This window comes from Monodon monoceros, unplaced genomic scaffold, assembly GCF_005190385.1.
Source record: "Monodon monoceros isolate NGI ecotype Baffin Bay Population unplaced genomic scaffold, NGI_Narwhal_1 Super_Scaffold_9, whole genome shotgun sequence".
Lineage (NCBI taxonomy): Eukaryota > Metazoa > Chordata > Mammalia > Artiodactyla > Monodontidae > Monodon > Monodon monoceros.
In genome coordinates, this window is record NW_021703786.1 from 38,795,892 (window position 1) to 38,865,839 (window position 69,948).

The window sequence follows — 69,948 nt, forward strand, 5'->3', positions numbered from 1 at the left end:
ACAGTGGGCTGAGGAGACGGTTACTGCACTGTCCCTCCGTGCCCCTGACTCTGGGTCCGTTACAGTCCAGCCTCTTCTCAGCTAAGTCTTCCCTCACCTGCCCCCATCCATCGCCTCGCCATGGGTGGCCTGGCTGGCGGGTTATGACTCTAAGTGCCCAAAGAGAAGCGAAAGTCACATGTCAGGGAAGCGGGTGAGATGAGGAAGCTTCGCAGAGCTGGGTGTCAGTGGGGTCAGGATTCAGCAAGCAGAGCTGGGAGGGGAAGAGCATGAACAGAACAGCAGAGGTGAAGACACGGAGGCCTGAACACGGTCGGGGGCGGGGTGGGGGGGGTGGTGAGGGACAGGTCGGGGGAGTGGTGCTTGGAGGGAAAGAGGCAGGAAATGAGTGCGGACAAGTGCACAGGGACTGGCACACAGGATGCAGGATCTGCCCTCAGGGCCAGGCCGGTTGCTACCAATAAACTTTACGGAGCTGTAATCTACATAAAGTACAACGTAATCGTTGTACGGACCACTGCCGGGCTACAGGACACAATAGAACTTTTCCCTCTTTGTGAAAAGTTCCTTCTTGTCCCTTCGCAGGCCTCCCTCACCTGCCTCGGGTCCCCTTAGATTACTTTCCTGGGAATTCCCTACGAAAGGAATCACACAGTCTGCAATTTCTTGTCTTCCCTTCTTTCACTCACACAAAGTTTTTGAGACTCATCCAGGAGCAGGATTCCAGTTTATCCATTCCCCAGCTGAGGGATGTGTGGGTTGCTTCCAGTTTGGGGAGACTCTGTACAAAGCTGCTGTGAGTATTCATGTGCAAGGCTTTTGGATGGACATTCATTTTCATTTCTCTTGGGTGAATACCTGGAAATGGGATGGCTAGGTCTTATGGGAGTTCTACGTTAAACTTTGTAAGAATCCACCAAAGTGTTTTCCAGAGTGGTTGTACTGGCTTAGATCCCCGCCGGCAAAGTGAGAGTCCTAGGTCCTCTGTACCCGCACCAGGATTTGCTATTGTTAAACTGAATTTTAGCCATCTTCGTGAGCGTTTAGTGATATAGCATTGTGGCTTTAATTCACATTTCTCTGAAGACTAATGATATTGAACATTTTTTCATGTGTTGTTTTTTGTGGGGACTTTTGCCACTCATACATCTTCTTTATTTAAGCATCTGTCCAAGTCATCTGTCTATTTTGAAAACTGGATTATTTGCTTTCTTTTTTTTTTTCTTTTTCTTTTTTTTTTCTTTGCGGTACGCGGGCCTCTCACCGCTGTGGCCTCTCCCGTTGCAGAGCACAGGCTCCGGACGCGCAGGCTCAGCGGCCATGGCTCACGGGCCCAGCCGCTCCGCGGCATGTGGGATCTTCCCGGACCGGGGCACGAACCCGCGTCCCCTGCATCGGCAGGCGGACCTCAACCACTGCGCCACCAGGGAAGCCCCTTGCTTCCTTACTATGGATTTTCTTGAGGTGAAATGTGAATAACGTGTATTCCATCATGGCCCGCTTTAAAGTGTACAATTCGGTGGCATTTAGTACTTTCACAGTATTGTGAAACCAGCACCTCTGTCTAGTTTCAAGATATTTTCATCACCCCAAAATGAAAATCCATGGCCATTAAGCAATCACTCCCCTTTTGCCCTCCTCCCAGCTCCTGGCAACCATCAATCTGCCTCTGTCTCTATGGATTTACGTATCCTGGACGTTTCATGTCAACGGAATCATACAGTATGTGGCCTTTTATGTCTGGCTTCTCTCACTGAGCTTCATGTTTCTGAGGTTCATCCATGCTGTGTCTTGTGTCGTAGTCTCTTCCTTTTATTGGATGAATAATATTCCCTTGTGCGGGGGCTTCTCTGGTGGCACAGTGGTTAAGAGTCCGCCTGCCAATGCAGGGGACATGGGTTCAAGCCCTGGTCCGGGAAGATCCCACATGTCGCAGAGCAACTAAGCCCGTGCACCACAACTCCTGAGCCTGCACTCTAGAGCCCGCGAGCCACAACTACTGAGCCCACGTGCCACAACTACTGAAGCACACGCGCCTAGAGCCCGTGCTCTGCAACAAGAGAAGCCACGACAATAAGAAGCCCGCGCACCGCAACGAAGAGTAGCCCCCACTCGCCGCAACTAGAGAAAGCCCGCGCATAGCAACGAAGACCCAACACAGCCAAAAATAAAAGCAAATATAAAGAATTAAATGTATTAAAAAATAACATTCCCTCGTGTGTAGACACCACACGTGTTTATCCTTTCATCTGTTGATGGACATTTGGGCTTTCTCCCCCTTTGGTTATTATGAATAATACGGCTTTTCACGTGTGTATACAAGTATTTGTTTGAGCATCTGTTTTCAGTCCTTTTGGGTAGATGCCCAGGAGCACAACCGATGAGTCACATGGCAGCTCTATATTTGACTTTTTGAGGAACTGCCAAGCTGTTTCTGAATGGCTGCATCATTTTACATCGCCACCAGCAATGTAGAAGGGTTCCAATTTCTCCACAACCTCACCAATACTTGTTATCTTTTTTTAATAAATTTATTTATTTATTTATCTTTGGCTGTGTTGGGTCTTCATTGTTGCACACGGGCTTTTCTCTAGTTGCGGCGAGCAGAGGCTACTCTTCATTGTGGTGCACGGGCTTCTCATTGTGGTGGTATCTCTTGTTGAAGAGCACGGGCTCTAGGCTCACGGCTTCATTTGTTGTGGCTCATGGGCTCAGTAGTTGTGGCTCGTGGGCTCTAGAGCGCAGGCTCAGTAGTTGTGGCACACGGGCTTAGTTGCTCCGCGGCATGTGGGATCTTCCCAGACCAGGGATCAAACCCGTGTCCCCTGCATTGGCAGGTGGATTCTTAACCACTGCACCACCAGGGAAGTCCTTTCTGGTTTTTTTAAAGTACTTTCATTAAGGCCAACCTAGCAGGTGTGAAGTGAACCTTAGTATTGATTTTTAAGGGTGCTTATACAGTCCAGATGTAAGTCCTTTGTCACATATACGTATTGTGAATACTTCCTCTCAGTCCGTGCCTTTTGATGATAGGCAGGGTTTTGTTTGTTTTTTAATTGAATGTATTTAATCCTTACAAAGACTCTGCACTATTTTATTTCATTCTGACACACATCAGACTTATTGCAGCCTGCTTTATGTCAGAGGTATGTGAAAAAGTGGCACATAAATGAAATGTAAATGAGTTAGCCCTCCATGGGTGGGCATTTATACAACTGTAATACACTATCTAAATGGGAAAGATTCCAGGGTGTGTGAGACATCCATGTGAATACTGAGTCACATCTGTGTAAGGGTGAGTGTGTGACTTATGATTGGGTGTGCCATCCACGTGGGGGACCTTTGAGCGTGTGTGATGTCTGTGTGTATGTGTGACACTGGAGTCCCTCATCATAGATTGGAAAGGACCCTGGACCAGCCCGGACTTCTCCCCCACTGAGGCCAGTTCTAGATGAGCCTGCAAGTGAGGGCAGCCCTGTTGCCATCACATGGGTGGAGCTTGTCTCAGAATAAAGCCATAGAAGTCAAGGGAGCAGACAGAGCTTCAAGATAGAGAAAGACAAAAGTCTGGGGTCGTGGAGCCCAGGATCCAGCCATACCTGAACCTTCACCCTGGGCCCTTGAGTTACATAAACCGATCAGTCCCTGCTCCTTTATTTGTAGCTGGTGTGAATCGTGTTTCATTGCAAGAGTCCTGACTAATATAAACACTTATGATGGGATGCGAATGGGGAAAAACTTCTTTCTGTTTGCTTCCACCTCCATCAAATACAGAACATGAATGCGTGGCAAGAGCCCAGGAAGAAGTGAAGGAGGTGGCCGGCTTCACTCCTGGGAGGGAGGCACCAGGAAGTGAGGGCACCGAGGCAGGTGTAGCACCACCAGGTGGGCCCCCTCCCTCCGTTTCCTTTGGAGGGGCTTCTAGTGAAGGGGGAGGAGAAGCTGCCAGGAGGATGGTGGCAAAGGGGGTCTCCAGCTGGTGCAGTGGCAGGGCAGGTGGGGGAGGGGGTCAGGAGGCCCTAAGACGCAGCTCAGGATGCCCCTTCCTGGACCTAGAGGGAGGGACCTGGAGGGCTGAGCCTGAGAAATAGGGTTTGGGGAGTGTTTGTTGTGACTCCAGGCTGGGAGGGACCCAGTGGAGTTGAGTTGGGAGGTGGCTCGTGGCGGATTATCAGCCTTCAACTCTGCACTTTCCATCATGGGGGTAATGTTTTAAAACGGTCCTGGCAGCTAGGGTGCTGCCGTCGCTCAGCTCAGTGCCAGCCACGTGCTGAGGGGGACAGCTGCAGAGAGTGGGAGGCCAGCAAGAGGCTCGGGTCCCAGGCCTGGGCTGGGCATGGCCAGCAGGAGGAGGCTGCTACAGCCTCACTGCCAGGCTCTGAACACACACTCTCCCACCCCGTCCTCTCAACTGTGCCTGCTTACAGATGAGAAAACGGAAGGCTGGAGAGGAGAAGTGATTTCTAAGGTCCTATGGCTGAAAATGGTCATGATAATATGCAATATTATCATGATCTGTATAATGATGAGTCATATATAGTGATAATAGTAATATCATTCATATATTTACAAAATGTACATTCTATATTTATGTATAGAGAGCTCACCTCTACGGCACAGCTTCTTGGGCACTGAAGCAGAGGCTTTGCTATAACCATGTGGTGGCTCACCTCCCGAGGCGGGTGCCCTGTTGTCTCTGCTGTAGCCCGGCTCTAACTGGGCCAGGCATGCACTAAGTTCTCAATATTTGCTGAGTGAGTGAATGGAGATGAAGTTCACCTAGCAAGGTGGCCAGGGCAGCTACAGGCAGCTGGATGTGGAGAAATAATTGTAAATGCCCAGGAAACATTGACCATCCGCTCGGCCAAGTGAAAGAATGGCTAGTGCCTAGTGTCGGTGGGGATGAGGGGAAAAGGGCACTCTTCACCTTTCTGGCAAGAATGTAAATTGGTACAAAATTTCTGGGGAACAAAATTGTGAAAGGGCATATCCTTTGACCAAGCAAGTTCACTTCTAGAAATTTAGTGAGAGAAAATACTTAAAAAATTTTTTTAAATGTATATTTTTACCAAAGTATAGTTGATTTACAATATTGTGTTAATTTCTGTCGTACAGAAAAGTGACTCAGTTATATATATATATATATATATATACACATTCTTTTCCGTGTTCTTTTCCATTATGGTTTATCCCAGGATAGTGAATACAGTTCCCTGTGCTACACGGTAGGATCTCGTTGTTTATCCATCCTATATATGATAGTTTGCCTTTGCTAATCCCAAACTCCCAGTCCATCCCTCCCCCACCCCCTCTCCCCCTTGGCAACCGCAAGTTTGTTCTCTATGTCTGTGAGTCTATTTCATAGATAGGTTCATTTGTGCCATATTTTAGATTCCACATACAAGTGATATCATATGGTATTTGTCTTTGAGAGAAAATACTTGAGCAAAGGTGCAAAGACAGGTGTGTCTATTAGTAAAAAGTGCCCAGAATTGGAGATGGGTTAAAAATGTCAGGGTGCCTCCATATCACAACGGCTCACGGTAAGTGTGGCTGTAGTGAGAGGTTAGCACCTGTGTGCCAGGTGACAGCTCATTTGGATATCACCACAACCCTGTAAGGTGGAAGCTGTGGTCATTCCCATCTTATAGGTGAGGAAGCCAGTGCAGAGGGGTAAAGGAGGTCACACACCCAGTGAGTAGAGGAAAAGGAATTTGGATACAGGCCGTCTGGTTCCTAAGTCTCTGCTCTTTACTCCATTGTACGTGCGATGATGACATTGACCTAATTCATTAACATGAACCGTGTCCACAATAAATTGTTAAGTGGAGGGGCTTCCCTGCTGGCGCAGTGGTTAAGAATCTGCCTGTCAATGCACGGGAAACGGGTTCGAGCCCTGTTCCGGGAAGATCCCATATGCTTCGGAGGAGCTAAGCCCTGTGCGCCACAACTACTGAGCCTGCGCTCTAAAGCCCGCGAGCCACAGTGACTGAGCCCACTTGCCACACCTACTGAAGCTCGCGTGCCTAGAGCCCGTGCTCCGCAACAGGAGAAGCCACCGCAATGAGAAGCCCGAGCACAGCAATGAAGAGTAGCCCCCGCTCGCCTCAACTAGAGAAAGCTGCTCGCACACAGCAACGAAGACCCGATGCAACCAAAAATAAATAAATTAAAAAATAATAAATAAATTGTTAAGTGGAATAGGGAGGTTAAAAAAAGTCAAATGCTTATCTCTCCACAGTGAGATAATGGCAAATATCTTTTAAATTTTTTCTTCATGTTTGTTTGAATTTTTTATAACATGTAAATATTACTCATCATGAAAGATAATGAAGCTTTTCTAATGGGGGGGGGTTAAAAAAGGAGAAAATCCAGAGGATGAGGGAAAGAACACAATGTGGGAAACTTCCCAATTTCCCTGTCTAGTGACCAGGCCCCTGGCCTCTGCAGCTTCCAATGGCCAGACAAGCTGCCATCCTCCTCCACTTGCAGGAAAACCAAAGCCTTGTTTATTCATTCCTGATGGCCAGAGACACGAAGGCGGAGAGGCAGCTGCAAAACTCACTGATTCCACGGAAAAGTCATTCCCACCCAGAATCTCCATGCAGCTGCTGATCTCAGTGCCCATTTTTCAGATGGGGAAGCTGAAGCTCAGAGAGGTGCCTTCACTTGAGGTCATTTCTGCAAAGAGGAGGCTGGACGCAGACTGGGGGTTTCTGGCTTACCACTCCACTAAAAACCTTTATAAAACTATAGCAGAGCTTCCCTGATGACGCAGTGGTTGAGAGTCCGCCTGCCGATGCAGGGGACACGGGTTCGTGCCCCGGTCCGGAAAGATCCCACGTGCCGCGGAGCGGCTGGGCCCGTGAGCCATGGCCGCTGAGCCTGCGCGTCCGGAGCCTGTGCTCCGCAACCGGAGAGGCCACAACGGTGAGAGGCCCGCGTACCGCAGGGAAAAAAAAAAAAAAAAAAAAAAAACTATAGCAAAGATGCTTTTCCTTCCTTTAAAAAAAGGTTGAAGGGAAATGTCTTAGGATCAGGTGTCTTGATTCATATTCTATGTGCAGCAGTTTGGCCCTTGAATATGGTCAAGGAGGTGGTACAGGCAAACTGAGCACTTCCATAATATGCAGACCCTGCAAACCTCCAAGTGGGCGGGGGATTATCAAGCTTAGCAATAGGCTAACCACAACCGCATTAGAGTGAAACTGACCCCAGTCTTTAGATTCTGGTTTTGCTCCTTTCTTGCTCATTACCCATAGATGGGTATCAAGATATCTCCAAACTCAGCACCTTAATACAAATATTTATTATCTCTCAATCTTCTGTGGTTTGATTGGGCTCAGCTGGGTGGCTCTCATTTGGCGTCTCTCATAGAGTTGCAGTCAGGTAGTGACTGGGGCTGCAGCCACCAGTGGGTCATCTGGGCTGGATGTCCACCATGGCTCACTCCCATGGCCTAAACCCCAAGGTAAAGAGGAAGGGAGATGAGACATCAGCCTATGGAGGATTTCAAAAGAGTCTTTGGAGAATTGAAAGTGGATGGAGAAGTGGCATCTGGTGTAATAGAGCAAGGGAAACTGTAAGCTAAGTGCCTCCAATGAGGAGAAACTGATTGATTGAGAAACTAACAATTTCATTGCCAAATGATGGGCGCATGGTATGTGGGAGCTAGCTCATACTGGCTCAGCAGAGACGATTTTTAAATTATCAGGAATATTGTCCCTGTGTGGTGAAAATACTATACAATTCTGTGCTACTGCCCTCCTCCTTTCCATGGTGGGGGGTAATTCTGAGATCACCCATGGTACCGACATTTCTTGAGTACCACACTTGTGCCAGGTACTGTGCTGGGTACCTGCAAACAGGGATCAGCAAAAGAGACAAAGGACCTGCCCGTAGGGGCTTATAGTCTATAGGGGCGGGGGTGGGGATATTTATAAAATGACCATCCACATAAACACATAATTAGCGATCATGATAAGCCTAACGAAGGAAAAGTACTTTTTTTTTTTTTTGAGAAGGTGAGTGGTTTGGAGAAGGCTTAAAAATGACAATTGTGCTTAGATGTTTAAGTAGGAGTTAATGAGGGGCGAGGGCAGCAGGAGGAAAAGCATTCCTGGAGGCAGGAACAGCATGTGTACGTGCCCTGCAGTTCAGGGATGGAGGAACAGGCTAGTGGGAAAGAACAACGAGAAGTAAGCAAGGGGACAACACGCAGGCCCCTGGCTTCAGAGGGTGAAGGGAAGGAATTTACGGGCTCCGTAGCCCACTGCGGCGCGAGATTGCGTCTTCTGGTCTCCCATTGGCTCAGCGGCCTGTCCTTGGAGCGAATCAGCGAGCTGAAAGGGATGAGTGGCCCTGATTGGTCAGGTCCAGTCACGTGCAACCTGGAGTGCTGGGTGGAGCCAACGCAGGTTGAAGCCAGGAGGTCGGGTGCGTCAGGGTTGGGTCTGCGCAAAAGCAGTGGGTGAAACCAAATTCCACTTACTGAAGTAAGGGCATTCAGTTTTGTACTCGAATCTGTCTGTGGGCTCACGGGGCTTGTTCTTCACAGAGGTATGACCCCGTGAAGCTGTCAGGCAAAGGAAATGTCTTAAATGACTCCATTTGAGTCCGGCCGCTTCTAGCTGGCCGTGCCACCCCTCACGAACGATTTCAAGCCTCACTCTAGTGAAAAATCCAAAGCAGAACTGGAGCTGCGATGTGGTATAGGGTCTAGCTTAGTGCAGACCGTGATGCCAGACTGCCTGGGTTGAAGTTCTTGTCCATGTTTGTTTGTCCTTAGGCAAGTTATTGATATTTAACATCAGGGTGTCAGTTCCCACAACTATTAAAATGGAGATAATAATAACACCTACCTCATAGTTCTGTGAGGATTAAATAAGTTACAGTTAATATATGTTAAGCACTTGGCCTGACACATGGTAAGTGCTCCATACGTGTTTCTATTATTATGTTTTATATATATATTAAACATACTTAAATATAAGGAATTCAGGCAAGCACCAATTCCTTACTTTGTGATAAAAGAAGAAAGAGCAACAAAGCAAATAATAGTAATAATAACAACTGAGGGCTTACTATGCACCAGAAACTGTTTTGGAAGCTCCGCAGGTGTTATTTTACTGAATCCTCACAGCAACCCCTGAGATGGGTGCTACTATCATCTCCATTTTTCAGCTGAGGAAATTGAGGCTCAGGGAGGTGAAGTGACATTGCCCAAAGTTACAGGCCAGTAAAGACTTGAACCCAGACATTTGTAATTCCAGACATCAAAGTCCGCAGTCGTGGGCTTCCCTGGAGGCACAGTGGTTAAGAATCCGCCTGCCAATGCAGGGGACACGGGTTCGAGTCCTGGTCTGGGAAGATCCCACATGCCCGCGGAGCAACTAAGCCCGTGCGCCACAACCACTGAGCCTACGCTCTAGAGCCGGAGAGCCACAACTACTGAGCCAGCATGCCTAAAGCCCGTGCTCCGCAACAGAGAAGCCACCGCAATGAGAAGCCCGCGCACCACAAGGAAGAGTAGCCCCCACTCACCGCAACTAGAGGAAGTCCGTGCGCAGCAACGAAGACCCAACGCAGCCAAAAATAAATAAATAAATTTGTTTAAAAAAAAAAAGTCCGCCCTCGGGTTCTCGAGGCTCAGCCCCGCCCCTCCCCGCCCCTCGCCCCGTCCCTCGCCCCGCCTGGCCCCACCCCTCCAGTCAGCCCCGCCCCACTCATGGCCTCGCCCCGCCCATGGCCCCGCCCCTCGTCCGGCCTGGGGTATTCCAGCTAGACTAGAAGGCCCCGCGCCTCCCCTCTGTGGGCGCCTTCCCTGCCCCGCCCCTCACACGGATGGTCCCTCCCGAGGCCCCGCCCCCTCGAGCGGCCCCGCCCACAGGCCTCGCAGTCGCTGCGGACGCAGTTCTCGGGTTTGAGTCGCCATTTTGCTCTTGGAGAGGCGGCCGGTGCTTCGGCGCTTTCCTCATTCGGCAGCGGAGGCTGCGGCGGGGCCGGGGCTGGGGTCGGGGCCAGGTAGGCGGGCGGGAGCCGGCGACGGTGGTGGCGCGGCCGGCGGGCCGGCCCTGCGGGGCACAGGTGCAGGGGCGGGGGGCTCGGCGGGGACCCGGCCGCGCGCAGCCCTCAGCCCGGTCCGGTTCGTAGGCGTCCGCGGGCCTGGCGCGCGGCCCGTCCGGCCGGTACGGGACCTGCGGCTGCGGGCGGAAGCCCAGCCTCACGCGCAGACTGACATCCCTGGCGGTGCTGGGCTGGCCTTGCGGCGCGGGCCTTTCTGTTGCCCCGCGGAGCTTGAGTGAGGACAGGGATGTAGCTCTAAGGCTTTTTTCTTCTTTTTAAATGGTTTCCAGCAGTACTGCACAGTGATGATACCGACTTTTCCCACCTTTTATTAATATTGACGCGGTTTGGGTGTTTAGCTTTTGCAAGGAATGGGAAATTCGGGATGGGGATTTGGGGTGTGAGAAAATGTGATTTATAATGTTTAAAACTGTTCCATGCACAAATGTAAGTGATTCACCCACATTATTGAACCCCACGAAGTCCTACCCTTCTTGTCCATATTCCTATCCCGACCTCGTCTGTACCATTATTACCCAGCTTGGGTTGGAGGAGATGCAGTTCTGCTCTTACTTAACGTAAGCACTTTCGTACAGTCCCGGATATTTACCGTTTTTATTGTATTGAATGTATATTCAGAGTTTTACTTAATTACCCCATTATGTAACTTTTGCATATGTTCAGTGTTCCTCCTCTTAGAAAAACCATGCAGTGACCGTCATTGAGCTTTTCCTTTCTTTCCGTAAGATAAATTCTCCAAAGGGGAAATACTGAATCAGAGTTATGTGTACTTTCTTTGACACGTGATATAAATTGTTTTCCAAACAAGGCGTGTTTACTACGCACATTTTTCTAAATCTGGGTGTTTGTCGGGCTTGCCCCCTGAAATGCGGGGTGTCAGGTCACTCTCCGTGGTGTTGGGAGACTGTCTGCTGCTTCCAGGTGGGCAGCCTTGAGGAGGTGTCTTCATCTTCAAGCGTCACTTATCCCGTGTCTCAAAGGGGACTTGTAGTACCTGCTTTATTGAGTTGTCATAAGAATTCACAGCGCTCAGAAAATGGTATTTAGCCGAAAGAAAACATTCTGATGAAGCGATAGCCAGGTGCCTGGGATCATAGAGGCCTGGAGGATTAATTACATCTAGGCTTCACCCTTCTAATTCTCTTCAATACTGACTCCCAAAAACCGAATTTTCTTTGAGTGAGGTACATCACTAATAAAAATAATAATTCTTTATACTTTCTGACACCTTTTAGTTTGCAGACTTCTTTCAACTCCATGTGTTAATCATTGCAACTCAGTGAGGTCAGGCTTTATTCCACAAACATTTGTTATTTGACGAACATTTGTTAAGCCTCTCCCTCTGCCAGGTACTATTCTAGGCCCTGGGTGTACAGCAGAGAAAATAATAGTGGAAAAAATCTCTGCTGTCCTGGACCTTAAATTCTGGTGAGGGTTTTTTTGTTTGTTTGTTTGTTTGTTTGTTTTTAGGGAAGCTGTTTTTAACCAAGCATCTATCTCTGCTGTCAGGAAGGGGAAGGCCAAGGACTCGTAGCTGGTAACCAGGAGAGGCAAATCAGGTCTTCACACTGTGACTCCAGCCATCTTTAGATGGCAGGTATTTGCACAGCAGACGCACTAGATGGAAAGCAACCCACTTTGATGCCAGCCTTACTCATCTGAGATGTGCGTGAGTCGTTTTGAAATGACTGCCAGCACTTGCAAAGCGAGTGGTCTTTCAGAGTGGTTTCCTTCATGAGACTTTTCATAAGGTTCTGAAATTCTCTGAAAAGGCTGTGGTTTCATGTGTTGTATATAATTCTCACACATTCTAGAGTGAATTTAGGATAAATGTAAAAGCAACTGTAGTTTATGGGGGGAAGATGGGAATGTTCTCTTTACTCTCCATTTCACACTATAGCCTTGTAGTAATGAGCCTTCTGCCAGCCCCATGCTGGTGACTATCTTGTTTACGAGGAGAATCTTTAAAACTCTTTTCTTAAAGCTTGGTAAAGAGCACAACTTGAATTTCCAATAGGAAAAGGAGAACTAAAACTAGCAACTAGTTTTATTGTTTGACCGACTTGTGAGATGGGTAGTCACAGAACATGACTATACTGATGACTGTTTCCAAAGGGACTCCCAGCCTGTGCCATTTTGAGGGCTTAGCTTAGGTTTCCATTATTGAAACCTGGTATCTGGAGACTGAAACCCTAGAGACCATAGTCAGTGATGAAGGACATTTAAACCATGACCATTAATGAAAGGTCCCAGGAAAAGAGAATACACAGAGGCAGGTCAAGGACTGCCCTGGGGAGAAGGAATTTGGGGTTTCCTGTAAATCTTCAAAGAAAGGACAAGGCTCAGGATGGGGGGACTGCTGGGAGAGGAATCTGCGTGTTCTAAGGCTGGACCCTCAGGATGTGGGCATCAGGCCCGGGGCTGTTCAGGTATCTGGAGTGGCTCCTTGGTAGGAGTCCTAGAGATGGACTGAGTTACTTCCAAGATCTCTTCCTTCCCCTCAGTTTGATTCTCAGTGTCCTCTCAAGAACGTCCTCTCAAGAACACTGTTGTCCTTTAAGAAGCTTCTTAATTTGAAGGTTAGGGGATGTAGAAAAGTGGCCATCCCGTGCATATTATGTCCTCGTTCGGTAGATAACCAAAGTATTAACGAGTTGACTCACCAGAGCTTCCGTTTACCGTGCGTGTCCTGTATGTGGGGCAGTGTGTTAAGTGCCGTATGGTGGCCCTGGAAGGTCAGTATTCGCGGTTGCATGGATGAGGGGGCGGAAGCTGAGAGTGACTAATTTATGTGAGGCCTCACAGTGAGTTAAGGGGAAGTAGGAGCTGAGATGCAAACCTGGGTTTGACTGCAAAGCCTGTATTCATAACTACAGGAGAATGAGTTTTATTTTTGTTGTGGTTTCCGTTTCCAGACTCTGTTCCTAAACACAGGCGTAGAAGAGTTGAGAGGTGGTGTTAGAAGACACCTAGGATCTCCTCCGATTCTGAGTGTTGATGGTTAAATATTATTTCTTTCCTTTGCACCAGTCACCCTGCCCCACGCTATGCTGTAAAGCTGGCTCGGCACACTTTTTCTGTAGAGGGCCAGGTAATATTTTAGGCTTTGCAGCCCATACTTAACTCTACCACTGCATCCACAGACAGCTTGTTGACAGTGAGCATGGCTGTGTTCCAGTGAGCATGGCTGTGTTCCAGTACAGTTTTATTTACAGAAATAACCTGTTTTGGCCCGTGGGCTGTACTTTGCCGATCCCTGCTCCAAAGCCACTTTCCACGGTACACACCAGTGGTCCTTCTTGGTCTCCTTAGGGCTTTGGCCAGCTGTTCATACATTTCTGTTTGTAATTCATAGGCCTTAGGTCAAGTGCATTGGGGTGGCCTGTGTTTCCCGTGGAGCGATGCCTCTGAGGAGGAAATGTGCTCTCCTAGCCTGCGTGGGGGACCGTGAGTGACCCACTGGCCCCCACTGGTGGTTACTGCAGAGAGAGACACACACACGCATAAGGAGGCCTCTTTGGGTTGGTGACCTGCTGAGTGTGGTGCGCCTGCACCAGGGAACACTGGCAGCAGTTAAAAAGGACATGATGGGTCTATACTTTCTACCTGGGATCTTAAAATATATTGCTTTTTAAAAAAGCAGATTATAAGTAGATTTGTACGATGATCCCTTTTTATGTTAGAAATGATTTTTTATATGTATTTTTTATGGGGATCACATGTGTGAACGTGTAACAGCCTGATGGTGTCTCTTTCAAACTAATAATAAGAACTGTTAGGTCCAAGGACGTGGGTGGGAAGGAGCCTGGGATCGGAGCTAGTGACATTAGCCTAAACTCTCATGTTTCAGTTTTTTTTACAAGGAGAATGTATTTGTTTATTGTGTAATTAAAAGTTAAGAATAGGGGCTTCCCTGGTGGCGCAGTGGTTGGGAGTCCGCCTGCCGATGCAGGGGACACGGCTTCGTGCCCCGGTCCGGGAGGATCCCACATGCCGTGGAGCGGCTGGGCCCGTGAGCCATGGCCGCTGAGCCTGCGCGTCAGGAGCCTGTGCTCCGCAACGGGAGAGGCCCGCGTACCGCAAAAAAAAAAAAATAAATAAAAGTTAAGAATAACAAATAAGATAATTGGCTTCAGCCTTTTGCTCCTGTCCACCAGCCTTCCCAGAGCCACCCACGTAAACATATGACTGGGGAAATGCAGTGGGCTTGCTGGGAAGGCGCCTCCGTCCCCGAAGGCCTAGTAGATTGTTGCTCCTGCATCTAACCCGTGCCTGCCTTTCTCCATAAGGACACTCAGCCCAGAGAGTGCCCAGAGGAGGAGGAGAGCATGGAGGGTCCTGATGACCTGTAGGACAGGCTCGCTCTTTCTTTTTTTTTTTTTTTGTGGTACGCGGGCCTCTCACTGTTGTGGCCTCTCCCGTTGCGGAGCACAGGCTCCGGATGCGCAGGCTCAGCGGCCATGGCTCACGGGCCCAGCCGCTCCGCGGCATGTGGGATCTTCCCGGACCGGGGCACGAACCCGTGTCCCCTGCATCGGCAGGTGGACTCTCAACCACTGCGCCACCAGGGAAGCCCAGGCCAGGCTCTTTCTGTCTGTTCCCTGCTGCTGGTCAGTTGCATGGCTGAGTCACTTTCCTTCAAGGTTATTGTTACCTGGTCAACCTTGTGTTCCAGTTGAGGAAAAATGCAGATGACAAGGTCAGGCTTAGACAGGACCTGGGGCAGCTGCAAGGCCAGGGGGAGGTTTCATGGTGAACAGGCATTACAAGGAAAGCTGGGCATGGATGGATTTTTTATTCATTGTTTAAGGATCAGTCAGTCCTTGTCCTTGCTAATGGCTTTGCCATTTTTCTGTGTGTTAATCCAGGAGGAATTTTGTTGTCAGAGACTAAAAGGAGGTTGTCGTAATTGACTTTAAGCAACAAACAGTAAAACACTGAGCTCTTCAGCTCCACCTTTCTTGTAAGTTTATCATTTATTCCCAGTGGTCATGAAAATAATTGAGTCATGTGATAGCATCTTTCCATAAATTTGGGACCCTAAAACTCAATAGACTTTCTATTTGTCTATGTACATGTTTAATATAAAAGACTCCATCATGGTAAAAACTAATTTCCTTCAGCTTAAGTCACTTGCTATTAAAAAATTTTCAGGTGTATTTCATATCACATGACAGTTCTTAATATATTTTGTATCTTTCCAGGCTCTGAGAATTGGAAAACCAGGAAGGTTTTGATGTTTTGTGTGGCGCCACCTGAATCAGAAGCCAAGATGAACATAACCAAAGGGGGTCTGGTGTTGTTTTCGGCAAATTCTAATTCATCATGTATGGAGCTTTCAAAGAAAATCGCTGAGTGAGTATAATCATAGTGTTAAAACCTGTACTCGTTACGTGGTGTTCTACATTTGATAAGCGGGTCGGCACTGATGGTTAAATTTGAAAGCAGATCTTTTATAGTTAATCTGCTCATCATCTGGGTATTGAAGGCTCACCTTCTTGTAAACTGTTGTCACTCCTACACGTTCTTTCAGCAGACATTTACTGAGTGACTCCTGAGTGCCAGAGATTGTGTTAGGTGCTACATATGTATAGAATTATTTGAGTATAAAGAACAATGAAGGGTATATACTATATGAAGGTACTTTATAGATTACAGTTCAGTATAATTTTAGTTATTTATTAAATAAATATTGAACCCCTGCTGTGTACCAGACCTTGATCTAGATACTGGGGAGTAACAGTGAAGAAGCCAGTCAGAACCCTCCCTTCTTTAGTAGAGGGGCCAGGCAAGAAGCGAGTCAGCCAAACAAACAAACAAGGTCACTTCCGATGGTGGTAAAGCGGGGAGAACGGAGAGGCAAGGGCAGGTTGTTCTGTCTTCGTGCTCACGTGCCTTTAAACCCTGGGGATGGAATGTGAATTGAGAAACCTGAATAGGCACAAGTGAAGGGCTGGGGCAGAGCCCTCCAGGCAGAGGGAACAGCAGGAATGTGGCTGGAGGGCAGGGAGCCCAGGACCCTGGAGAACCAGGACAGTGTTGAGAGGCCTTCTTGGGTTGGCATAGGGTGGGGATGTGATGGGTTAGGTGACCGAACAATTCTACGTCCACTTTAAATCTCGTAATAGGAATACCTCTATTTTTAAAAATTTGTTTTATTTTTATCTATTTCTAAATCATCCTTAATAGTAAAGCTGTTGCATCTGTTCTATTACTTTTTCAGCGTTTTCCGTCTTTCTCTTCTCTAGGCGGCTGGGGGTGGAGATGGGCAAAGTGCAAGTTTACCAGGAGCCTGACAGAGGTGAGTGATCCTGTGCTTTCGTGACGGTGGCCTTTTTGTGGTACATGCCGTGCTGGCCCAGTCCCCCATCCTCCGTAGCTGAAACAGTCGGCCTCAGTGTCCAGTTAGTTCTGCCAGCAGGAAGACAGGCAGGCAAGGTGGGCGAGTGCGGTGTTCCCACTAATACCAGCTCGATAGGGAATTCTGGGGCAGTCACATCTGGGGGCTTAAAGTCTAGTCCTTAGACATCATCCGATAACAACTGCGTGGGTGCGTGAACAAGCTGTTCACCTGAAGGAAGCATTAGCACAGCGCTTGGTTGAATCCGTCCCCTTAGGCGGGGGGCGTATGCCTTGTGTAGCCACAGTATCAGGTGGTGGGTGTTCTTTTCCCCAACCTGCACTGCCTTGGGCTAGACTCCATGATGTCATGTCAGGAAGTGCTTTTTGCTAACTGATTTATGATGTTGTAAAACACCTCAAGTTGTGAAAATCACATGTTATTTAGCCTTTGTACTTTCTGTAGAAATGGCGGATGTTTGAAGTTATTGTAGCAGGAGCGACAGATGACCTGCATAGGTGTGAGAGTCAGAAAACTTCTCCTTGGCAAGTTATTTTAGCTGTCTAAACTGCAAATAATTCGGGCTGTTCTGAGGATTAAGTGGGATAATTTGTGTGCCTAACACAGTTTTTGGCACATAGTAGGCACTCAGTAAACACTGGTTCCCTCTCCTTTTCCACTGCAGGATTTTGTCTAATACTTAAATATTAGAGAATTTATAAGACACTTAGATGAAGAGGCACAAATTTGCTCTTCCCCTATTTATTTCTCCATTACTGCCTCCTCTTCCCTGTCTCCCAATATCCCCCATGTGGCTTCAGTGGGAAAAAAGTATAATTGAGGGAAATATACAGGGAGTTTGGAGAAGATTTTGCTGCTAAAGGAATTGGATGAAGTCCTTTGTCTAGTGTAGAAGGGGGGCTGAGGGAGGCTGGTGGCGGAAGACCCAGGAGGAGCCTGTCCACCCTCTGGGTTCATGAACGAGGGGAAGGAAGCAGGGAGCTAACGTCTCTAGAGTCCTTACCATTACCAGGTACTGAGGAACTGAGTTCAGGGGTGACGTTAGGATCAAGGCCCCAGCGGGAACAGAGTCGGGATTCAAAGATCAATCTCCCTGTCTCTAAAGCTCATTTTGTTTCCATGGTACCACACTTTTTTGTAAACATGTACTCTATTTTTTCCAACGTTTCTAATGAAAATGTTCAAACCTATAAAAAATGTGAAAGAGTAGTGCCATGAATACCCATATGAATGAGTACCACCCAGATTCAGCAGGTGACACTTTGCTGTATGAATGTGTGTTTGTGGGACCATTTGGAACTGAGTTGCAGACATTGACACTTAACCCCTGAATACTTGACCATGTGTCTCCTAAGGAGGACTTTCTCCCATGTAGATACGCTACCATTGTCACATTAAAGAGATTAATGATAATTCTCTATCATCTAATAGCTAATGTACATTCTAATTTTCCTAGTTGTCCTAGCTGGTTTTTGTTTTTATAAATTTATTTGTTTTTTTATTTTTGGCTGCGTGGGGTCTTTGTTGCGGTGCGCAGGCTTCTCACTGCGGTGGCTTCTCTTCTCTTGTTGCGGAGCACAGGCTCTAGGCACATGGGCTCAGTAGTTGTGGCTTGCAGGCTGTAGAAGCACAGGCTCAGTAGTTGTGGCATGTGGGCTCAGTAGTTGTGGCTTGCAGGCTCTAGAGTGCAGGCTCAGTAGTTGTGGCGCACGGGCTTAGTTGCTCCACGGCATGTGGGATCTTCCTGGACCAGGGCTCGAACGCGTGTCCCCTGCATTGGCAGGCGGATTCTTAACCACTGAGCCACCAGGGAAGTCCCTTTTGTTTGTTTTTTAAACCAGGATTCTTGGTTCAAGTGAGGTGTTTTTTTTTTGTTTTTTTTTTTTTGTTGTTTGTTTGTTTTTGCTGAACGCGGGCCTCCCACTGCTGTGGCCTCTCCCGTTGCGGAGCACAGGCTCTGGACGCGCAGGCTCAGTGGCCATGGCTCACGGGCCCAGCTGCTTCGCGGCATGTGGGATCTTCCCGGACCGGGGCATGAACCTGTGTCCCTCGCATCGGCAGGCGGACTCCCAACCACTGCGCCACCAGGGAAGCCCAAGTGAGGTGTTTTTTATACCTCTTTATTCTCTTCTAGACTAGGGCAGTCCCTTCACCTTTTCTTTTTTTCCCCCACAGCACTGACTTTTTGAAGAGTTTGTCTTGTGGAATCTCCCACTCTGGATTTGTCTCATTGTTTCCTTGTGGCTGATCACAAGTTTTTTGAGAGTAGGGATACTGGGCCTTATTTATCTTTACTTTCACAATGTTATTCTAATGTTTGTGCCTAATAGGTTCTTAATTGTTGCTGGTTGAATGAATGAGTCTATCATTTCCTGTAAGGATACGGGGCTCAGAGCAGCCCCAGCACTCGCTGTTTATGTATAGGAAGTGAGGAGGGGATATTTTCTTGTTTTAAGTGACAAGTGTGATTCCTTCTTAAGCATGTCGTATAACTTAACATGTTTAAAAGGTGTGATTAATCGAACTGTGTTCGTTATCCTTCATAGAACTGAAAACCTAGTGAGTGTTGAAACAGTTCCAGTTTCCATATTTTACAATATTGGGGAATGCTGCAGGGGTTTTTTTGTGTGTTTTTTAAAGTTATGTGCCTTGTTCACCCTTCTTCTCTTTTCCCCTTCTCCTGCCAGAAACAAGAGTACAAATTCAAGAGTCTGTGAGGGGGAAAGATGTTTTCATCATCCAAACTGTTTCAAAGTGAGTAACTTATCCAACAGAAATGTTGCTTTCTGGTCTCTGTTTGGGCATGAATGTTTAGAATAATGAGAGTTGCCTAGACAGGGAGAATTACGATTGTTTTAAAATTGCCATGATCTCACTCTGCTAATTTTTCTGACATAGCTGCTGACTTTTTTCGTGTTCTTTCAGTGTTCTCAAGGGTGGGAATAACCAAGTTTTGGGATGGAGGCGCTTAACGATAAGAGAGCCCATTACGTTTGCTCTCAGTAGCCGGAATTTCATAAAATTTGTAGGGAAGCTCTTCTAGTTCCAAAAAAGAAAACAGGCGAGAGGAGAGGAATTTGCTTACTTGGGGTTCTTAAAGCTTTTCCTGCAGATAAGTTAAACGTACTGTCCTGTTGCATAAATTAAAGGAGCTGAGAAGATAGACGGTGTGTTGAAGGCATGTGTGTTCCTGTCTCCTGTGACATTTAATAGCCGCGTGTTCTGGAAATTGTCAAGGTCACAAATGTGTACGCTGGGGATAGAAGATTCAGTGCAGCGAGGGTGTCTGCACCACTCTTTGATTAAATGCCACTCTGTCCACAGGTGTCCCTCAAGGCCTCTATAGATGAAATTTTTAACTCAGTACAATTTTTAATAATGTCTAGAAATCGGTTTGTGTAGTGCAACAGTTTTTAGCCTAGAGATGCCAAAAATTGCCGCAAGCAAAATTTTTGGTTACATGTAAAGCAAATACCAAAGAAAGTGAAGACGAGCCAAACTTTGGGAGAATTTAGACTTGGAACACATGACCTTTCACCTAAAGTTTGAACATCTCTGTCCTGGTCTTTGGTTCATGGGGATGAAATCTCGAAGCCACCTGACTCCTCTGGCAGGAGGAGCCGAAGGTGACCTGTCACTGCATCCCATCGTCCTGGAGCACAAGTGTGCGGGCCTTTGCGGCGGGGCCTTTGCGGCGGGGCCTTTGCGGCGGGGCCCTGGCTTCATGTCTTCCCTCCGCTTAGGGCCCTCAGCAGGGCTGGGCTGTGGGGATGAGAGTTCGTGCTGCCCCTGCTGCCACTCTCTTTCCCGGGCCAGACGCCAGGCTGGTAGAGCGCTCTCCATGCCCACGCCCTCATCAGGGAGGGAAAAGTGCAGAGCGCAGAACAGCTGACTTCCTTCTGGCTCCTGGGTGTTTGCAGTACTTTATACCTTCCATTTCTTTCCATTCATTCATTCATTCCTTCCTTTACATTTATTTTTGGACATTTCGATACTCTTTTCATTCTGCCCCTGCCTCTCGTCAGTTTCTTATTCCTCTAGCCAAAACCATTCCCTTGGCTTCCCTGGTGGCGCAGTGGTTGAGAGTCCGCCTGCCGATGCAGGGGACACGGGTTCGTGCCCCGATCCGGGAAGATCCCACATGCCGTGGAGCGGCTGGGCCCATGAGCCATGGCCGCTGAGCCTGCACGTCCGGAGCCTGTGCTCCGCAACGGGAGAGGCCACAACAGTGAGAGGCCCGCGTACCGCAAAACAAAAAACCATTCCCTTAATTTTCTATACATGCCTCATTTTGGAGTGCTCCAGACTGTGCCATAGGCTTGTCTTGTCCAGGTTGCAGAAAGCTTAGATATTGTGTTCTTTAAGAAACAGTTAACACTGAGATTTGGTGTCGTCAGATACACCTTGTACCTTGTCTTAGTGTAGACTGGTGGTGGGCACTAAAAGTATAAGAAAAATTTTAAATTAAGAAAATTCTGTTCATTAACTTAACTTTTCCTGTAATTCAGACAAGTTATTATTTGAATTTAGTGATGGAAAGCCTTGTACCAGTTCACAGAAAAATGGTGTTCCTGGGAGTATAGTTTGGGACCTTGGTGTAACTTTACATCTGCTGTTGGTTCCCCTACTCTTACCCCCCACACAGAATGCTTTCTGAAAGGTGACTTTAACTCCTCCCATGTCAGGCTTGTTGTTTGGTATCAACAGAGAACCTACTCACCCAGACGTTCCATGTTTCCCTCACTCTCGCACGCAGTCGCTCATTCACAGACATTTACTGAATGTCTGTTATGTGCCAGCCACTGTTACAGGTGTGTGAGATGCGCGAAGGATTAAAATAGTTCACAGATCCTTTGTCCTCATGGAGCCTGTGTTCTAGGACATGCAGGTAACATAATGAATAAATAGACCAAACCACAACAGCCTGGCAAGGAGTCGGACGTGACGGTGGTAAAGGATGGAGAGAGGGCAGGCTGGGGGGGTGACATCTGACAAACACTGCAAGAAGGTACCAGCTGGCGACGAGGGCACTCCAGGCGGGGCAGGGTGCCCTGAGGCGAAGGCCCTCGGGTGGGCGTGAGGACTGGCATGAGGGGAGGGCACGGAGGAGGAGTGCAGGGCAGAGCTGCGGGCGCCAGACCCTGAAGGGGCCTCGGGAGCTGTTGCAGGGCCTTGGCGTCTGCGGGAAACCATCGCTGGCTCCTGAGCAGAGTGCATGATCTGACTTGGACTTTAAGCTCCAGCTGGATGCTGTGCAGAGGGTGGGCTGCAGAGGGACTGCGGGGGGGGTGGGGGGCTGTCACTGTGGGGGGTCGAGGCTTGGCGCCAGGGCAGCAGTGGAGTGGTGGGTTGCTGTCATTGTGGACAGGAGAGCAGTTAAGGATGCCTCTGGGGGTTTTGTCCTGAGTAAACTGCAGGAGCAGCGCTGCCGTCAGCTGAGATAGCAGAGGTTTATGACGAGGCAGGCTTTGCCGGTCAAAGAGCGGTTCAGTTTGGGGTACGTTTTGAGATGTCTTAGCAAGACTTACTAGTGGAATTGTCAAGAAGCAGCTGAATTTGTTAGTCTGGACTTGAGAAGCCTGGGCTGGAGCTATAAATTTGAGTCTCCAGCATTTACAAAGCTCTGAAATTGGATGAGAAGCCCGAGCGAGGGATGAGGGAGGAGAGAGAAGAGGACAAATGATCAGGTGTCGGGGCAGGAAGCTGGGGAGGAGAGGAAGCAGCAGAGGAAACGAAGCGGGGCGGGAGGGGAGCGGTGGGGAAGTGATGGAGTGTGTCAGGGCGAGGATGGAGAGAGGCGGAGTGAGAACCCAGCGTTGGCCTTGGCCACGTGGAGGTCATCTGTGACCTGGATCGGAGCGTGTGTGGGAGAGGATGAGAGAGATGAGTTGGAAGCAAGTGTGGACAACCGTCTTGAGATGTGCTGCCCAGGGGAGCCAAGAAATGGGGCAGTGGGGAAAGTGGCCTGAGCTGCTGTTAATGGGAGAAATGGCCCATCGGTATGAGCAGGGCAGAGTGACACACTGATGGGGTGGCCGGGGGGATTGCTGGAGCCCTGCTTCAGTGGGCAGGGGGGATGGGATCCCTGCGTCACGGGAGGGCTGATTTTAGAGTGACTTTGGTGTGGAAAGTTCGTCTCTGGCTAATGGCTCGGGGCAGGCAGACTTGGGGGCTGCACGCGCATGTGGCAGTGGGGGCCCTGGGCTCTTTTCTGACAGACCCTTTCTCAGTGGAAAAGGAAGTAGGGTCATCGGCTGAGAGGCAGCATGGGGGCGACTGATGGAGGCCCTAGAAGAGAGGGATGTGGTTTCTTTTTTGTGTCTAGAGCCTGTCTCGGTCGAGGCGGGCGTGACACATGGCTAACGCTTAGTTGGAACCAAGAGAGGTTATCGTGTATATAACGTTTCTCCTTGCTGGTTTCTGTCCTTGGGTTCCAGGGATGTGAACACCACCATCATGGAGCTCCTTATCATGGTGTACGCGTGTAAGACCTCCTGTGCCAAAAGCATCATCGGCGTGATCCCCTACTTTCCTTACAGCAAACAGTGTAAGATGAGAAAGAGAGGCTCCATTGTTTCTAAACTGCTAGCTTCCATGATGTGCAAAGCTGGTAAGAAAGGCAGACATTTGACGGTTTATTGGGGGTCTGGGAGTTTTATTTTTACCTGAGAAATTGTAAAGCATTGTCTTAACTAAATTAGAATGTTGAACAGAGTAGAAACAGTGGTACAGCTTTAAGATGGCTAGTTTGTAATTAGAGAGAGTTCTCTCCTGTTCCCAACTCCCTAAACACAAAGCTGATGAGAACAACTTATTTTTTCCTAAATTCTTTGTTTAAAAAATTAATATTGAAATGACAAGTTACAATCATATTTTAGGTTGTTTTTAACGGGGAAGAAGGCATTTGGAATCAACAACTCTAATAACACAGCAACTACTTTCATTTTCGTCTCTTCCCTTTCCCAGTACACACTGGCATACTTTGCAGACCATACAAATTATTTTGTGTTGTGCATTTTTAGGTAGCATCCTAAGTGTCTCCTCCTTGTTTCTAAATAATCTTCAGAGTTGTTACTCTGTGTGTGTGTGTGTGTGTGTGTGTGCGCGCGTCTGCGCCCGCGTGCACGGGTGTGCCTGTGTATGTGTGTATGATTATAGAAGGCATATGTCACAGAGCATTTGCACAGAGAGAAAAGAATGAAAGTCCCCATATCACTACATTTTAACACAGACACTTACTGCAGAATAAATTTTCTACTGTAGCATTTCAAAGAAGGCAAAACCAAAACAAAAAATGAATAAACCTGAACCCCAGCAACCTGAAGAGCACACCCAGTTGAGACTCTGCTGGAGGGAGCAGGCCTGCCCTTCCCGCCTAGGCTTGCTCCTGGGGTGCCACCAGGCCCGCTTTCCTGTTCATTTGGGCAAGTTGTGCTTTAAAAAAATTTTCCAGTTGAATTATATGTATGTTTATATATATATATATTTCCATTTCAAATATCCTTTAAGGAGCCAATGGGATGAAGATTCTTCATTTTTTCGAATTACAGACAGGCCTGTGCAGTTTATCTTAATATATTAAGACAAATACTTGTCTTAATATGGCTTTGTCATGCCTATTGAAAAGACTTAGGGGAGATGAAATCCACTCTCATAGAATTATCAGACATTTCTTCATTGCTATGACCTTGGCTGTTTTAAGACTTTAAATTGATGTGAAAACCATGCATCTCTGTGTAAGAAAAGCCACCCAGTCTTTCCCTTCTGAGGGGGGAAACCCAGTTCCCCACCTCCTCTGAGTTTCCTTTACTCCTCGCAGGGAACACTTCACCTCTGTCACCAAACGTGTAGGCGTTTTCCCCACACCTTGCAATTCTCCAGGGTACCAGCTGGGTGTCGTACAGTTCCACTCTGACACTGTGTACCTGGAGATGGCGTCAGATCCCACGGGTTAAGGGCTCAGTCCCACGTGCCTGCTCCCCTGACCCCCCCAGACGCTCACTGCAAGTCCAGGTTGTCACCTGTGCTGACCAGTTGGCTATAAATCAGAGGTTCCCACGACCTCCTCTTGGGTTCGATTAATTTACTAGAACTCCTCACAGAACTCGGGATCACTGTTCTCTTACTGTTCACTGGTTTATTATAAAACGACATGATAAAGGATCCAGGTGGAAGAGGTGCGTGGGGCAGGGTATGGGGAGGGGCTTATGCCCGTGTTCCCCCGCCTGGAAGCTCCCTGAAGCCCGTGCTGTTGGGACTTTATGGAGGTGTCCTCACAAGGGCGTGCTCGTTCATTAGCTCCATTTCCAGCCCGTCCCCCCTCTCGAGAGTGGGGGTGGGGAGCCTGAAAATCGTGGTGACCGGCCCCCATCCCGGAGCCCATCCTGGGTCGCCTCATTAGAACAAAAGATACTCTTGGTACTCTTATAACTAAGGAATTCATAAGGCTTTCAGGAGCTCTGTGTCAGAGGTGGGGTCAAAGACCAGATATTAGAATAAGAGATGCCCCTGGTGCTCTTAGCACTGAGGGAATGGCAAGGGTTTTAGGAGCTCTGTGCTGGGAACCGGGGGGCAGAGACCAATATTTATATTTTCTTTTATCTCATAATCTCATTGTACTAAAAAAAAATCTGAGAAATAAAGATGCTGAGTTTTTGATGAGAGCAATTTTTAATAGTAATTTATTATATATGGTATCTTGCTTTATGTAGTACTTATTCATACAGTGCAACTGGTTATGAAACTATTTGTGTGTTTGTGTCTGCTTTATTTTCAAAGGTCTGACTCATCTTATTACTATGGATTTACACCAGAAGGAAATTCAGGGCTTCTTCAATATTCCTGTTGATAATTTAAGAGCATCTCCCTTCTTATTACAGTATATTCAAGAAGAGGTGAGCTAGCTCAAACTTTTTAACATTCTGTTTAAGGTTGAAAGATGCATTTCCATTTCCTTGGGCTGTCCATGAAGGATTAAAACTTGATGTATTCTACTTAAAGTACTATTTACTTTATAAATGTAATTCAGTGTATTTTTTTTTCAGTCTGAAATTCTTTTCCCATTTAGATTATTACAGAATACTGAGCAGAGTGCCCTGTGCAGTAGGTCCTTGTTGGTTATCTGTTTTAAATACAGTAGTGTGTATATGTCAATCCCAAGCTCCCAATTAAAGAATTTGAAAAAGAATAGATACCTGTATATGCATAACAGAATCACCCTGCCGTACACCTGAAACTAACACACCATTGCTTTTTTTTTTTTAACATCTTTACTGTAGTATAATCGCTTTACAATGGTGTGCTAGTTTCTGCCTTACAACAAAGTGAATCAGCTATACATATACATACATCCCCATATCTCCTCCCTCTTGCGTCTCCCTTCCACCCTCCCTATCCCACCCCTCTAGGTGGTCACAAAGTACTGAATTCAGTGTATTTTTAAATTCTTAATCTGCAATTTATTTCTTTTGCTAAGCTGTTAAAATTGCTTTTTTTTCTTTTGGATCTCAGGTGCCTAGAGTCACCTAGTCGTGACTGTGACAAATATCTCACTGTCATCATTGGTCCATGGGTGGTCCTGGGCCTCTTTTATGTGTCCCTCTTCCTGCCTTATCTTTGTCCATCCACCTGTAGTCGTCGGCATCTGTGATCCTACCACCCAACAAGAAAACTAGCATCATCATAATAACTTACGTCCACACATGTGGTCCTTTTGTGTCCCATCCCCCTGCCTCCTTCTGCCCAAGGGAACCACTATCCTGAATCTTGTTTCATCTTTCTCTCAATTTCCTTGGTTAAATTTATTCCCAGGTATTTTACTTTTTGGCTCTGTTGTAAATGGAGTTGTTCCTTTTGGATTGTTCACTGCTGGTGAATAGAAATGAAACTGACTTTTGTGTGTTGATCCTGCACCTTTGCTGGACTCATTAGCTCTAATAGTGTTTTGTGTTGTATGTGGATTCTCTAGGGTTTTCTACATGTAAGATCATATGGTCTGTGAATGGACACAGTTTGACCTCTTCCTTTCTAACTTGGGAACCTGTTTTTCTTGTCTGATAGCTGTGGCTAGAGCTTCCAGTACAGTGTTGAGTAGCAGTGTTGAATGTGGGCATCTGTGTCTTGTTCCTGCTCCTAGGTGGAACGCTTTCAGCCTTTCACTGTCAAGTCTGATGTGAACTGTAGGTTTTTCATTAATGCCTTTTATTATGTTGAGGAAGTGCCCTTGTATTCTATTCCTAGTTTTCTGTTTTTATCATGAAAGGGTGTTGGATTTATCAGATGCTTCTTCTGCGTCATTTGAGATGGTCACGTGGATTCTTTTCCTTCATTTTATTTATTTATCTATTTTTTGCGGTACGCGGGCCCCTCACTGCTGTGGCCTCTCCCGTTGCGGAGCACAGGCTCCGGATGCACAGGCTCAGCGGCCATGGCTCACGGGCCCAGCCGCTCTGCGGCATGTGGGATCTTCCCGGACTGGGGCACGAACCCATGTCCCCTGCGTCGGTAGGCAGACTCTTAACCACTGCGCCACCAGAGAAGCCCTCCTTCATTTTATTAATGTGATATATCACAGTGATTGATTCTTCTCATTTTGAATCACTCGTGTTTCTGGGGCAAATCAAACATATGTAATTTTAATATAGTTACATTTGTTATTCTTGGATATAATAGCACTTTTGTGACTCATTATTTAAGAAGCCTTTTTAAATGTTAACTTATAATGCACTTAGCTATTTTGCTTTTTTAGGAACTCTTTTCCTCACGTGAATTATTTGTCTCTTTAATAATTTTTCCAGAGAACGCTTTTAACAGTATTTAAAAGAGAGCAGTTTGTAGATTTCTGAGCAGTTTCTTTCTGTCAAGAGTACAGGCCTTCCCCATCCTCCAGAAACTAACGTAGGCCCTCAGTAGTGAAAATGGGTTGAAGTATTTTTGAAAGGGAACACTAGAAAATATTCTACTTGTTTTTTTAAAGTTATGCACAAGAAACATACAAACTCTAATACATTCAAAAAACAATATGAATGTAATTTACTTGAATATGATTCTCAGTTGAGAGAGAAAGGGTGCGAGAGCACAGCTCCTGTCCTCACAGGAGGAAAAGGGCCCAGGCAGAGGGAGGAGCGTGAGGGCAAGGCTGGGCTTCACACAACATGGTCCCGGGAAGAGCCATCTCGGTGATGCCTCTAGTTTTGGAAGAAATAGAGCAGTCGGTGTACACTTTTTTTTTTTTTTAATTTATTTATGTTATCAATTTATTTTTTTGGCTGCGTTGGGTCTTCGTTGCCGTGCACAGGCTTTCTCTAGTTGCGGCGAGCGGTCTTCATTGTGGTGCGAGGGCTTCTCATTGAGGTGGCTTCCCTTGTTGCAGAGTACGGGCTCTAGGTGTGTGGGCTTCAGTAGTTGCAGCACGTGGGCTTCAGTAGTTGCAGCACACAGGCTCAGTAGTTGTGGCTCGCCGGTTCTCAAGCACGGGCTCAGTAGTTGCGGCGCACGGGCTTAGTTGCTCCGCAGCACGTGGGATCTACCCGGACCAGGGTTCGAACCCATGTCCCCTGCATTGGCAGGCGGATTCTTAACCACTGCGCCACCAGGGAAGCCCTCGGTGTGCACTTTTATAGGCTAATGTTCATCTTTTGGTCTGGGGGATGTTTCCTCTCAAGACACCAGGAGTGCTGTGTGCTGACATCTAGAGACGTACATGGCAAGAGCGACTCTTGAGAGGCCCCTGTGGGCCTGGTGAGTCAAGGCCACAGCACCCTTGGCGCTGATCCAGAGGTCAGGGCAAGGTTATTGCCCTTCATGTAGGCGTCTGCCTTGGTGCAAGGCTGCCTGCCACTTGAAGAATCCCGTCTTAGGTTTCATTGTTGAAAAGAAGTCGGACCTGAACCCTCTTAAACTGCTCATGGTTCAGCAGATATGGGAAGTGGGGTCCTTGTTTCTGATGGTGAGCTAACAGTGGTAACCTCAAGTGTTTTAGTTTTAAATTCTCTGTTCTTCATTCATAGAGGTAAATTAAAACAGCCTATAGAAAATGAAACACTATATGGGAGCTCACTGTTTACTTTTTTATAGTATATATACTTGCTTTATGCCTTTTGTTTTCATGCATTAGAGTTTCTCAGGCAGGTGGTAGATTCACCATATTTTACTGAATCTAAGTTGCCGTCAGTTAAGGTTTATGTTATTCATGTCATCAAGAAAGAAGGCAGCGCTGCCAGTCCTGCTGTGAGGCATTGCCTTCGTGTCACCTGGTGGCTCTATTCTGCAAGCTTTGACACTGATGTCATCCTATTTGACAGCTCACCCTCTGTTTTTCTTGGGTTGTCAAGGGAATTTGAGCACCTTCTGCCAAAAGTGGGCATTCAGCTAATGGGTGCTCATTGCCTGGAAACTGTTCTCCAGCCTTGGCCGTGTTGCTGTGCATGCGTTAAGCATCCTTTTCAGATTTAGTCCTTCCACAGCTTCACCTCCTGGCAGGGAGTCTTCCTTTCGTAGGTCCCAGAAAGCATTTGATTGTTGCCTTGCAAGAAAATATGGAATTGTGGTCATTCCTCCAGTGATGACCCTTTGATTCATGAATATGAAATTTACATCGTGCTGCCCTCTTCCTGTGTCTTTCTGCGTGCATGGTAACTCGTCATTTTAATGCTGAATCATAGTGAGCTCTTTTTGGCGACATTTTATTTTATTTATTTATTTTTTCTGGCGACATTTTTTTGTTTGTTTTTTTGTTTTTGCTGTACGCGGGCCTCTCACTGCTGTGGCCTCTCCCGTTGCGGAGCACAGACTCTGGACACGCAGGCTCAGCGGCCATGACTCACGGGCCCAGCCGCTCCGCGGCATGTGGGATCTTCCCAGACCGGGGCATGAACCCGTGTCCCCTGCATCGGCAGGCGGGCTCTCAACCACTGCGCCACCAGGGAAGCCCTCTGGCGACATTTTAGATGGCAGTTAAGCCTGGCCTGGAGAGAACCAACAGTGCCAGGACATAGGAACACCGTGGCCACCTTCATGCGCGTGAAGGGGTGAAAGCACACAGTGCAGCTGCTGTTGGGCTGACAGCGGCTGTAAGGCAGCACTGAGTGTAAGGCATCCAAGTTGTAGACATAATAAAATATAACCCAAAAGAGGTTTGGGTATTGATTGAGTGTAGTGCTTGTTTTTAAAAAAATGACCAAGTGTTATAGTGATAGTACTAGTAATCATTGGTCTGCACCAGGGTTTTTCAAGGAAATTATGAAGAGGGGAGGCTACCAAGTGTACTTTTGTGGTGTATCGAGAGATTCCATCCCATCAATTTTTAAAATAGGAACTTATAAAGTGATCCTGTTTCTGATTCTTGAGTTGCTTTATTTCCCCCCCTGTGTTCTTCTTAGTGTCTTTATACCAGTTCACTCTCACTGTCAGAGAAATGAGATCTGGCAAGAAATGGAAAACCAGGGACACAGGCAGGGGTGTAGCAAAGGAGTGTGGGTGTCAGGCAATTTGATTCTCTGTGGTCCCACAGCGGCCCTGGTGATGTTTTCCCTTAATGGTTCCGGGGAAATTACTACAGGGTTTGGAAGTCAGACTTGCATGACATGTGGTGTGTTTTCCCCTCCACTTGATAAGATTAATAAGAATAATCTTCGAAAATGTGAAAAATGAAAACTTATGTTTACAGTGGCAGTTAGGGAAATTCTGACAGAAGTGATGAATCAAGCAGCTTCCCTGGACCACCAGCCTGGGCCCAGGCCCTCTGCAGGGCTCACCCTGGTTACCAGCCTGCGTAGTGTCCTGAATCCTCTCAGACCTTTGCCTCTGATTTACCTCCCATTTCTGTACACCTAGTTACAGAAATTGATTTGTGGGGGCTTTTTGAAAAAAAAAAAATACAAAAAAACACATTGATATATTGTTTGTGTTGTTCTATAACTTTGTTTCCTTTCCTGTGCTCGTGTCTGTAGGTCTTTCCATGTTCAGCTATATAGGATTACTTCTTTCTTCATGACTGCTACATAGTACATCACCATCATTCTATGATGGTGTAAATGTTCTGTCTGCTGCCAGAATGCAGCCACACGTACCTGTTGAGTCCTTGAAATGTGCCTGCTGTGACTGGAGAATGGAATCCTTCATTTTATTTAAGTTTAATTAATTTAAATTTAAATAGCTACCTGTTTAGATGTTTAAAGCACAAGTTGAAATGAGCCGCAGTTTTTTCAACCATTTCCCTCTTGCTTGGATATTAGGTTGTTTTAATTTTTCACTCTTTTAAGTGAAATATTTTATTTTCAAAATATATTTAAGTCATGTTGCATTGAAAATTCTTGTACCTGCCCTTTTGAGTACTTACGCAAGTGTTTTTCTGAGCTATATTAAGAAGTGGAATTGCTTAACTGAAAAGTATCTACATTTTTCATATTTTAATAGATATTACAAAAATTGCAATTGTCTGAAGGGGCTGTATTCATTTACACTTGGACAGAATTCCCCATGTAAAACAGTGTTTTATCTTTTTGCTGTGGTTTTGAAATTTCAGCACAGTGTGTCCAGGTGGATCTTTTTTCCATTCACCTCACTAGATGCTCAGTGGGTCCCTTTCATTCTCTATGAATTTTGTTTGCTATAGTTTGAGTATTTCATCCCTTCTATTTTTTCATTCCTTTCTTTGGGAACTGTTAGAAGTTGAAAATCTTGGATCTAGTCTGTATATTGTTTAACTTTTTTTTTTCTTTTTTTCAAGTTTTGCATTCTTACATGCTGCCTGGTGGGAAAATTCCATGGCTTAATCTCACCCACGGTTTTTTTTTTCAGCTGTGTCCCTCCTGCCCTTGAGCCAGCTGAGTTTCTTATTTGCACCATAATAACTTCCACCGTCTAGATTTCTTTTTGGTTCATTTTCATAACAACTTGTTCTTTCTTTATGTGTATGATTTCCTGTTTTGACTCCTGAGGAGAAAATAGACCTGTTTTTATTAAAGAGTCCTTTCTTTTAAAGTTTCTTTTTCTTTGCTCTATTAACTGTTTCTTCATTTGTTATTTTTTCTCTTGGCTGGGTTTGGTGCTGTTTGGTGATGTTTGATGAGGCAAAGAAGTGCATAAAGCAGTTTAGAAAGACTTCCAGCAAAAATAAGGAAAACGCCTAAATGAAAATACTTTTTGCTACCTTACTCCCTGATAATGTTGGATAAGTTAGGCTTTTTGTGTGTATAGATGGATCAGATGTAGAGATTTCTTATCCATATGGATATATCTATAATAGAGCCTTGTTCAAACTAATCAGTTTTTTTGTTTACTAAATATTGATTATTTTAGTGCTTTCCATGTACTAGGTATTGTACAAGGTGCTAGATGTTATTAAGTGCTTATATTAAAATTCATTGATCTAGCGTAATTGTGAGAAATCAGTGGGGATATATTTGAATGAAATAATTTAATGAAATGATTAGATTTTAAGAACATAATTTGAAAATATTGCCAAGATGAAATAAGAAACAACAAACTACTGCTCAGCTTAAAAGTAGTTCTGGGCTTCCCTGGTTGCGCAGTGTTTGGGAGTCCGCCTGCCGATGCAGGGGACACGGGTTCAAGCCCTGGGCCAGGAGGATCCCACATGCCGCGGAGCAGCTAAGCCCGCGCGCCACAACTACTGAAGCCCACGCGCCTAGAGCCCGTGCTCCGCCACAAGAGAAGCCACCGCAATGAGAAGCCCGTGCACCGCGATGAAGACCCAATACAGCCAAAAATTTAAAAAATAAATAAATTAAAAAAAAAAAAAAGTAGTTCTGTCAGGCTTCCCTGGTGGTGCAGTGGTTGAGAGTCCGCCTGCCGATGCAGGGGACATGGGTTCTTGCCCCGGTCTGGGAGGATGCCACATGCCGCGGAGCGGCTGGGCCCGTGAGCCATGGCTGCTGAGCCTGCGTGTCCGGAGCCTGTGCTCCGCAACGGGAGAGGCCACAGCAGTGAGAGGCCCGCGTACCACAAAAAAAAAAAAAGTAGTTCTGTCTTCTAAACTCTCAGAAGTTGGTAATGGGTGTATCTTCAACTGTAATTATCCTAGTACAGATCACTTCAAATGTTTAAAGTAAAGAACTCCAAAGTAGACTGACATTTTGCTTATTTTCTTAAGGGCTCTTAATATCTTTATGAAGCAGTGTTAGGCGGGCTGATTCCTTTAACAAATTGGTTTCTTCATTATGCTGTGACAGAGACACATTAAGTAGTTATTTGTTTGGACCGCACTTATTTGGAATTCAACAGGTGCCTTGAATTCAGATTCGATGAATGTCATCCTTGCCCTGTGAAATTACATGTAACTGGGATTCATGAGAGTACTTCCTGTTGACTTCATAAAAACACCTTTGCTGCCACATAGATATGAGCTAATTACTGATTAACCCTACTTTTTTCTTAAAATAAGTCTATGAGAGTCATGCCTTGATAATAATTTTTTTTATTCCTAGGTAGGCGTTTCTTCATCTTCTAAAGAGGAAATTTACTTTGAACTTTTTGTGTTTTTGGAAAACTTTGAAGTGACCAGATGACATTTTTGAGTCTGTTGGAATGTTCATTTTTATCAGTTACCGGGTACTGGTGTGAATAGCCTTGTGGAGACATGGCAGTAATCCCCAACCTCTCCTCTGTCACAGATCCCGGATTACAGAAATGCAGTGATCGTGGCCAAGTCTCCAGCCTCGGCTAAGAGGTAGGTGGGAGCTCCTCTGAGCCACACCTGGGGTCCCAGCCCCGTCGGATCCCAGGTGCTCTGGATTCGATCTTAGCGGTTCCCACTGTGTCTCTTATTTTTTATCCTGTGAACTGATAGTTTAATACTCCACGTGCTAAGTGATGATGATTTATTTTCCTCCCTTCTTTCCAGTCCCAGTCTGTGACTACCATCACATTTCTTACCAGAAGCTGTCCAGGGCTGGGGAATCCCAGCCCAGTGCTTAGGCAGATCTGCCATTTCAAATACCAGTGAATGTATTTTGAGGTTGTTTACTGCCTTTTATTCAGAGAACTCAGTAATTTATTAACAGAATTGTATCCAGCCAAGAGGCTGGATTGGTATGTGTTAAAAGGTGACATTTTACAAAATTTACAAACACTACAAGGTGTGCAAATGGGGCAGTGCTTAGAGTTACATGTAACCTGGAGTAACTGATGACTCAGGGATACAGAACCTAAAGTTGTGTCTGAACTGAAAGGGTTTCACACACAGACAGGCCTTGGAGATAGTGTGTTGGGTTCCACACCTCTGCCAAAGCCAATATCACAGTAAAGTGAGTCACATGGATTTTTGGTTTCCCACCACATATAAAAGTTATGTTTACACTATACTGTAGTCTGTTAAGTGTGCAATAGCATTAGGTATTAAAAAACATTGTACATACCTTAATTTAAAAATACTTTATTGCTAAAAAATGCTAACCATCACCTGAGCCTTCAGTGAGTTGTAATCTTTTTGCATCAAAGATCAGTGATCACAGATCACTATAAAAAATATAATAATAATGAAAAAGTTTGAAATACCTTGAGAATTACCGAAACGTGACACAGAGACGTGAAGTGAGCAGATGCTGTTGGAAAAAACGGCGCCGATAGACTTGCTGGACGGAGGGCTGCCCCAGACCTTCAACTTGTAACAAGTGCAGTGTCTGCGAAGTGCAGTAAATCGAGGTCTGCCTGTACTAATGTTCCCTGGAGAAGCCGCTCCACTGGGGAGGGAAAGAACAAAATCAAACGTAGGAATGAAGGCTTTTTCTTAAAAATGCTCTTTTAAAATAACTTCCCACAATCGAATACCTTTGCTCCCTGGATCATTGTTGGGCCCATGGAGTGAGAGGGCGGAGGTGCCTCCATCCTGTACCCACCGTTGTTAATGTGGAAGGATGAGGGCAGCTTGCACGTCGTAAGCTCTTGACTTCACACGTGTTAGGATAAGTGGTTTTCCATTACAGAGTAAGAATAGCAGTTAGTATATTAAATAAAGTTGGCATTTGTGATGAAGCCATGGAGTTGCCATGTTCGTGGGACCAGCCTCCCAGTCAGCCAGGGCTGTGCCCACACAGGCTTCCTTCGAGAAGCTCTGTCATGGAGCCTCATAGTGTCCGTTTGATTAAGTCAGGTACACCGGGACTCATGCTGGAACATAAACATTTCAAACAGCCTTTCCAGAGATGTGTGCAAAGGCTGGATTAATGCTGATTTATTAATTTCCTTTTCTCTGATACACGTGCTTTTTTAAATTAAGTTGAAAATCACATAACATACATTTAACTTCTTTAAAGTGTGTAATTCACTGGCATGTAGTGCATTCACAGTGTTGTACAGCCACCACTTCTCTCTGGTTTCAGAACTTGCTCTCATCCCAGAAGACCACCCCGAACTCACTGAGTGACCAGTCTCAGGTCCCTTCTCCCCCGTTCCCTTGCAGCTGCTGATCTGCTTACTGTCTGTAGATTTACCTATTCTAGATATTTCATATAAATGGAATCATACAATATGTGGCCTTTTGTGTCTGGTTTCTTTCACTGAGCATAATGTTTTCAGGTTCATCTACATTGTAGCATATATCAGTAATTCATTCCTTTTTATGGCTGAATACTATTCCATTGTAGGGATGTACTACACTTTGTTTATCCGTTCATCTGTTGATGGGCATTTGGGTTGTTCCCACCTTTTGGCTGTGAGGAATAGCAGTGCTGTGTACAAGTGTCTGTGTTGGCATGTTTTCATTTCTCGTGGATACATATCTAGGATTGAAATTGCTGGGTCATATAGTAATTGTATGTTTCCATTTTTGAGGGACAACTAAACTTAACATACCCCAAACTGAACTGCTCTTTGCCCCCAAAAGCCTGTGGGGTTTGGCTGGAGTAGCGCAGTTTTTGTCTTAAAGTTTCCTGGCTTGTGAGGCTGCCCCTTCCTTGGTCTGGCTTTTGTTTGGGCACAGCTGTGAGCCTGGGGTAATGAGGCAGAAAGACAGATGGGAGGACCCACCACTGCGTGTTCCCTCTCACAGGTGAGGAGACACATCAGGGAGGTGAGGAAACGGATCCAAGGTGATTCTGCTGTGTTGTTTACAGGAAGATAGCAGCACAACTAATGACTTCTTTTTTTTTAAATTTATTTTTTATTTTTATTTTTGGCTGCGTTGGGTCTTTGTTGCTGTGCGCGGACTTTCTCTGGTTGCGGCGAGTGGGGGCTACTCTTTGTTACGGTGCGCGGCTTCTCATTGCAGTGGCTTCTCTTGTGGCGGAGCGCGGTCTCTAGGCGCGAGGGCTCAGTAGTTGTGGCTCGCGGGCTCTAGAGCGCAGGCTCAGTAGCTGTGGTGTACAGGCTTAGTTGCTCCGCGGAATGTGGGATCTTCCCAGACCAGGGCTTGAACCCGTGTCCCCTGCACTGGCAGGCAGATTCTTAACCACTGCGCCACCAGGGAAGTGCCAGCTAATGACTTCTTAGAGTGTCTTCGCCACCAGTGATTCTGGGATTTGGGCGTGGGCCGAATAGGCTTGAGGTTGGCTTGCCCATTCAGTCCGTCTCACTCGGTACGTGTGTGCTGTGCCAGCCGTTTTCTAAGGGGGGAGCAGTACAGCCCGCTTCTCCCCTCGGGCTCGCAGCTCACCCCGTGTGCTGTTTGGCCAGTAGGTTGTTAGGTAGGTTGGGATGAAGGATCGAGCCTCTTTTTCCCGCCTTCTGTAATGGAGTCCACAGTAGGTTACACTGCATTCAATAAATGTTTTAGGACGGAGATGGTTGCTCCAAAGGGGATGAGGGTATAAAATAATGTAGTTACGGCTTTTGCACTCCGCATCGAAGGTGTGCTGAGCGCTCTTGGTCGGTAGCACCTGCCATGGCATCTCCCACAGCGCTGTGCTGTGATTTCCTCTCATTTTGACGTCCTGATTTGCATACTCATCCAGAGTTAGGGCTTGAGATGGCATTTCCAGCTCAGCAACACGCCGGTTTTGATCTGATTGTTTCCGGCTTCCTCCTCCAAGTCTTTTATTTGGCGCCTCACCTTAGAAAACTGTTCCAGTTCGTTTAAGAGACACCCTAAGGCAGCAGGAAGGTAGTTAAACTAGGAGTCAAGAGACGCCGGCTTCCAGCTGGTGCCTACCCAGTCTTTGTGAGAGAGCTGAGAACCACGGTCCAGGCTCTCTGCAGGCCTCCATTTCCTCGTCGGCAGAGTGGGGGGTGACGCCTGCACTGCTTATCTTACAGAGCGGCGTGCGCCGAAGAAGGTGGGAGAAACTTCACAGATTGAGCAGCACGGTGCGCCCTGCAGTTCTGCAGCTGTCGGTGGAGTTGAGGGCAGAGCTGTGGTTGAGCAGCCCTTTGGCAGTGAGCTGTTGTCTTGAGTAAAAGAGGTCATCTGAGAACATAACGTTGCTTTAACAAACAGAACTTGCTTTAGTAAGCAAGTTGTTTGGAATTGTTTTCCTAGAATAATTGAGTGAATAGAAAAAAAAAAAGTCTGAGATCCTGTGTTTTGTTCTGACCCATGATGTACATTTGCCCTCATCATAGTACAACCAGAAGCGAGACTGAGTTGCTTTGGAATTCCTCTGTGACCGTCAGTGTCTAAAGCAGTATGACCTACCGGAACAATCCTGATTCCTTTTTTGGAATCAGGTGGGAACCCAAGTTACGTTACTGTTCTGTGAAGTATCAGAAACTAACGTCACTGTGCAGGTAATGCTTTTATTTATCTTGAAAGTATTGTGGTTTATAGTTAGTAGTGTTATAGTAGGTTAGTAGTGTTGAAACAGCATTATTCTAGGAATTGGCAAACCTCTACGAGTTCCTGATGGGAAAAGACTTCCTTAGAGGATAACTGAGAGCTCAGGACTTCTGACAGTAATCTTGTTTGTGAAGCCAATCTTGGATTTGAAGGAGCACTTAATCTCTGTGGTGCTGTGAGGTTAGCGTGGGGCAGAAGCCAGTGAAGGCTCTGCCGTGGTCTTTGTCTGAACGTATCTTTTTCTGAGGACTTCTTTAAAAACTGTTTTGAATTTTTTTAAAGGGTGAATTTAAAGTTATGCAAATACTACATCTTAACTCTTAGGATCTTTAGCAATTTTTATTAAAAATATTCCCCCCCTGAGGCTCTCCCTCTTTTCCTTAAGTAAAAATATTCACACACACACACAAAGATACACTTTTCTGGATCAGGTTATGCAGTACAGCTCTGCTCCTGTGAAGTCTGTTGTCTTTTCCTTGGAAATATAAGTTAGATTCATTGTAGGAAGGGCCAGACCAGTAGACATTTCTTTATGTGCATTTGAGATTTTCTCAAAACCACAGAAGACTTAACTGCGTGTGCTGCGTAATGACATCTCCTACTGAGGGGGAAAGTGTAACTTCGTAAGAAAGTAATTTGCAATGGATGTAGCATCCGTTTAAATTTCTTGAACCGATTGCAAGCACTGTGACAAAACTCTCCTTGGTCGTGGAGTGCAGACGGGAAACCTGGCACAGGGGAGATTCTGTTCCGCCAGGGAGCACGGTCATGCCTTTAAGTGCCTCCCTGTGGCATTGCAATGCCTTGGCTGTGTCTAGTGCAGGTAGTCCTGATGATGGGGTTCTGTTAAATCCCTAATTTATGACCACAGCCCTTGTTTTTGTTTCTTTTTAGCTGTTCTTGTGGGCTGTAAGGAACTTGTTTTGAATTTTTGATGTTTGAAAACCAAGGTTGGGAGAACTTGTTGGATCTTCAAGCACTTGAACATTTTTTTGTGCACTAGGTGCTGAAGATGGAAAAATGAGTAAGACCTCAATGGTGAATTCTACCAAACATTTAAGGGGGAAATAATGCTAACTGTACATAAACTCTTCCAGAAAGTTGAAGAACTAGTACTTCCCAGCTCACTTTATGAGGCATTCATTACCCTGATAGCAAAGCCAGACACAGACATTACAAGAAAAGGAAAACAGATCAATATTCCTCATGAACCTAGGTATAAAAATTCTAGGGCTTCCCTGGTGGCGCAGTGGTTGAGAGTCCGCCTGCCGATGCAGGGGACACGGGTTCGTGCCCCAATCCGGGAAGATCCCACATGCCGTGGAGCGGCTGGGCCCGTGAGCCATGGCTGCTGAGTCTGCGCGTCCGGAGCCTGGGCTCCGCAACGGGAGAGGCCACAACAGTGAGAGGCCCGCGTACAGCAAAAAAAAAAAAAACCCAAATAGCATCAAACTAAGTGAAACGCTTAGGGATAAACCTAAGGTGTTCAAGACTTGCACACTGAAAAATATAAAACATTGCCTAGAGAAATTAAAGACCTAAATGAATGGAGAAATATACTGTGTCTGTGGCTTGAAAGACTCAATATTGTTAAGATAGCGTATCTTCTCCCTACATTGGTCTGTAGAATTGACACCATCCCGATCAAAATGTCAGCAGGCCTTTTTTTTTTATAGAATTTGACAAGCTGATTGCAAAACTCATATGGACATGCAACGAAACTAGAATAATGCCCCCCCCCCAAAAAAAAAAAAAAACTTTGAAAAAGGAGAACAAAGTTTGGAGATCTAACACTACCTGAATTCAAGACCTGTTATAAAGCTAAAGCAATCGTGATTGTGTGGTATTGGAATAAAGATAAAAAATAGGTCAGTGGAACAGAATAGAGTCCAAAAATAGACCCACAGGTATCTGGAAGACTGATTTTCAGCAGATGTGCAAAGGCAACTTAATGGGGAAAGGCTAGTCTTTTTAACAAATGAAAAGCGTTGGAATAATCAGATGTTTGTGTGCAAAATAATGAATTTTGAGCCATATCTCACATCATTTTAAAAAATCAACTTCAAATGAGTCATATACCTAAATGTAAAGCCTGAAAGTATAAAACTTCTAGAGGAAAACAGAGGGAAAAAAGTCTTTGTGACCTTGGTTTAGGTAAAGATTTCTTAAATATGACACTAAAAGCCCAACTGATAGGAAAAAATTGTTAAATTGGATGTCATGAAAATTGAAACTGCTCTTCAGAAGACGTCATTAAGAGAATAACAGGGGAAAGCTCAGATTGGGGGAGAACATTTGTGAAGCATATGTCTGATGAAGGACTTAAATTCAGAATATATAAAGAATTCTCCAGACTTACTAAGAGAACTAACAACCCAACTAAAAAATTGGCAAAAGAGAAACAGACCCTTTACCAAAGCATATATATAGGTGGCAGATAAGCGCCATTTGTCATGAGGGTTCAATGCAAACTGAAACCACAGCGACCCACTGCATACCGCTGGGATGGGTACATTGAAAGGGCTGACAGCGGCCCGTGCTGGCGAGGGCGTGGAAAAGCCGAGTGCTCACACACAGCTTGTGGGCGTGTGGCAGCCACTTTGGGAAACGGTAATGTGTGATCCAGTCACACCAAGGGAAAAGGAAACATGAGTCCAGACGGATTTGTACATGAGTGTTCACACGGTTTTGTAACAACTCATGACTGGACACAACTCAAAAGTCTATCCAGGAATTTCCCTGGTGACGCAGTGGTTAAGAATACGCTCGCCAATGCAAGGGACACGGATTCGAGCCCCGGTCAGGGAACTAAGATCCCACATGCCGTGGGGCAACTAAGCCCATGTGCTACAACTGCTGAGCTCAGTGAGAGAGCCCACGTGCCACAAACTACAGAGCTCACGCCCTCTGGAGCCCGTGCACCACAACTAGAGAAAGAAAACCCACACGCCACTACTAGAGAGAAGCCCGTGCCCTGCAAAGAAAGATCCTGCGTGCCTCAGTGAAGATCCCGCATTCTGCAACTAAGACCCGATGCAGCCAAAAAATAAATGAAATAAATAAGTAAACAATAAATCTTTAAAAAAAAAAAAGTCCATCCACAAGTAAATGGACAAATAGTGATAGACCCACACCATGGACTGTTACTCAGCGATGTAAGGGATGCTCTCTTGATGAATGTGGGTGAATCTCCAAACTGTTAGGCCGAGTGAACAAAGTAAGACCAAATTAAGGACTACAGACTCCGATTCTACTTACGACATTCTAGAAAACGTAAAACCATGGTGATAGAAAGCAGCTCACTGGTAGCTGATGCTGGAAGGAGAAATTGCAGAGGGGCACAGGTGACGTTTGGCAGGGGTAGATACTTTCAGTGACTTGGTTGTGCTGACCGTTGTACAGATATAGAAATACATCTGAGCTTATGAAATCATATGGTTTAGGTGTGTACAGTGTCTCGTATCTCAGTTACACAACAAAACCTTGATGCTTCATACTCTCATGAGTAGTTAGTGCACTTTGTATCACGTGGTTGGTTCTCACTGTTAACTAGGTAGATAGGTAGAATTAATTAACAATTCCAAGTGAGGAAACGGAGGCTTAGGGGAGGTGAACTAACTTATAACTTACACGGGCTCACTCGCTGGCCAAGTGCACACTAGGCCCAGCTGCCAGGGGGATGTGTGGTCATGTGGGGTCTCCACACTTTGTCTTGGATTCTGAGAGTCTAAGATTATTAATTCTCCTTTTTCATTAACCCTTTTGGAAACTACCTTTTTAAAGTTCCCGTGATGTTTCTCCGTAGATGTTATCAGAAACCAGCTTTGCGTGATTGTGAACGGGTCTCCTGCTCTCCTCCAGGGCACAGTCTTTTGCTGAGCGCCTGCGACTGGGCATCGCGGTGATTCACGGAGAAGCGCAGGATGCCGAGTCCGACCTGGTGGACGGGCGGCATTCCCCGCCCATGGTCAGGAGCGCCGCCGCCATCCACCCCAGCCTGGAGATCCCCAGTAAGTGTGCTGCCCCCCGGTCGCTTTCCTCTTTGATTTTAAGGCTGACTTAATTTTTTTTTCGAATGTGAAGTGCTACTTCTCTTTTTGTTTTTTAAATTGGCAAAAACTGATACCTTTCGTGGCCTGGCTGTGGCAAGTGCACTTCTGGTGGCCTCTTAGAAGCAGTCTGTCTGGTCATACCAAGACCTATGCACATGCTCAGTTTAGACGCATCTGTGGCACGTCAGGGATTTCACTTGTTCATTCACTAACATGTCCTAGAGTAAAGTAAAGTTTAACACAAGCAGAAAGCTTTTGGTGCACAAGTTATTCACTGTAGTGTTATTTCTAATGCAAAATATTGGAAAAGTCTGAATGGTTCACCGGAGGGCGGGGCTTGGTGAAGAATGCTGTATCAGCACAGTTCATTATGCAGCCCTTTGAAATAATTAAGACTCTGGAAACAAGAGAAAAATCTATGGAATGTATGTGAATAAGGGAGAATACAAGAGTGTAGGCCTGTCTTTTGCCCGGGCGAGGAGGGAATATGAAGGATGAACGTGGTTGTGACTGGGTGGTAGAGTTATGCATGAATTTGTTTTTGTTTTTAAGAAACTTCCCTCAAGCTTTAATAACATCTTCTCAGTTAAAAAAAAATACTGCTTTTGTTTGAGTCTGCCGGGGAGAAAAGACTTTTCCTCTACCCTCTGTAGCTTCAGTGCTCAGGAGGTTGCAAATAAAACTGACAGAAGACAGATCAAGAAGAGAAAAGATAAGATTTTAAGAGGAGGTTGCAATTCGGGGCTTGTATATGGTCCTCATAGGGGAAGGGAAGCGGAGGAAGGGCGCTGATGGGAGGGCCAGTGGCTCGTAGGGAGGATGGATGGGAGACAGGACGGTGTGTGACAGTGTCTGTGTAGGAGTGGTGCCGACTTCTGGTCTGGGTGATGAGAGCCAGTCTTCCTGCGGTTGTTGCTGGGAGGGGGTTTAGGACAACTGAATTCTTTTGAGTTCCTTTGGGGAGCTCTGCTTTTAGGCAGATAAGGGACTTCAGGAATTCAAATGTCTTCAGCTTAAAATACTTTTCATGCCGCTGTGGTGTACTCTGGACCCCTTCGGGTTCTCACGTTGCCTAGGAGTTTGCTCGTTTATAAACAAAAAGCCTCAGAGAAGGAGATACGGTCCTGGGATGGCCATGAAGGAGCGAGACTGCAGCTGGGCCTTGTGGATCCCGGTTAGCTGAGGTGGACGTTGAAGGCATTCAGGCATGGGTTCAACTGGGGACAGGATGGCAGGGGCAGGGGCTGGGCTTTGTGTGTGGCCATGGGTGGCCAGGAAGGACGCCACCCTGACCACCGAACTCCCTGGAGGGAAGACATGGGGAAAAGGTGGCAGCAGAACGCTCCCGAGGGCAGTGAGTCCCTCACGTTGTTTTTGCTCTTTGGGGTCCTTTGCACTTTAGGGTCAGTTTATTTCTGCAAAAAAAGAGGCTGGGATTCTGACGGGGTGCATTGAGTCTCTAGATCACTCGGGGAGCATTGCCGTCTTAACGGTACTAAGTCTTCCTGTCCGATCTGGATGCCTCTTATTTCTTTTTCTTGCCTGACTGCCCTGGCTAGCACGTGCGGTGCTCTGTTGAATAGCAGTGGTGAAAGTGGGCATCCTTGTCCTGTCCCTGATCTTAGGGGAAAGGTCTTTCATCCCATATGACGTTAGCAGTGATTTTTCCGTAGTTGCCCTTTATCGGGTGGGGGAAACTCCCTTCTGTTGCTGGTCTCTTGGGCCTCTGTCATGAGACAGTGACTTGCTAAGGCCTCGGCTGGGCTCTTAACCGAGAAACGTGTGCGTGTTTTGTCCTGGGCAGTGCTCATCCCCAAGGAGAAGCCCCCGATCACAGTGGTCGGTGACGTGGGAGGAAGGACCGCCGTCATTGTGGTACGCAGGCCTCTCTTCCTGTCACTCTGTCGCGCTTGCCGCTGGTGCTTTGCTGGCTGGCTTGCCAGTCGTGCTGGGGACGGTGCCAGGTAGGTCTCACGGGCGCCTTGTGCTGAATGTCTGCTTTGGTCCAAAAACTGAGACTCGCCAGGTGACGCACAGCTTCTGTCTGGCTTGCCTACAAATCCGAGACTCCCAGGACCCCCCTGGACTGGAGCATTTGCTAGAGCAGCTCACAGAACTCAGTGAGACACTTAGGTTCACTAGGTCATTAAAGGATGTGACATAGGACACAGATGAGCAGCCAGATGGAGAGAGAGAGGCACGGGGCAGGGCTGGGGAGGGTCCCTGTGGAGTTGGGGTGCATCACCCACTCGGTGTGGAATGTTCACCCACCTGGTTCGCTCCCCGAATCCCGTGCTACTGGGATGTTATGGGGGCTTCTTCCTGGAGGCCTGATGGATCATTAACCCCATTTCCAGCCCCCTCCCCTCTGTGGAGGAGTTGGGGCCGGCCGTGCGGGTGCTGCAAATTCCAAGCTTCCCTGGTCTTTCTGGTGGCCAGTGCCCATCCAGGAGCCCACCCAGAGTCATCTCATCAGGACAAGAGGTTTCCCTAGTGCTCTTACCGCTAAAACATGTAAAAGGGCTTTAGAAGAGACCAATGTATATATTTTCTATTATCTCATACTGGGAGTCTGCGAGATTAGAAACCACTGGACTGAGTATTTTGTTAAAATAATAATTATTATTTTTCCCATTATAAAAATATATGGAAAAAACACATTTCCCATCCACCCAGTGCAGAAAGTTTAGAAAATAAGGAAAAGTAGCAAGAAAAGAGGAAAGAACCACCTAGAGTCAAAAGCATCTTCTAACAGGTGCTTTACTATGCATTAAAAAAATCTAGGGTGAGTATTTCTGGAGCACCTGCCTGGTGGGGTGTAGCTCTAGACGGTAGGGATAGAGAACTATAGGCCCAGGGCGCCTGTGCTGCACTGTGGGAGGCCCGGAGGGAATGCAGCGGGAGCCCGGTGACCTCGCTGTCAGGACACGTCAACGTGGACAGCAGGTGTGTCACAGTAGAATTAGTCCAGCCTTTTTCCCCGTGGTCTAGACCCACCTTTACAAAAGTGTTCATGTCTTTTGCTGAATCTGTAATGCCAGGACGACATTATTGATGATGTGGACACCTTCCTCGCTGCAGCAGAGACCCTGAAGGAAAGGGGTGCGTATAAGATCTTCGTGATGGCGACTCACGGCTTGTTATCCTCCGACGCCCCTCGACTGATCGAGGAATCTGCCATCGATGAGGTAACAGAGTCGGGCTGAGTGTGGGCACAGCTGCCTGGTGCCCGTGCCCATCCCGACCTGTGGTCACGGGAGCAGGTGGAGAGTGAGCTGCTCTGTAGTTCAGAGCGGTAGTTCTGTTTGCGTGTCACTGCCTGCAGCCTCTGTGTTCTGCCCGTGGCAGTGGGTGATAGTTTTAGTGACTCTCGTAAGTGGAGCCCTTGGCCCTGACGGAACTGCCTAATGCTGGGCACATGCCGTCCCTGAGCTCCGGCACAGCCCTGCAGGGAGAGTGAGAAATTGTGCACCAGAAAAGTTCAGTGACTTCTTAAGGTCAGGCAGCTACGAGCTCAAGCTCGTAGGGTTCAGACCCTAGTTTACCCGATGCTAAAGCCCAGCTCTCTTCCTGGTACAGACGCCCGTGGCATGACGTCGGGAGAGGAGGGCACACAGGGCCACCTTCCTAAACTGCCTGCAGCTCCCAGAGTGGCTGAAGTGAGGCCAGCCAGGTTTCCTCGCCCTCCTTTGTCCACCCCTCATTCCAGGGGCCAGCTAGCTGCGGGGGTTGATTGTGTGAATCACGTTCTTATTATCTTTTAAGAAGCAGAAATGCTGTCTCCTGTATATTCCTGGGTATTGAATCTTAAACTAGTCAGACTCCTTTAACTTTTCTGAGGCCCACACTTTTCCTCTTGAGCAGTCACTCTCCCTGAGCCTGGCCCATGCTCATCATCTCTGATGGGTTCAGGATGCTTTAGCACAGAGAGAAAGCCAGGCTCACACGGCTTAGCTCGATCCGGCCTCCTTTCTCCGCTGCACGAAACACACGCAAAGCGGGAAGACTTCAGGCCCACGGCGGTGCTCACTGGTCTGTCCGCGTGGCGCTAGGCGGGGTTCTCGCGGGTGCTGTGTGTGGGCAGGTTAGCGAGAGCGTGTGGGGGGCTGCTGCATCCAGTCCCTCGGAACAGAGTGGACTTTGGAGAGGACGCATGAAGCCCCGGACGCGGAGGTCGCACATCCTAGGCCAGCAGGGGGGCTCTGTCACTGATACCCATACTGGGGAGTTGGGTCAGTAACTGATGGATAAGTGGGGTTCCATATAGGCCTGTAGACAAAGCACAGTTGCCCAGTAGATAATAAAGCTATGAACCATGTGAAAGTAACAGCAGGATCGACAGGGTGGGAGGTGGGAGAAGAGGAGAGAGGCTGATTTCCCTGTCTCTCAGAAGAGGAGCCAGTAAGGAGGGCTTGGAGTTGATAAATCAAGATTTGAAGTGTTTTTCTTTCTGTTTTTTTAATTAAAGGTAGTTAAATGAAACATCCAGAATAGGCCTCTGTAAAGTCAGTAGATTGGTGGTTGCCAGGGGGGTTTGAGGAAGGGTGAAATGAGGAGTGGCCGAAGGGGGTACAGCGTTTCTTTGGGGGGAGATACTAATCACAGCTCTCAGTATCCTGAACGTCATTGAATTGTATGCTTTAAATGGGCAGATTGTATCGTATGTGAATTATATCACCAAAAAGCTGTTATTTTTTAAAGTGGTTAGAATACATTTGGAAAATTCATTCCCGACTGAGGGTGGTTATCTCGTGAGAAAACTGACCCTCCAAGGTGACCAGGTGGTACAGTCCCTCCTGGGGGCACCGTCCCCGAGGAATTGTGCTCAGAGCAGGTGCAGCCCTGCCTGGGGTCGCCCTTCACACTGATGCCGTGTGGATGGGGCAGAAAATTCTGTGTTTGATACCAGTGGGTAGGTGTTTTTCCTTTGGGACCTGTTCTTTTACAGGTCATGAGACTTACATGACCCTTCATGTTCCCACGTTTGCCTTAGTTACCAGGAAGATCAAACAGAAAAGGAGTCATGGGTTTCCCTGGTGGCACAGTGGTTGAGAGTCCGCCTGCCGATGCAGGGGATGTGGGTTTGTGCCCCGGTCCGGGAGGATCCCACGTGCCACGGAGCGGCTGGGCCCGTGAGCCATGGCCGCTGAGCCTGCGCATCGGGAGCCTGTGCTCTGCAACGGGAGAGGCCACAACAGTGAGAGGCCCGCGTACTGCTAAAAAAAAAAAAAAAAAGGAAAGGAGTCACACAGTAGTTACGATGGGCTAGGTTTTCATGGCCCTGCTGCTGGTTCTGAATGATTCCTGATCATCCTCTGTTTCGACAATCTCATGGTGTGCGTACGTTTTCTATTATAAGCTGTCTTGAGGCTTATTTTGGAAGTAGGGAGTATGTATTATAAATAATAACTTTAAAAATATTCCCATCTGTTTTTTTAAGAAGGCTGAGTATTTTTTTTCCATTTGTAGCTGTTGAAAAATGCATGTTTCCCCTTTTTTGATTTTCATCAAATCTTTTTAAAATAACAGCTTTATTGACATACAGTAGTCCCCCCTTATCCACAGGGGATACCTTCCAAGACCCCCCAGTGGATGCCTGAAACCGTGCACGGATAGTACTAAACCCTATGTATAGTCTGTTTTTTCCTGTACATACGTATCTATGATAAAGTTTAACTTATTAATTAAGCACAGTAAGAAATTAACAGTAATAACTAATAATAAAATAGAACAATTATGGCAATATACCTTCTTGTGCAAATTTAATGCCTTTTTCATCTTAACTAAGCACTTTCACATACTGTGTCTGCAACTTTTACAATTTGATATGTGACAGCAAAACTAGCATGAATTTCTGTTTCCTTCTTCACAAGTTTACGAATGGGCGATTCATTCTTACCATAGATCTTAGCAATCTCAGCACCCAGTTTTCCTTCCTTAAGTCGAGAACTTTTGCCTTTTCGCTTAAAGGAAGCACTTCACAGCTTCTCTTTAGTATATCTGAATTGCCAGCCTCACTACTTTTGTAAAATTAAGTAAAATAAGGATCACTTGGACATAAGCAGTGTGGTCTGATACCCGAGATGGCTGCCGAGTGACTGACGGGCGGGATCTGCTGGACAAAGGGACGATTCACATCTCAGACGGAGTGAGACGGCCCAAGAGTTCGTCACACTACTAAGAACAGCGCACAATTTTAAACGTATAAATTATTTATTTCTGCAATTTTCCATTTAGTGTTTTCAGAGTGAGGTTGACCGTGGGTAACTGAAACTGTGGAAAGTGAAACCTCGGGTGGGGGCTGTGGGGGCTGTCTGTAATTCACGTGCCGTATGATTCACCCATTTAAAGTGTATACTGCAGTAGTTTTCAGTATATTCACAGAATCGTGCAGCCGCTACGACAATCACTTAGAACATTTTCATCCCCCCACAAAGAATCTCCAGACCCGTAATCAGTCACTCCCCATTTCTTCTCAATCCACTCAGCTTTAGGCAACCACTAATCTGCTTTCTATCTCTGCAGTAGGTTCATCTAATCTGGCCATGTTATATAAATGGAATCATATAATATCTGGCCTCTGATCTCTGGCTTCTTTCACTTAGCATAATGTTTTTTGAAAGTTCATCCGTGTTGTAGCAGGTGTCAGTACTTCATCCTTTTTATTGCCATGTAGTATTTCACTGCATGCCTGTAATTTTTTTGCTCTCTGTTCATAATTTGGGTTGTTTCCTCTGACTGTCGTGAATAATGCTGTCATGAGCCCTCATGTACATGTTTTCAAATGGAGATGTTTTCGTTTCTCTTGGGTGTCTACCTAGGAGGAGAATTGCTGGGTCACACGGTAAACTCTATGTTTAACCTTTTGAGGAACCTCCAGACTGTTTTCCAATGCAGCCGAACCAGTTTGCATTCCCACCAGCAGTGAATGAGGGTTCCAGTTTCTCCATGTCCTTGCCAGCTCTTGCTGTTATCTGTCTTTTTGCCTGTAGCTGTCATAGTGGGTGTAAGGTTTTCAAACCTTAACCTAAGGTACAGGTAGCATTCACACTGACTGAAAACATTGCTGAAGGCACACTAGACCCACTTCAGAGATGTGAGAATGTATCCGATTTTCAGGTCGAGCCAGGAGGCTACTTGGTTTTATGATCTCTTGTTTTGCTCTTGATTTGCAGGTGGTGGTTACCAATACAATTCCACATGAAATCCAGAAGCTCCAGTGCCCCAAAATTAAAACTGTGGATATAAGCATGATCCTTTCAGAAGCCATCCGTCGGATTCACAATGGGGAGTCCATGTCCTACCTTTTCAGAAACATAGGTTTAGATGACTGAACAGCTTTCCTTTCTTAAAACTCTCGAGGGCCAAACTGGAATAGTAAGAATAAGCACTGTGAGGCGTGTGCCTGACTGATGATTTCACAGGGACCGTCTGTGTCTTGTTCCTTCCTTTTGTTAATTCCTATGAAGATAGACCAACTTTTTAATTCCATTTGGGTGTTTGTGAGTTTATGGGGGCAATTTTTATAAAAGAAAAACTATATCCTCCTCTTAAATAAAATAAGTTAAGACCTGGTTGTGTTCAGTTTACCTGTTGAAAAAATAACTTGGAAAAAAGATTTTAAGCTCACAAACAACCTTTTCCCAAAGTTGCTGGAGCCCAGGTGCTTTAAAAAGTTAATAAAATAAGATGATACACTGTACGATAATGCAGGCGAAAAAAAGTTAATAAAATAAGATGATACACTGTACGATAATGCAGGTGAAAAAAGTTAATAAAATAAGATGATACACTGTACGATAATGCAGGCGAAAGGCCAAAAAGACTATGCTGTTAAGTCCAGTAAACTACATTTTTAGAAATGCTGTTATAGACACGCATATGGAATATGTGACCGTTATTTATTTCCTGCAACAAAAGAAGGAATAAAAACTATCTGTGTGTGTGTGTGTGTGTTTTTTTAACTTTGTGTTTTGGCAATTGTTTTATAGCTAAAATAAAATGAGAGCTGAATATACATGCTGTGGATGTTGGAATGTTCCTCAGCTTGTTGAGATTTCTGCAGCTTTGGGGTGATACAGTAGTCTCTTCGGGATGTAATGTTCCCTGTTCTGTTTGTCCAGGACCCTGCACGTTCTCGACGCGTAGTCACTTGACTGCAGCAGGAGAGGAATTGGAACACCAGCTGTGAGCCACTGGGGCAGGTCAGGAGTTGGCGTGAGCTGCCATCTGCATCTTGGCGTGGCTCCTTGGCGTGGCATCTTTGTTCTGCTCCTTGTTTAAACAAAATGCAGCACTGCATGCTCTGGAAAATGAGATGCTGGCGGGGAGGGGGTTACAGAGGGCAAGCGATGTGACCCTTGTCAGTGTCAAGCACCTAGTATTGTCGGTCAGAGTTCAGAACTCAGAACTCTACCTTAGAATTTATCAGGCTGGGAGACACTGGGGTCCCGTGAGTTATGCCACTAAGGTCATGTAATGGCAGTCCCCTCCAATTCATGCAGGAAAGAATTAAGATTACTTTTTCTTCCAAAAGACCTTAAACCTTTGCTTTCTGAGTGCATGCTCAGAAAAGACCTGAGAAAGCCTTTAAGCTTGCACGTGTGGCTGCCCTGAGGTTCTGTGTAAGCAAGAAGTGAGGGCCAAGGCAGGGTTGAAGGCATGCCCCAGGACACACAGCCCATCTACAGACTGGGAGAGTTGTTCTCTCTCTCTCTCTCTTTTTTTTTTTTTGTTTGGTTTCAGGGTTTTACGGAAGTGTGTGATGACTCACTAGCTGACTGTCCAGAGATTTCAGTCGCCACAAACAACAAAGAACACAGACTTTACAAAATCCGTTTTGAAAAGCCACTATGCAGACGAACCCTGTGGGGGGAGGAGAATCTGATTTCCAGACTTTCACATTATAATATTTAAAATACCAGTTTTCAACAACAAGAAAAAAATTCCGAGGCATGTAGAGAAACAAGAAGGTTGGGCCCATACACGGCGTCTTCCTTGAGGAAGCCCAGACTTTAGACCTACTAGACAGAGACTTTAAGTCAACTCTTTCAAACATGCTCAAGAGCCAAAGGAAATCATGGGGATTATGTCTCACCAAATGGAGAACATCAATAAGGAGAGAGAAATAATAAAAATGAACCAGACAGAGAGGATTTGAGGAAGATGGTGGAGTAGGAAGCACCAGGAATCTGTCTCTCCACCTAGACAGTTGCAGTGGCAAATACATCTGATGATTTTGGAATTCTGGAGTCTACTGAAGGTTTGCAATTTCCAGGGGAAGTGTTGGACAGTAGATTATAGCTAATTTTGGTCAAAACCAGCTCTTAGTACAGTTGGAGATACCCGGCCCCCACTCCCACCCCTGTGGCAGGCAGCTCTGCACATGCTCCTGGAGTAGTCTGCACCAGCTTGTGGGAGCCAGGATAGGCAAAAAGGCCCCGTCCTCCAGATAGCAGGAATCTGTGCTCTGATAGCTGATATCGGCTTCTGATCACAGAAGTGCAAAGAGGCTGGTAGCCGTTGTTACCTCGCCTCCCCCATTGTTGCAAGCTTCTCCTCCTCCAGTTGAAGAAGGAATAGTGCCTAACTCATGCTGAGGCCAGCATTACCCTACTACAAAAAACAAAGACATCATAAGAAAGATGAAGCAAAGTCCAATATCTCAAGAACATAGGTGCAGAGGTCCTCAACAAAATATTAGCAGAACAATTCCAACAGTGTATAAAAAGAATTATGCATAACCAAGTGGGTTTATCCCAGATATGCAAGGCTGTCTCAACATTTGAAAATCAACTCGTGTAATCCATCACATCAACAGACTAAAAAAAGAAAAATTACATGATTATATCAATTGATGGAGAAAAATCATCTGACAAAATCCAACATCCATTCATGATAAAAACTGAGTGACATAGGAGTAGAGAGGGCATCTTCTCATCTTGTTAAAGAATATCTTCAAACAAACTACAGTGAACATCATACTTAGTGGTGAGAAACGAGAAGCTTTCCCACTAAGATCAGAAATAAGGCAAGGATGTCTCCTCTCATCACTCTTTTTCAACATTGTACTGGAAAGCCAAGCTAGTGCAATAAGAGAAAGATTTAAAAGGTACACAATTGGGAAGGAAGAAATAAAACTGCTTTGTTCTCAGATAATATGATCATCAATGTAGAAAATCTGAAAGAGCAACAATGCCTCCACCCTAACTCGGAACTAATAAGTGATTATAGTTAGATTGCAGGATACAAAGTCAATTGGTTTTCTATATACCAGCAACGAACAAGTGGAATTTGAAAATAAAGGTACAATGCCATATACATTAGCACCACAAATATGACATACTTAGGTATAAATCTAACAAAACATGTATAAGATCTATATAAGGAAAACTGCAAAACTGATGAAAAATCAAAGAACTAAATGAGAGATAGTCCATGTTCATGGAGAGGAAGACTAATTGTCAAGATGTTCTTTCGAACTTGATCTAAAGATTGAGTGCGATCCCAGGGACTTCCCTGGTGGCGCGGTGGTTAAGAATCCAACTGCCAGTACAGGGGACACGGGTTCAAGCCCTGGTCTAGGAAGATCCCACATGCCGCAGAGCAACTAAGCCCATGCGCCACACTTACTGAGCCTGTGCTCTAGAGCCCACGAGCTACAACTACTGAAGCCCGTGCACCTAGAGCCCATGCTCTGCAACAGAGAGAAGCCACCGCAATGAGAAGCCCACGCACTGCAACGAAGAGTAGCCCCCGCTCACCACAACTAGAGAAAGCCTGTGCGCAGCAACAAAGACCCAGTGCAGCCAAAAGTAAATAAATAAAAAGATTCAATGGAATCCCAATCAAAATCCCACCAAGTTATTTTGTGGATTTTGACAAACTGATCCTAAAATTTACATGGAGAGATAAAAGACTCAGGATCACCAATACAGTATTGAAGGAGAAGAGCAAGGTTGGAGTATTCACACTACCCCACTTCAAGACAACTCTGAAACTAAAGACGTATAGACCGATTGAACAGAGCACCCAGAAATAGACCCACCTATATGTAGTCAACCAGTCTTTGACAAAGGAGCAAAGGCAACATAGTGGACCAAAAATAATCTTTTCAACAAGTAGTACTTGAATAGCTGGATATTCACATGGAAAAAAAAATGAATGTAGACTTAAGTGTAAAAGTCAAAAACATAAAACTCCTAGAAGAAAACCTAGATGACCTTGGTATGGCAGTGACTTTTTAGATATGACACCAAAGGGATGGTCCATGAAAGAAATAATTGATAAACTGGAATTAACTAAAATTAAAAACTTTTGCTCTGTGAAATGCACTGTTAAGAGAGTGAAAGACAAGCCACAGACAGAAAAATCTTTGGAAAACAACTGATAAAGACTGGTAAAAAGAACAGTTAAATCTCAATAATAAGAAAACAATAACCCAATTAAAAATTGGGCTGAAGACCTTACAGACACCACCAAAGAAAATATACAGATGGCAAATAAGCATATGAAAAGATGCTCTCTATCATATGTCTTCAAGGAACTAAAAATTAAAACAATGAGATACACTACACACTTATTAGAATGACCAAAATCTGGAACACTGACAACACCAAATGCTGACAAGGCTGTGGAGCAACAGGAACTCCGTCATTGCTAGTGGGAATGCAAAATAACCACTTTGGCAGAAAACTAAACACACTTTCACCATGTTATCCAGCAATCATGCTCCTTGGTGTTTACCCAAAGTAGTCAAAAACATGTCCACATAAAAACCTGCACATGGAACTTTATAGCAGTTTTATTCATAATTGCCAAAACTTGGACGCAATCAAAATGTCCTTCAGTAAGTGAGTGGATAAATAAACTGTGGTACTTCCAGACAGTGGAATATTATTCAAGTAGCAAAAAGAAATGAGTTATCCATGAAACGATGTGGAGGAAACTAAAATGAGTCTTACTAGACAATCTGAAAAAGCTATAATACTATATGACGCCAACTATATGACTATGGAGACTAAAAGATCAGTGGTTGCCAAGGGGTTGGTGGGGGGATGGAGGGAGGACTAGAGAGAGCACAGAAGATTTTTGTGGCAGTGAAAAATACTCTGTATGATACTATAATGCTGGATATATGTCATTATACATATGTCTAAACCCACAGAACGTACACCACCAAGAGTAAACCCTGATGTAAACTGTGGACTTCGGGTGGTGGTGATGTGTCCATGTATGTTCACCAGTTGTGACAAATGTACCACTCTGGTGGGGTTGCTGATAATGGAGAAATTGTGCATGTTGGGGGCTGGGGCCATGTGGGAAATCTCTGTACCTACTGCTCAGTATTGCTGTGAACTTAAAACTGCTCTAAAAAAATAAAGTCTTTAAAAAAAAAAAAAAACCTAGACTGGTTTGACAAAAAACTGGGTACCATAGCCTAGCCAAGCTGACTAGTAAAACTAACCATCGTATTAGGATATTGATTGTAATCCCCAGGGCAACCACTAAGAAAATAAGTAAAAAATACATAGTAAAAGAAAGGAGAAGGGGACCAAAATGGTAGACTAGAAAATATCTATGCAACACCAAAAAGGGAGTAGTGGAGGAATTGAGGACTAAAAAAGATACGACATATAGAAGACAAATAGCAAACTGGCAGAAGTGTTTCCTTATCAGTAATTACATTAATGTCAATGAATAGAACTTTCCAATCAAAAGGCAGACATTGGCAGGATGGATTTTTAAAAAATGATCCAGGGGCTTCCCTGGTGGCACAGTGGTTGGGAGTCCGCCTGCCGATGCAGGGGACACGGGTTCGTGCCCTGGTCCGGGAAGATCCCACATGCCGCGGAGCGGCTAGGCCCGTGAGCCATGGCCGCTGAGCCTGCGCGTCCGGAGCCTGTGCTCCGCAACGGGAGAGGCCACAACAGTGAGAGGCCTGCGTACCGCAAAAAAAAAAAAAAAAAAAAAAAAGATCCAACTGGGAGTTCTCTGGGGATCCAGTGGTTAGGACTCGGTGCTTTCACTGCTAGGGCCCAGGTTTGATCCCTGGTCAGGGGACTAAGATCGCACAAGCCATGCAGTGTGGCCAAACAAACAAAACTTACACAATGTTAAAAAAATTTTTTTAAATGATCCAACTATATGCTGTGTGCAAAAGAATTGTCTCCAGAGACACAAATAAGGTTGAAAGTGGAAAGATGGAAAGATATTTGATACAAAGAGTAACCAAAAGAGGGACTTCCCTGGTGGTCCAGTGGTAAAGAATCCGCCTTCCAATGCAAGGGATGCAGGTTCTGTCCCTGGTCAGGGAACTAAGATCCTGCATGCCACAGGGCAACTAAGTCTGCATGCCACAACTACTGAGCCTGTGCGCCTCAACTAGGGAACCTGCGTGCTCTGGAGCCCGTGCACCACAACTAGAGAGAAGCCCACGCGCTGCAAAGAAGAGCCCGTGCACTGTAACGAAAGATCCCACGTGCCACAACTAGGACCCAGCGCAGCCAAAAAAATAAGGAAAAATAAATATTTAAAAAAACAAGAGTAACCAAAAGAGAATTGGGGTGGCTATACAAATATCAGAAAAAGTAGACTTTAACACAAAAATTCCTGCAAGAGACAGGGAAGGACATTATATTATTATAAAAGAGTTCATTAAGACGACATAAAAATTATACATGCACCTAACGACAGAGCCCCCAATAAATGTGAAGGAAAAACTGACAGAATTGAAGGGACAATAGGCAATTCAATAATAATAGTTGGAGACTTCAGCGCCCCCTGAAGATAATGGATAGAACTAGATAAATGAACAATAGGGAAACAGAGGATTTGAACAAGAGTATAAACCAATTCGACTTAATGGACATGTACAGAACAAAAGCAAAATACACCCAACAAGAGCAAAATACACATTCTTCTCAAGTGCACATAGAACATTCTCCAGGATAGACCACGTGATAAACCACAAAATAAGTCTCAATAAATTTAAAATGATTGAAATCATACGAAGTGTCTTCTCTGACCACAATGTAATGAAATAGAAATCAGTAACAGAAAGAAATCAGGAAAATTCACAAATGCATGGAAATTAGAAAACAGTTTTTAAAAACCAGCGGGATAAAAGAAGAAATCAGAAGGTGAATTAGAAAATACTTTGAGGGACTTCCCTGGTGGTCCAGTGATTAAGACTCTGTGCTCCCAGTGCAGGGGGCCCGAGTTCCATCCCTGGTCGGGGAACTAGATCCTGTATGCCGCAACTAAGAGCCCGCATGCTGCAGCTGAGACCCGGTGCAGCCAAATAAATAAATATTTTTTAAAAAGAAAATGTATTTTTTTTCCATTCCATTGGATTCACCTTGGTTTGTAGCATGTAGCATAACTAGTATGTTATATATATGTGTATACTAATTGAAATTTTTAACAGATTTGTACTTTTAAAAAATAAATTTATATTTTCTTTTTGGCTGCGTTGGGCGTTGGGTCTTCGTTGCTGCACACGGGCTTTTCTCTAGTTGCGGTGAGCAAGAGCTACTCTTCGTCGTGGTGCGGGCTTCTCATTGCAGTGGCTTCTCTTGTGGATCATGGGCTCTAGGTGCGCGGGCTTCAGTAGTTGTGGCTTGCGGGCTGTAGAGCACAGGCTCAGTAGTTGTGGCACACGGGCTTAGTTGCTCCGCAGCCTGTGGGATCTTCCCGGACCAGGGAATGAACCTGTGTCCCCTGCATTGGCAGGCGGATTCTTAACCATTGTGCTGCCAGGGAAGTCCTGTACTTTTTTTTAATGAAAGTTCCTGGTTCTGCTTGACCAAATAGTGCAATCATTTTTTTTTAATATTGTAGCTGATTTCAGAGGGATATTCACTAATAAATGTATGATGTATATCAAGTATTGCCCCCCCAAAGAATATAACATCCAAAAGAATGAAATACTTGGAGTATTGCCATTCTAACAATATTAAGTCTTCCAATCCATGAACATGGGGTGTGTTTCCATTTTATTTAGGTCTTTAATTCCTTTCAGCAATGTTTTGAAATTTTCATTTTGCGATATCTCGTTGTTTTGATTTGCATTTCCCTAACAACTAGTGATGTTGAGCATCTTTTCATGTACCTGTTGGTCATTCATATATCATTTTTTGAAAAATGTCTATTCAGGCCTTTTGCCCATTTTTAAATCAGATTTTTAAATTTTATTTATTTATTTAGCTATTGAGTTGTATGAGTTCTTTCTTTCTTTCTTTATTTGGATATTAACCCCTTATCAGATACAGGTTTGCAAATATTTTCTCATTCTGTAGGTTGTCTTTTCAGTTTGTTGATTTTTTCCTTTGATATGCAGAAATCTTTTAGTTTTATATAGTTCCACTTGTTTTTTTATTTTATTGCTTGTGCTTTAGGTGTCATATCCAAAAATTCATTGCCAAGACCCATGTCAAGGAGCTTTTTTTACTATATTTACTTCTAGGAGTTTTTCATAGTTTCAGGTCTTACATTTAAGTCTTTAATTCATTTCAAGTTAATTTTTGTAAGTGGTGTAAGATAGGGGTCTACTTTCATTCTTTTACATGTGAATTTCCAATTCTCCCAGCACCATTTATTAGAGACACTGTCTTTTCTCATTGAGTATTCTCGGATCCCTTGTCAAATATTAGTTGACTGTACATGCTTGGGTTTGTTTCTGGGCTCTCAGTTCTGTTCCATTGGGTCTATTTGTCTGTTTTTATGCCAGAACCAGACTGTTTTGATTACTACAGTTTTATAGTATAGCTTAAAATCAGGAAGTGTGATGCCTCCGGCTTTGTTCTTCTTTCTCAGGATTTGGCTATTTGGGGTCTTTTGTGTTTCCATGTAAATTTTAGGATTGTTTTTTTCTACTCCTCTAAAAAACACGATTGGAATCTTGATAGGAATTGCATTGACTCTGTAGATGGCTTTTGGCAGTATTGACATTTTAACAATATTAATTCTTCCAGTCTGTGAACACAAGATACCTTTCCATTTATTTGCATCTTCTTCAATTTCATCACTGTCTTACTGTTTTTAGAGTGGAGATCTTTCATCTCCTTGGTTAAGTTTATCCCCAAGCATTTTATTGGTTTTGATGCTATTGTAAGTGGGATCATTTTCCTTATTTCCTTTTCAGGTAATCTGTTGTTAGTGTATAGTAATGCTACTGACTTTTGTATGTTAATTTTGTATTCTGCAACTTTACTGAATTTGTTGACTAGATTTAACAGGGTTTTTTTGTTTGTTTTTGTTTTGTTTTGTTTTGGTGGAGTCTTTAGGATTTTTTATACATATAATGTCATCTTCAGATAGAGACAGTTTTTCTTCTTCCTTTCCAATTCTGAGGCCTGTTGTTTCTGTTTCTTGTCTGACTGCCCTGGCAAGGACTTCCAGTGCTGTGTTGCATAGGAGTGGGGAGAGGGAACACTCTTGTCTTGTTCCTGATCTTGGAGGAAAAGTTTTCAGCCTTTCACCACTGAGTATGATGTTAGCTGTGGGCTTTTCATACATGGCCTTTATTATGTTGAGGAACTTCCTTCTATACCTAATTTGTTAAGAGTTTTTATCATGAATGGATGTTGAATTTTGTCAAATGCTTATTCTGCCTCTATTGAGGGATCATATGATTTTTTTTTCATTCTTTCTATTAATGTGATTTATCACATTGATTTCCATATGTTGAACTATCCTTGCATCCCAGTATAAATCTTACCTAATCATGGTGAATGATCCTTTTAATGTGCTGCTGAGTTTGGTTTGCTAGTATTTTATTGAGAATTTTTGCATCTAAATTCATCAGGGATATTGGTTCTTTACTTGTAATGTCCTTTTCTGGCTTTGGCATCAGGGTAATGCTAGCCTTGTCATACGACCTTGAGAGTGTTCAAGCTCCTCTTTGATGTTTTTGGGAAGATTTTGAGAAGGATTGGCATTAATTCTCTAATGTTTGGCAGAATTCACTAGTGAAGCCATCTGGTCCTGGGCTTTTCTTCATTTGGAAATTTATGATTACTGACTCAATCTCATTACCAGTAATTGGTCTGTTCAGACTTTCTATCTCTTCCTGGTTCAATCTTGGTAGTTCGTATGTTTCTAAGAATTTTTCCATTTATTGTAGGTTGTTCAGTTGGTTGGCATATAATTGTTCATAGTAGCCTCTTGTCATCCTTTGTATTCCTGTTGTATCGGTTGTAATGTCTCCTTTTTCATTTAAAATTTTGTTGATATGTGTCCTCTCTTTTTTCCTGGGTTAATCTAACTAAAGTTTTCTCAATTTTTAAATTTTTTCTAAAGAACCAGCTCTTAGTTTGGTTAATCTTTTTTATTGTTTTCCTGTTCTCTAGTTCATTTATTTCTACTCTAGTCTTTGTTATTCCCTTCCTTCTGCTAACTTTGGGCTCCATTTGTTTTTTTCCTAGTTCCTTGAGTCATAGTGTTAGGTAATTTGGGGGGGATCTTTCTTGCATCTTAACTGAGGCATTTATTGCTATATAATTCCCTCTTGGAACTGCTTTTGCTGCAACCTGTAAGTTTTGGTATGTTGTGTTTCCATTTTTATCTATCTCAAGAAACTTTTTTATTTCCCCTATAATTTCTTCTTTGATCCATTGGTTGTTCAGGAGAGTGTTGCTTAATTTCCATGTATTTGTGAACTTTCCAGTTTTCTTCTTGTTATTGGTTTCTAGTTTCACACCTCTGTGGTCAGAGAAGATACTTGGTATGATTTCATTCTTCTTGAATTTGCTATGACCTCTTTTGTGGCCCAACATATAGTCTATTCTAGAAAACGTTCCATATGCACTTGAGAATATGTCTTCTGCTGTCATTAGATAGAATGTCCTGCATATGTCTGTTAGGTCTTTTGGTTTGTAGTGTTGTTCAAATCCACTGTATCCTTATGCTTCTCTGTCTGGATGATCTGTCCATTGTTAGAGTGAGGCATTAGAGTCCGCTACTGTTATTGTACTGCTGTTTATTTGAAGAAAATCTTAATAGGTGCAGGGTTCTACCTTGGTTCAGTACATCTCTGCAGGAGGCCAAGACCTCTAAAGCCTTTTAAATTCCAGAAGCCTGTTTATTTTATCCTCAAGGTAAAATGCACATAACATAAAATTCACCACTTAAACTATTTTAAAGTATACAATCCAGTGGCCCCTAGAGAGCTTCAGGATGGGGGCTGGACACCAGAAAGACCAAGGCATGATGAGAGGATTGAAACTTTCAGTCTTGAGCTAATTATTAGTGTCAGTGATCTAATCCATCATGCCTAGGTGATAACGCCTCCATAAAAACCCCACACGATGAAGGGAACACACTGTCCCAGGTTGGTGAACACACTGGTGCTAGGACTCTTCTGGACTTCACTCGATGGACCTCTTCATCTGAATCCTGTAGAAATATCCTTTATAATAATCATGAGTAATCGAGTGTTTCCCTGAGTTCTGTGAGCCATCCTAGCAAATTATCAAACCTGAAGAAGGGGCATGGGAGCTCCCAATTCACAGACGCTCAGCAGAAGCACGGGAGGCCCAGGACTTGCACCCGGCATCTGAAGTGGGAGCAGTTTTGCCGGACTGAGCCCGTAGCCTGTGGGGTCTGTGCTAACTCGCAGATAATGTCAGAATTGAGTTGAGTCACAGGACACCCAGTTGGTGTCCAGAGGGAGGGAGAATTGGTCGGAGTGGAGAAAACCCACACACATTTGGTGTCAGAAGTGGTGTTTGTAAACAGGACATAAAGGCTTCCTTCATTTCCTCCACTGCCGCCCTCTCGCTGTCCCCATCCATCAGCTCTTCTTGGCCTCCTTTCCCCAGGCCTTTTGATCAGAAGGTGGAGTGGGTGGCAGTGTTGTCTCTAAGTGGTTTATTTCCTTCCGAGACCGAGGCTGTGGAGTGGGGACCAAATACTGTTCTTTCAGCTACTGCCTCTTTAGGAGACCAGTTTCATAAATCTGGACGTTATATCCCGTTGTGTCCTTCTGACCAGTACAAAGTGATCTTTTGATTCACGATACATTTCTAGCAATGGCTTGGGAAGTAAAACCACCTGAGAGGCTAGTTTGTTGAAGGTGAGGGTAGTTGGGGAGGGGCGGTCTGAGCCTGCCTGACTTTAAGCAGTGACTTACTTTTTCTTCCCTGTCTAGTCCCGCGTGTGAGGGGATTAATCTTTAAACCCTCTGCCTCGGTTACCGAGTAACAGGCACAGTTGGTTTTGCAGGCCAGTGTGTTCCCAGTGCCAGCCGTTCACTCATTAACACTTGTGGAGGGGCTGCGTGTCCTGGTTAAACTCCAAATGTCACAAACTGAGACCCACCCGGCTGTACACACTGATTTAATTAGTGAGCAATCTGAGCAGGAAGGACCCAGTGGAACCAGAGACATCATTGCCACCAACAGGGAGCATCTGGGGTCAGATGTGGAGCTGAAGCCCAGCTCTGGCCCTCAAGTGGTCGTGCAGGGACAGGTGGCCAGCCTCCTGCCTTCGTCCCTTGACTGTGACCCGTACCACCTACTCTGAGCGCAAAAGGGGACAGTGTGCAGAAGAGCTAAGCATGGTGGCTCTCAGCCCCTGGCAGACGCTTGCTGGATACTAGGACCCAGTATCTGTGGTCCTGGGAGACCCTGGGGACCCAAGGGGATGGTCAGGATGGGATGGTTTGGCCTGATCACTGGTCTAGAAAAGGGAGCAGGAAGTTTGGTGACAGGCCTTTATTGTCCAGCGAAGGGTGTTCTAGGACCAGGACTGCCGTGGCTGGAAGTGAACAGTGTGACGCAAGTCACTATCCCAGGACCCTCTCAGTCCACTCACGGCCTGCTGGGTGCAGAAGGATGTGGCTGCCATCATGGCAGTGTCCCCAGAAGTGGGGCAACTGTCCCCAACCCTCCGTGCTTCTTATCCGAATTACATACAGGTTCAGCCACCCATTCAGTAACGACCCCTTTCTGGGACGATTCTGGTTGCCTCTGGATCCACTAGGCTCCCTTTACTTTTCCCAAGCCTCCCCCGAGTGCTCCCCACTCCCTCGATCCCCACTGGGGGTGGAGGAGATGTAGCTGCACTTTGAAGCAGCTTCCCTGCACGCGGCCACACCGTGGGCAGGAGATGGCACCGTCGGCTCGGTTTAATCATCAATTTATTTCCTGCCGGGAAGCCCTTTCTGCCCTGGTCTGGCCTCAGTCCCTCCTGCTCGAGCTGGCCCCGCTGCAGGATGGCTGCAGACAACTCTACCAGCGGTCCCCACGCCCCCGGGCCGCAGCTGAGCGTGGTCGACATCACCATCATAACCGTGTATTTTGCCCTGAACGTGGCCGTGGGCATATGGGTGAGAGGACGGTGGTGGTACCAGCTGGGGTGGGCAGTGGGGTGCGGGAACCGGCTGGCACGTCCCTGGGCATTGCATCCTCTCCCTGGAGGCCTGGTGCCTGCGGGGTCCTCCTCCCAGCCCCGGGGGAGATTTGTCGGAGACCTTGACCGAGCCCCTTTCACTCTGTGGCAGCAGCTTCTCAGTCTCTAAAGTGAGGAATAGGAAGTCTCTCTAAGGGCAGGCCGAGTGCGAGGCTCGGGGCCTTCTATGCGGCTGACACGCTGGGGGCCCGGGCACAGAACGCCGTCTTCCTGGCCTCGCCTCCGATGTCAGATGGACTCACTGGGCGAACATCGCCCTGAACGATAGAATCACAGGGGTTCTCAGCTGCACCAAACCAGCTGGGCCAGAATCCAGAGGCGGGGAGGGACGCGCAGGACCTGGGAGTCTCTGTTTTGACAACTCCGTGTCCACCAGCCTAGCCTAGTTCATAAGCCAGTTTCTCCCAGCTTTGATAGGAGAGAAGCGATTTTGGTCATCACAGGCAGCAGCGGGGCCCCTTCTATGCAGGCACTGTGCACATCACCCTAACTCTCCCACAGCCCCGGGCCAAAGGCCAGCCCCGTTTACAGGTGAACCCCGGGGCTTCAGGGGACAGGGACTTGCGCAGTGAACCCCGGGACCCTGCACAGAGGGGAGGGCCTCCTCCTGTCTACTCCTAATGCCATCAGCTGGTGAGCACTGGGGCTGTTTCCACCCTTTGGCTGTTGTGAATAACACCGCTGTGAACATTCGAGTACAGGTTTTGCTCGAGCACCTGTTTCCAGTTCTCTGTATCCTGGGAGTGGATCTGCTGGGTCCCGGGATAATCTGTGTGTCTAAGTCTTTGGGGAGCCAGCGGACTGTTTCCACAGCAGCGGCGCGAGCCACGCGAGGGCTCCAGTTTCCACCTCTGTCCTTGCAGTCCTCATGCCGGGCCAGCAGGAACACGGTGAGCGGCTACTTCCTGGCGGGCCGGGACATGACATGGGGGCCGGTGAGTACACCCTGTCTCCTCCCGCCCCTCCTTCCGGTGGGGCCGCATCTGACCTCTAGGTCAGCCCTCATCTGCATCCCTGCGGTCACTATGTGTGTCCTCCTCACCCAATGTCACCCCCCAGGCCAGCCCAAGCAGGCAGTGATGGGGCAGGCTGAGACAGGCAGGGGGTCCCCAAGCTGGGGTGCTGGAAAACGTGGCAAGGGTGGGGCTCGGAGTCGGGGTGGGCCTCTTGCTAGATCCTTTTCCTCTCTCTCCTCCAGATGGGAGCCTCCCTGTTTGCCAGCAGCGAGGGCTCGGGCCTCTTCATCGGACTGGCGGGTTCGGGCGCAGCTGGAGGCCTGGCGGTGGCAGGCTTCGAGTGGCATGTGAGCTCCTGGAAGGCGGGCCCAGGCTGTGTGGGGCCGTGGGAGGAAGCACAGCAACCTTAAGAGACGCTGGATGGGGCTGCATCAGAGCCTACCCCTCCGTGGCCAGAGGGGCAGCTCCCAGCAACCGGGGTGGCCAGCGTCCAGGCAGGCGGCGCTCCTGGGGAAGCTGGGTCTTCAGAATGCTGAAGAGCCGCGGGAAGCCGTGAGCCTTTGCCTGGCCGTCTGTTTATAGGGCTGCGGGGGCGGGGCCGCCCCAGGTTCTCATGGCAACTCAGGCCTCCAGACCCCTGGTATCTGCTGTCCTTACTCTGCCTCTGTCCCCCTCAGGCCACGTACGTGCTGCTGGCCCTGGCGTGGGTGTTCGTGCCCATCTACATCTCTTCGGAGGTGAGTCTGCTCCTGGGGCCTCAGGACAGCCTCGCCTGCGTCCGGGCCTTGGTTGGAGTGGGTGGTGGTGATGGGCAGGACCCCTGGCTTCACTCACAAGGTGAGTGAACCCACAACTCTCAGTTCTGGGTTTGTTGTTAGTCCAGCTAACATTTCCATCAGCCCACGAAGACAGGTCCCCTCGGACCTCAGCCCATGGGCCTCGTCTGTTGGTTTCTACTGTACCTGTGTGTTGCATCTGGGGGATGATGCATCTCCCCGAGCACACAGGCTGCACACCTGGGCTGTGCACTGGGCTACACACCTGGGCTGCACACCTGGGTGGCACACCCAGGGGACACTGTCCTTGACTCCACCACTCCTTCAGCCCCAGCTGGGCTGTCACTAAGTCCAGGGGATCCCCTTTCCTGGTTGTCTCAGTCTGGCACAGCCAGCTTCCCCAACCAGCCGAAGCTCACTGGATTTGTCACCACGGCCTCCAAACTCATCCTTGTGGCCCCAGGCACAGTCCCCCGAATCCATTCCTCCTGTCTCAGCCTGCCACACCCAGGCCTCAGCCCCTCAGGATGCGATCAGAGCGCTTAGCCTGGAATTCCAGGCCTGGCATTGGGAGTGTGAGAAGCTCCCGGTCCTGAACATGGGCTGTGGTCTCGCAGCACGCTTAACCCCTGCCCCCATGACCCCGCCAGATTGTCACCATGCCTGAATACATCCAGAAGCGCTATGGAGGCCAACGGATACGCATGTACTTGTCTGTCCTGTCGCTGCTGCTGTCTGTCTTCACCAAGATATCGGTGAGCTGCCCCACCCCCGGCTTCTGGCTGGAACATCCCTGCTCTGGGGTCCTCGAAGGGACCCGACATCCCTTGATCCGTCTCTGCCTTGTCTAACAGCTGGGGAAACTGAGGCCCAGAGAGGCACACTGACTCGCCCAGGGTCACACAGCTGGCCCAGCACCCTGGGGCTGGGCTCAGCAGCCGGCGAATTTGGGGTCAGAACGCAGGCCGCGTGACTCCTGCTTTGCCCAGGTTCTGGATGCGGGGTGTCAGGGGTTACGGTTAAGGGCCGGCACCGGGTGAGCCGGGACCGCCCACTAGGGGGCGCCCAGAGCCCGAGGTCTCTGGCCCGTGATGCCGTTTGGTTGTCAGTCCTCCGCTAGGCTGACCCCGCGGCGCCCCCTTTCCCTTGCGGGCCTGGCCTGGCCCCGCTGGAGGGCCAGCGTGGGGCGCGTCCTGTCCACACCCTGGGTTTCACAGGTAGGGAGACGGAGGGCGGGAGGGCGGAGAGCTGGTCCCCGGCGCGCGAGAACTCCGCGGCAGCACCAGGCCTCGGGTTCTCCCTCCCGAGTCCTCGGTGCCTGCCGGTCCCCTGAGGCCGTCCAGCCGCTCCAGCTCCGGCCCCTGCGAGGGCTCAGAGGTGGACGGCGAGTCCTGCGCGGCCTGCTTCCGGCCGAGCGAGCCCGCCCAGCCCCGAGCCTGCTTCCTCCCGCGTGAGGCCTGGCGCTTCTGAGGGCGTGGCCGGGGCTTCCTCCTCCGCGGCCCCTGCAGCCCCGGGAGCCTCGGCCGGCCAGGCCTTCACCGGAGCTGCACGTCTGCACGTCTCCTTCTGGGTGGGTTTCGGGGTGTTTAGAGAGCAGGCGCCGCCTTCTTCCCTGGACAGATCCTAAGAGTTCTCCCCTGGGGCTTCCCTCTACCGACCAGGACGGCGCCGCTGCTCTCCAGGCCCAGTTCCCACGCGGGCTCCTCCCCTCCCGACCCCGCCCCCCCCCTCCGCCCCCGTGCCGGCCGCCTCCCTGGCAGCAGGGCCTCAGTACAGGGGGACGCAGGTGTGTCACGGTGGGCGGGGGGGACAGTGCGGACCCAGAAGAGGGGTTGGCGGTGCCTGCTGGGGTTGCGTTGGTTGGGGTCTAGTGGAGAAGGGGGTATGCATGGCATGGGGGGTGCAAACGCCAAGGAGAGAGGTGCACGGCGTAGGGCGCGTCTGGGGTGGTCCCGTCCGGAGGCCCAGACTGCAGGGGTCAGGCGCCTCGGGAGCAGAGGAGGAGCTGGGAGGGAGGTGACCGGGAGCGGTGGCAGCTGAGGCGGACCAGCCATCACACGAGCCAGACCTGAGGGCCGCAGCTGGCTCTTGGGTGGCAGTTCCCGCCCTGGCCCAGGGGGCTCTGTCAGAGATGAGTGAGGAGTGTCCAAGGGGCCCTGGAGGCTTTGAGCAGAGGTGACACGGTCAGGTCTGTGTTAGTGCCACCGGCACCCCCAGAGGATGGACTGGAGGGGACAGGGGCGAGAGGCGGGGGGCCGGGGGCAGTCTGGTGAGGCCAACCCCTGGTCGAAGGGGTTTCTTCTCCGCCCACCCCCCTGTTCGTCCTACTGGTGGCTCTGAGGCAGAGCTCACACCTCACACTCATAGCTTGGGCAGGACGTCCAGAATGTCGGGGTTGGGGGCCAAAGTGGGGGAATGCTTAGAGGCCACCTCGTGTGCAGCCCTGTTTACAGACAAGACGATTGAGACCTAGGGAGTGGGCACCACCTGCTCAAGGTCACCACTTGCTGAATCGGGCAGAGACAACCGTTAGAGCCCAGTGGGCCCGACCACTGCCGTGTGGTACTGAAGGAGCCAGGACGTGGCACTTCAGACTCCACTTTGTGATGGGATGACTCAGTTTGCCCACCTATAAAGTGGGGAACCTCAAGGCTGGGGCTGCCTGGATGAAGCGGACAGGGAAGCAGGAGGAATGCGGATTGCCGGGCTGGGTCTGGGAGGGACTGGGGCCCCCCAGCTCATGTTTTGGGCTGAAGCTGTTTGCAGTGTGTGTGCCCAGCCGGCCCCCAGAGGCCCTGACCTCACTGGGTGGAGCCCCAAGAACGCCCCCACATGTCTGCATGCCCAGGACCCTCACCAGCTGCAGCCTGTCCAGAGACCACAGGGCCCGCCTGCTGCCAGCCCCCATGTGGGGACAGTGGTCTGCAGAGAGAGCAAGCCATGGGTGGCAGGGGGCCTCACACGGGCTTGGGGGGAACCGAGCTCCATCACCGTGTGCTCTGGGAAATAGAGAAACCCGGCCTGCCACCCCAGGCCACTCAGGGTAAAGGCCAACCATGGCCAGCAAGACCCTCACCTCTCCTGCTTCTCCCGACGCAAACATCACTCCAGCTACACCGAGCACACCCGAGGCATGACCCTGCCACAGGGCCTTTGCACCTGCTGTGCCCTCTGGCTGGAACCTCTTCCCCTGGATATCCATGTGGCTCACGCCCCTGCCTCTCAGGTCTTTCACAGCTCACCCTCTCAGCGAGGCCCTCGGCTGCCCCGCAGGTGCAGACCTGCGCCCCCTGTCTTTCACACACGTGCTACCTTCTTAAGCCGAATGATTTCATTAGAATGGCCACAGTCTGCCAATCCCATTTTTTCTCTGTTCATTGGTGTATCCCCAGTGGTACTAGGTGCCCAGCACACGTCATGGGACTGAATGGAATCATCTATGTCAGGCTTGGCTGGGTTTTCCGTGAGGGGCCAGATAGAAAGTATGCTCAGTTTTGCATGCCACTTACACACCACTCAAGTTTGCTGTTGGCGTTTGAAAGACACACCAGTGCGCCTGATGGGATCAAGCCTGTGGGCTGTAGTGTGCCAGCCCCTGGTCTATGCAAACGTGCCTGTTTATTGAGCACCTACTGTGTGCCAGGCCCTGGGTGGGCACCCATGATGAACCCATTTCTCGTTCTCAAGGACCTTTCCTTCCAGGCAGATAAGTCAACAGAGCAGTGCATCCACACTGAGTGGTACAAGGGTGATCAATGCAGCAAATGCAGGGCTGAAATCTGGACGGAAGAGAAGGAGCAAGGGACAGGCTTGCTTTGGAGACAGTGGTCCAGCCGCTGAGGGAAGCCGATGGGGCTGGGGAGAGGGTGCGTGCAGGGCCTCTGGGCCGGGAGGTGGGTTTCATTCTGCGTGAGTGGAGATGCAGAGACCTCGGCGCGCCCTCTGAACAAGCCGAGTGCAGGAGGGGCCAGCGAGGGGATTCCAAAGGGATGGGGCCCAGGGTGGGGACAGTGGAGGTGGGCAGGAGTACTTTGGGAATCAACAGCCGTGGCCAGTGGGTTGGGTGCAGGGAGTGTGGCAAAGGTGAGACGTGTCCAGAACACTGAAGGGACAGTGACGGCCTCTGTGGAGATGGGCGAGGTTGGGGGTCGGGGACACAGGATGATTTAGGGTAAACTCGTGGTAAATGTTGGTGCAGGGACCTGCCCAGCTTCTCTGCTACCCACAAAGGGAGGGGGCAGTAGGGTCCCATGCAGGAAGGTGGCCAGGACAGGGCAGGGCCCAGCCAGGGGGCACGTACCTGTGGGGAACTCGGGGTGCTGAGAAGCTGTGACGAGCCAGCGGATCAGCCCTAGCCTGCAGGTCAGCTCAGCCCAGCTCCCTCCCATGTCCGGGGCTCATGGCCCCTGCAAGCCCGTGGGATGGTGCAGGAAGGGGGGGTCAACCCTCTCAGGGGCCCCGAGGGTCATCCCTAAAGCCCGCAGCCCTGCTCACAACCGTGCAGCTTTGGGCCAGTTGCTTCGTGCCTCTGCGCCCGTGCCCCGCTCTGTGGAGTGGAGCGGCTCCCTCAGGGGTCCCACCTGCGCCTCCGCGGCCTGCCCTGCGCAGGGCCTGCAGAGGCCAGAAGGGCCAGAGGGGGCCGAGCACAAGTGCCTGTGTTTCTCCACATCTGCACTCACACTTTACCCAGAGGCTCAGGAGGTAAGGCGACGTGCTCACCAGGGACACAGACCCAGGTCCGAGCGGGGCTCTTAGCTTCTAGCAGGCTGCAGCTCAGCTGGGGCCCCAGGAGAGGGAGCTCCGTCGGCAGAAGGAGAGGTCAGATCTGCCCGGAGGTCGTCTGAGCCTCCTCGCGGGGTCTCCTTTAGAGCCGGCAGGCAACCGCACATTTGCTGGCCTCCAGTGGCAGCTGCGTAGGGTCCCCAGGGGGGATGGCGGCTAAAGTCCCACCTCCACACCTGTGCCTGTGCTGTTCCCGCTGCCCGCGCATCACTCTTCAGATCTGCTGCCCTGGAAGGAAGTCACTGAGCAGTAGAGCAGTCGGGGAGCAGGGCGTCGGGGCAGGCTGAGTCCTGAGCGATGAGATGCAGAGATGGGAGGTCCCAGGGCAGAGGGACTTGGGCGGGCCAAGGCCTGGAGGCAGCAAAGTGCCTGGCGTGGAATGTCGGCGTGACCAGACTTACCTGGGCTTAAAGGGATGCGTGGCCAGAGCCTGGAGGCTGGGCGCACAGGCCAGGGCTGTCCTCTGAGACAGATGGGGTCCAGGGAGTGGTCTTGAGCAGTGGCTGGAGGACAGCCAGGTGGGAGGAGGGGCTGCTACTTTCTAGAGCCCCCCTGCTCCGTCGCCGGTCCCCTCCATCTCTGATACCTGCCAGAGCCTCGCCTTGAAGAGGCCGCTTGCCCTCCATGGGCCTCAGTTTGTCCCTGGTCTGACGGGGCAGGGGGCTTGGAGAGTCCTTCCTGCTCTGATATCCAGCAGCTCTGGGCTTCTGAGCTTGGGCTGGAGGTGGACACACAGACTCGCAGCCGGGGGGTGAGGGGCCGCCGACTCCCGAGAACACCTTGTCTGAGTGCCCACGTTGGCAGCTGCCCTCTCCAGGAGAGGGGAGGGGAGGAGCCTGGGGGAAGCAGGGGTTCCACAGGCCTGACTCCGAGCGGGGCTGCAGCTCCTAGCTCGGCTGGTGCCCCAGGCCTCAGGCAGACTATCCCCCACTCGGCAAGCTCAGCTAACCCGCGGGTTTGCCCAGCTCTCTGAGGAGCCTCTTGGCCCCAAAGGCTGTATTTTGGGTTATCTCCCTGCCATTAAGCAAGCCCAGAATGGCAGTTTCGGAAACTTGCGGCGGGGAGGGACCCTGGCACAGCCCTAGGTCCCGCAGGATCGGGTCCTCCCTCCTTCCCTGGGCACCCACTGCGCAGTGGGGAGGGGCGGGCAGTTGTGGTCCGTAAGGCCCATTCCAGTGCTGAGGCTAGAAGACTCGCCCCAGGGCTTCAACTCTTGCCTCTATGCTGCCCCAGGGCCTGGGATGGCAGGACTGTGTCCAGTTCGGCCCTAGGAAGCAGGCTCGGCCTGAGCCGTGGTCCTGGCTTCAGTGTCAACCCCATGGTGGGTCAATAAGCAAGACGGCCCCTCTGTTCCCCCAGCCGACCCCTGGCACATATCTGGTTTCTTCTTGGGGTGCCCTGCTTAACAGGGAGCAGAGAACAGGGACACAGGGACCCAGACAGACGTGGGTCTGGAGGTGGAGGCTCACTCGTCTTCTTGGACCCCCCGCCTCCAGGAAGCCCTCCCGGACTCCCTTTTCCATCCCCAGGCAGGGGCCAGACTGAACAGCAACACCGCTCCCTGGTGGGCAGAGGCCACTCAGGACTTTATTAACATCAGCAACGTCCCCTGCACACTGCTTGTCCACAGCCAGGACTTCCTCCCCTTCAGAACAGTCCCTGGAAGGTGGGGGGGGGGGTCTCCCCTTCTTCCTCTACGGGGCATCAAGGCCACACGTCGGGTGTGTGGCGCTCCGGGTCCTGTGGTTACCTCGGGCCCCTGCACACACCCCTTTCCCGTCCCCAGATCGAC

General features: G+C 47.7%; 2 protein-coding genes across 20 annotated transcripts in view; both read left to right on the forward strand.

Annotated features, from left to right (window-relative positions):
• Positions 1-9,894: 9,894 nt before the first annotated feature.
• PRPSAP2 (phosphoribosyl pyrophosphate synthetase associated protein 2) lies at positions 9,895-53,633 on the forward strand. 17 transcript variants are annotated; one of them, XM_029211656.1, is made up of 14 exons: positions 10,125-10,643; positions 11,596-11,751; positions 14,955-15,049; positions 15,291-15,441; positions 16,335-16,387; positions 19,135-19,201; positions 22,885-23,057; positions 25,226-25,341; positions 33,082-33,137; positions 41,040-41,188; positions 43,035-43,105; positions 44,272-44,418; positions 48,406-48,517; positions 49,354-53,633. In XM_029211656.1, the coding sequence occupies exons 4-14, from the start codon at positions 15,323-15,325 to the stop codon at positions 49,419-49,421; spliced, it is 1,131 nt and encodes a 376-aa protein (XP_029067489.1). In that variant the 5' UTR covers positions 10,125-10,643; positions 11,596-11,751; positions 14,955-15,049; positions 15,291-15,322; the 3' UTR covers positions 49,422-53,633. The 17 variants fall into 17 exon arrangements, 13 of the variants coding, with proteins under 13 accessions (XP_029067494.1, XP_029067493.1, XP_029067487.1 ...); XM_029211655.1 differs by lacking the exon at positions 10,125-10,643 and adding an exon at positions 10,672-11,514; XM_029211654.1 differs by lacking the exons at positions 10,125-10,643; positions 11,596-11,751 and adding an exon at positions 9,934-10,023.
• A 7,748-nt stretch (positions 53,634-61,381) lies between these two features.
• The window catches only part of SLC5A10 (solute carrier family 5 member 10), a 55,262-nt gene continuing 46,695 nt past the window's right edge, over positions 61,382-69,948 (forward strand). For 2 of the 3 annotated variants that reach the window (XM_029211650.1, XM_029211651.1), the window contains exons 1-6: positions 61,382-61,559; positions 62,506-62,577; positions 62,841-62,945; positions 63,276-63,335; positions 64,025-64,129; positions 69,943-69,948. The exon at positions 69,943-69,948 is cut by the window's right edge and continues 100 nt beyond it. In XM_029211650.1, the coding sequence (XP_029067483.1) occupies positions 61,446-61,559; positions 62,506-62,577; positions 62,841-62,945; positions 63,276-63,335; positions 64,025-64,129; positions 69,943-69,948 (462 nt within the window). In that variant the 5' untranslated portion in view covers positions 61,382-61,445. Of the gene's footprint in view, positions 61,560-62,505; positions 62,578-62,840; positions 62,946-63,275; positions 63,336-64,024; positions 64,130-64,449; positions 64,592-69,942 lie in introns of those variants that run through there. The other variant, XM_029211652.1, reaches the window with a different exon arrangement.

What these genes read in the sequence shown, in the direction of transcription:
- PRPSAP2 (XM_029211660.1), top strand. Translation starts at nt 15,323, where the DNA reads ATGTTTTGTGTGGCGCCACCTGAATCAGAAGCCAAGATGAACATAACC. An exon ending in CTTTCAAAGAAAATCGCTGA is followed by an intron (nt 15,442 to 16,334) that starts GTGAGTATAATC and finishes TCTCTTCTCTAG; the next exon opens with GCGGCTGGGGGTGGAGATGG. An exon ending in CATCCGTCGGATTCACAATG is followed by an intron (nt 48,518 to 49,353) that starts GGGAGTCCATGT and finishes CTGTTTGTCCAG; the next exon opens with GACCCTGCACGTTCTCGACG.